This window comes from Carya illinoinensis, chromosome 12 (genome assembly GCF_018687715.1).
Source record: "Carya illinoinensis cultivar Pawnee chromosome 12, C.illinoinensisPawnee_v1, whole genome shotgun sequence".
NCBI classification, from domain to species: domain Eukaryota; kingdom Viridiplantae; phylum Streptophyta; class Magnoliopsida; order Fagales; family Juglandaceae; genus Carya; species Carya illinoinensis.
Genome location: NC_056763.1, coordinates 21544083 through 21596384, shown reverse-complemented (window position 1 = coordinate 21596384; position 52302 = coordinate 21544083). Strand labels below are relative to the sequence as shown.

The 52302-nt window shown below is 33.5% G+C and overlaps 5 protein-coding genes across 6 annotated transcripts; 2 read left to right on the top strand and 3 right to left on the bottom strand.

Moving 5' to 3' along the window:
- The first annotated feature begins 11163 nt into the window (after window positions 1-11163).
- LOC122289969 (RGG repeats nuclear RNA binding protein A) lies at window positions 11164-16137 on the top strand. The gene is made up of 7 exons (XM_043097439.1): window positions 11164-11593; window positions 12827-13136; window positions 13245-13310; window positions 13427-13559; window positions 14404-14562; window positions 14652-14705; window positions 15774-16137. Exons 1-7 carry the CDS (start codon window positions 11416-11418, stop codon window positions 15951-15953), a joined length of 1080 nt encoding a protein of 359 aa, XP_042953373.1. The 5' UTR covers window positions 11164-11415; the 3' UTR covers window positions 15954-16137.
- Window positions 16138-22201: 6064 nt separating this feature from the next.
- On the top strand, window positions 22202-24538 carry LOC122289694 (pentatricopeptide repeat-containing protein At4g16835, mitochondrial). The gene has a single exon (XM_043096901.1). It carries the CDS (start codon window positions 22391-22393, stop codon window positions 24452-24454), a length of 2064 nt encoding a protein of 687 aa, XP_042952835.1. The 5' UTR covers window positions 22202-22390; the 3' UTR covers window positions 24455-24538.
- Window positions 24539-24929: 391 nt separating this feature from the next.
- On the bottom strand, window positions 24930-29055 carry LOC122289695 (GTP-binding protein YPTM2-like). Its single transcript, XM_043096902.1, has 8 exons — window positions 28834-29055; window positions 27782-27854; window positions 26920-26967; window positions 26781-26828; window positions 26110-26181; window positions 25852-26007; window positions 25651-25754; window positions 24930-25348 (listed from the first exon to the last, which is right to left on the bottom strand). Exons 1-8 carry the CDS (start codon window positions 28845-28847, stop codon window positions 25255-25257), a joined length of 609 nt encoding a protein of 202 aa, XP_042952836.1. The 5' UTR covers window positions 28848-29055; the 3' UTR covers window positions 24930-25254.
- Window positions 29056-30917: 1862 nt separating this feature from the next.
- LOC122288812 (monooxygenase 2) lies at window positions 30918-37259 on the bottom strand. 2 transcript variants are annotated; one of them, XM_043095595.1, is made up of 7 exons: window positions 37119-37259; window positions 33893-34145; window positions 33113-33259; window positions 32694-32759; window positions 32403-32565; window positions 31815-32043; window positions 30918-31676 (listed from the first exon to the last, which is right to left on the bottom strand). In XM_043095595.1, the coding sequence occupies exons 1-7, from the start codon at window positions 37243-37245 to the stop codon at window positions 31171-31173; spliced, it is 1491 nt and encodes a 496-aa protein (XP_042951529.1). In that variant the 5' UTR covers window positions 37246-37259; the 3' UTR covers window positions 30918-31170. The 2 variants fall into 2 exon arrangements, with proteins under 2 accessions (XP_042951529.1, XP_042951531.1); XM_043095597.1 differs by lacking the exons at window positions 33893-34145; window positions 37119-37259 and having other exon boundaries at window positions 32694-32767; window positions 33113-33256.
- A 6518-nt stretch (window positions 37260-43777) lies between these two features.
- On the bottom strand, window positions 43778-44678 carry LOC122288933 (proline-rich receptor-like protein kinase PERK2). The gene has a single exon (XM_043095766.1). It carries the CDS (start codon window positions 44494-44496, stop codon window positions 43987-43989), a length of 510 nt encoding a protein of 169 aa, XP_042951700.1. The 5' UTR covers window positions 44497-44678; the 3' UTR covers window positions 43778-43986.
- Between the last annotated feature and the right edge of the window lie 7624 nt (window positions 44679-52302).

Here is a 52302-nt window from a genome sequence, read left to right as displayed (position 1 = left end):
CATGACGTACTTGTAATGTACAGTAATACATAACAGAATATATTATGTAACAGATAAAAATTGATGACAGAATAAATTCTGTATAATAGACAATTACGTGATAACTTGGCATGACATGACATATATGATAACACACATACATACACTGTAGTTCTTTTACTTAGCACACATACACAGTAGATTGCTAGTAAGTTAAAAGCTAACTTACCTCGATCTCCGCGTTTCTTATAAAACTTCAAGTGCGATCACGAGAAACTGTAATTAGTGATTCTAAAAGTTAGAACTAAATCACTAAAAATTTGAAATATGAAAAATACTAACTTAAAGAGTAAAATTTTCATTTTACTCTCTACATGTGGGAAAATGACCGTTTTACCCATAATTTAACGATTTTGCATACTAACTCCAAAAGTTTTCAAAATTTACATTTCTCATGTAAATTTTGTCCTAAATTTAAATATCAACTTAGAAAAATTTAAAACAAAACACAACTATGAAGAACACACTATGACCGAAACATCCATAGGCCATTTTCCTTGATTTTTGTTGCAATTCCTTCCAACTTCAAAACTCATGTTTAAACCAAAATTTTGCAACAAACATCTTCCAATCCTAAGTTCAAAACCATATTTAAAACATCCATTTAGAAAAAGCTAATAATTAACACCAAACTTTTTTTTGTAAAAAGATCCAAGCACTTGAATCACAAGTTTTGACCTTAAATCAAAACATCTCCAAGAATTTCAAAAAATCAAATCTTACTTCTAATATATTCATAATATCATCCTAACATCAACCATGCTTTAAATCATCAAACTAAAGTCACCAAAATCACAAAATAACATTTGGAAGGAATTTTTGGTTTTACACTTAGTCCAAAAACAGAAACTTTTTCCTCAACTAGTTTTGATAAATCTCTTGATTTATGATTTATAAATATATGATCCTCAAACTAAACCATCACATAGTTTAAAAAGATGTCCTAAAACATATATAAGCTTCTAATTCAAGATCACATGGTTAGAAATTAACCAAAACATAAATTTAGCCAAGAATATCCACACTTTGGCTTATTTGAATATCTCTTTACATAAAATTTCATATCTTTGACACTAACATCAAATATTTTCAAAATAATAATATAACATGTATATAAGATACTTAAGATCCTCCAATAAAATTATTAAAGTAATTAGAATAGGTTTAGACCATCAAAGAGTTAAACTTTCTCAAAACAGAAACTGTTTTTCTTCTTCCAGTTTCTAAGTTTCTAAATCTAAGAAAATCTTTCATCAAAACCTTTAATCATGTAAAAATCCTCAACCAATAGTCACATATACATGTTAACAATACTCCATAAAAATTTTGGATCAATATCTATCCATTAGCTTGGTCAAAAACTCCAAACTATAACATATTCTCCAGTTTATCTCCCAGAATGACCTTTCTATAGTTTACACAATATTTGACTGACCAAATGATCTTCAAATGAGGCAAATAAGATATCCATATAAACTAGACTAAAAAAGGAACAAATTATATGAAAGAGATTTTATGATAAAACACTTACAAAAGCTTCGAAATGGGTGTACAAAAGACCTCCTAAAAGCTGTCCGAGAGAGAGTGTTTGATATTTTTTCAATGGAAAGTGTAAATGAAGATAATTTCGTGGGGAGAGGTGGCTGGAGATACTTATGGATGAGATATGGAAGAGATGAGGCTGGAGTTGAGAGTTGAGTGTAGTTTTCTCCTACCCAAAAAAAATCTATAAATGATTATCTTATAATATTCTATCCAATAATATCTAAAAAAAAATCAACTTAAGATATTTTTATCTAATAATATCTATCAACTCAAAATATTTTTATCCAATAATATTCACGAAAATTACCTCAAGATATTTCTTTTTATCCAATAATATCTACAGTTTTGAACAAACGTTTTGTCCGAAAATATGAAAAAATATTATTGCGCCATAAGATTTTAAATAACCCTCCGAGTCTAATGGCACAAACCATAATACATTTTGACACTTCTAACTATCTCCAATAATCAAAAATACACTTATGATACCATAGTAAATAATAACACTAACTATATAGTTAGACAAAAACCTATACGATTAATGGATTCGTGAAAACTTATGAGATTTTCACGAGATTCCTAAAGTTAATAGAAATTTCACAATTGAATTTCTAGCGGGCTGTTACAATCTCCCCTCCTAAAAAAAAGATTTTGTCCTCGAAATCGAAGTAAGTAAGAAATAACAAGTTAAGGAATATGTGTTGCTTACTAACCTGGTGTCTATCCCGTATATATTTGCCTTTGAGATTATGACATTTCTTAACTCTCTTATTTTAATCAACAATTATATTATACTTCTTTCCACAAGGTTGGCCAAGTTGTATCGACACACTCTCCAAACCTAAAATTTCAAGTAAATAATCTTCCGAAACTCTTTTTTAGAAAAACATATGCGATATACTTTAAGTGTTCCTGTAAATACCAAAGTTAGTAGAGAATTCATCAAAATTAAGCCGTTATCCTCTCTCTCTCTCTCTCTGTTTTTTTTTTTAAATCGGTGGCCCTCTGTTTTAGACCAGACAACTCTGATGCGCATGATTTTTATAGGTCTTCTGTAGTTGTCAGGCGCCGCATAGCTACGACACTACTTTGTTCTTCTGTAATTGTCAGGCACCGCAGTTATGATACTACATTGCTCTTGTCTCTTGTAGAGAAATGATTCACGAGAGATGATTCGTCATAATTTTCTCTATAAAAGAATTATTTAGTTCATCTTCTTTCTCATCTCATCTTTTTCACTTTTCTGAAATTAGTCTGCATTCTTACTCTGCAATCTCTTTCTGCTTACTCACTTTGCAATGGCTCAGCAATCTTCTCATTACCAAAACATGAGGTATTCTGCACCTCGTTCACCAGTTGTTTATGCTTCTTCTGTAGGTACTATAATGCAATCCAATAATGATCTGACTAATAAGTCAGATAATGAACTTATCTACGAGCTTGTGAGTCTCGGTACTCGATACTCATCAGCCATTGTTGCATATTCTCAGCGATTGCAATCCAGGACTGGTGGGGTTGACAAACTCCACAAGAAAATTTCTATCCTTCAGAGGCTTCTTATGGAATCCAACATGAAGATAGAAGCAGTAAAGCGAGAGAACAGAGATTTAAAATCTTTGCTTAACTCTTCTTTTTGAGTGGCTACTCCTTTAGATAGGAGAGGTATACAGATTTTTGAAGAGCAAGAACGTTTAAAGATTGAGGCAAAGAGCTTCAAATTTCTGTAATTTTGCTTTATGATAATAAAATAATACTTCACAAATATTCATATTTGTGTTTCTATCTTCTGGTATATGTTTTATGTACTCCATTTTATTTCTTTCAGGGATTTTCATATATATGACATGATCCAATGACTCATATAAATATGCATTTAATCATGCATATCCAAACTCTCAGTAATCTTCAAGTTAATAAAAATCTCAAGGAGTTCTACTGGTTTAGGACTAACTTACTTCTTTATAATCGCAACAATCAGTCATCTTCCTAGGTGGTACTTCGATAACTGACCAGTTAATAACTTAAACTTGAGACTTTCTCTCTTATGATTGTCATAACTCTTATATCCATCATAAGTTATCAATTATTCTAACTTTAAATAATTTGTTCCTAATGTTCACATAAATCCTCAAGACTAAGATTTTACTCTCCATATAATAGTCTTCAAAAGAAGATCGATCTATGTATCCATAAAGATAGTGCTTTGCCAGAATAGGTTTAGACCACCAAAGAGTTAAACTTTCTCAAAACAGAAACTGTTTTTCTTCTTCCAGTTTCTAAGTTTCTAAATCTAAGAAAATTTTTCATCAAAACCTTTAATCATGCAAAAATCCTCAACCAATAGTCACATATACATGTTAACAATACTCCATAAAAATTTTGGATCAATATCTATCCATTAGCTTGGTCAAAAACTCCAAACTATAACATATTCTCCAGTTTATCTCCTAGAATGACCTTTCTATAGTTTACACAATATTTGACTGACCAAATGATCTTCAAATGGGACAAATAAGATATCCATGTAAACTAGACTAAAAAAGGAACAACTTATATGAAGGAGACTTTATGATAAAACACTTACAAAAGCTTCGAAATGGGTGTACAAAAGACCTCCTAAAAGCTGTCCGAGAGAGAGTGTTTGATATTCTTTTAATGGAAAGTGTAAATGAAGATAATTTCGTGGGGAGAGGTGGCTGGAGATACTTATGGATGAGATATGGAAGAGATGAGGCTGGAGTTGAGAGTTGAGTGTAGTTTTCTCCTACCAAAAAAAAATCTATAAATGATTATCTTATAATATTCTATCCAATAATATCTAAAAAAAATCAACTTAAGATATTTTTATCTAATAATATCTATCAACTCAAAATATTTTTACCCAATAATATTCACGAAAATTATCTCAAGATATTTCTTTTTATCCAATAATATCTACAGTTTTGAACAGACGTTTTGTCCGAAAATATGAAAAAATGTTATTGCGCCATAAGACTTTAAATAACCCTCCGAGTCTAATGGCATAAACCATAATACATTTTGACACTTCTAACTATCTCCAATAATCAAAAATACACTTATGATACCATATTAAATAATAACACTAACTATATAGTTAGACAAAAACCTATACGATTAATGGATTCGTGAAAACTTATGAGATTTTCAAGAAGTTCCTAAAGTTAATAGAAATTTCACAATTGAATTTCTAGCGGGCTGTTACACTCCGACCGTGCGTGGATAACTGCATTACAAGCTTTGTTTCCGACTGGAAAAAGGGAGAGAGAGAGAGAGAGGGATGAACCACCGGGAGAGTGGGCTATGCGCATGAGCCACGACATCCCGCCATCACCATAGTCCATCACCGAGCAAACTTATTCCAAAACCAGACAAAGTAGAAAAACTAGCTAGACGAAAATAAACTAGACAAAACAGAAAAACAGAGGGGGGAAAGGGTGGGGGGGAGGAGGGAGTCCCTGTTGGACGCCTCTGGCTCTGGCTTTTCCTTAGAGGGTGGGGGGAGTTTCTCTCTCTAAGTGGGTCATAGCTCCGTAAACTTCCTATTTTGTAATTTTGTGTGTTATCTATATTTCCAAAATGTTATACACCCCGGCTCTCTATTTTTTCTTACTTTATTTAATTACTTTTTTTTTCTTTGGTTTTCAATAAATTTTTGAAATTTTGTTTTATTTAACTATTGTACGTTAAAGATTCATATATTACTATCCGTCATATTTTGAAATGCTTGTTTGATCTTAGTGGTAATAATCTTTTAAAAATTAATCTTTTCCTAACTATCATATTTTATAAAATTTCAGTCTTTCTTTCTCTATTTTTGAATGGCCAAATGCTTAGCTTCCATAAGAGTTATCGTTTTCACAATACATTTATTAATTTCTTTTTCAATTTTACATGAAATGTATTATGGTTATATATTTGTGAACGCATTAAAATATATTAAAAAATTAAAAAAAAACTTTAGTTATAAAAATATTTTATAAAAATAATTTTTTTTTGAAAGGAAAGTGTGATAATTCATTAATCAGAAAAACTTACATCTATGACCGGATAGGATGTCTCCATATCAAATATGATATCATAAATCAAACTAGGGGTGCTACCCGCACCATACGGTGCGGGGTAGCCCCCCCCCGCCCCCGCATGGGGCGGATGGGGAAAATCCACCCCGTCCCCCGCCTCCGGTGTGCGGGGGCGGGGTACCCCGTCCCGCATGACGGGGTACGGGGTGGGGGGCCAGTTCGTCCGGCCCCCCGCACCCCCCTTCTGGGCCTTGGGCCCAGAGGCAATTTCTGGGCCGAAAATGGCCCAGACGCAATTTCTGGGCCATTTTGGGCCCAGAAATCTCAGCAATGGGCCATTTTGGGCCCATAAAATTATAAGTAAAAAAGAAAAAAAAAATTTCCTAAATTTAAAAGAAAAAAAAAGTGTTATGTCTAAGAGTCTAATACGTAATAAACTAATAATAATAACTAAGCTATTACAAAATTGAAAGGCTAAACAATTACAAAATTACAAACATAAAAGTGTCCAAAGGACATTGTATCAACATTACAAATTATTGAATACAAAATTTTTACAAATCATTAAAAATTGATCATTCTAAAGAGGCTTGTCAGCTGTGGCTTGTCTTTGAGTCAAGAGGTGTGACAGTTGGGGCGACCCGGGCTTGAACACATTTTTATGTTGCAGAGGTGCTAGACGTCTCATGTGTTACTACAAAAATTAATATTAAAATTAATAACGATGAAATGGAAATGAATATAAAAAAATTAAAATAATAAAATAAAAAATAATTACCAGGTGGTCCAAATCCAGACTGATCACCACCCTCATCGGTCTCCTTAAAATCTAAAATATCCGGAACATGAATATCCTTTCCTATCGTCCAACTCTGTGTGCATATCAATGCCTCTACAGTTGTAGGAGACAATGAACTACGGAAAGGATCCAATATACGACCTCCGGTACTAAAGGCTGACTCTGAGGCAACGGTGCTAATAGGGATGACCAAAATACAGCGGGCAATCTCAGAAATGATGGGATATTTCTTTGAGGCATTCTTCCACCATCCTAATATATCGAAATGATCATCATCATCTTGGACCATATCCGCTGACAAATAGTTGTCTAACTCAGAAACGACCTCCGTAGATTGATGGACTAGTGTGGGATTCTGTGCGAGGGTCTTAGTCCACGGCATTCTGCGCTTCTTTGTAGGAGGCCCGGTCACGATGTCTGTAGAAGGAGTTGGGGTCGGTGTATGTGTCTTCGATGTAGTACCACCCTTAATTGCCATAAACTCGTCATACAATTTTTTCAAGGTATCTCGGGCCAATTCACCAATAATGTCAGTCCATACCTGATCGTGAACAAGTCCCAACCCATATAACAAGCCTGAAACTTTCAGACGGGGATCAAGAATAACAGCCACATATAAGAAAATATTCATTCTAGTCAAATCTCCCCAATACTTGTCATATTTTAGCATCATGGAACTTGCCATCCCCCTCATCCTTTCATTGGAACCCCTACGCATATCTTCTAATTCTTCTTTTACCCTACATATTTGTTGACAAAACCCATGGGATGTAGGGTACAAAGAACCAGATATATTCAACGTGACATCATAAAATAATCCAAGAAAATCAACGAAAATAGAAACTACCACCCAATCATCATCATTAGGCTTTCGTGATCCCCCGTGCTCATCAAAGTATTTGACATATTGGATGTCTTCATCACCCAATAATTGAAAGGCTGCCTTATATTCCTGGGCCGCCTCCAACATCAAGAAGGTTGAGTTCCATCTGGTAGGAACATCAGTACAAAGACCCTTCTTCGATGTTATGCCCGCAGCCTTTGCAGCAACTTTGAATTTCTCCAATCTTGAAGGAGAAGACCTCACCCATTTCACAGCCATTCTAACTCGGGCAACCGAGTCATCAACATCTTTCAACCCCTCAGTCACAATTAAATTCAAAATATGTGCAGCACATCTAACATGCAAGTATTCACCACCCAAGAATGTCTTATTTGCATCTTTAAGATAATTCTTTAGATATCCCAATGCGACATCATTAGATGACGCATTATCAACTGACACAGACAAAACCTTTTCCAACCCCCACTCCTTTATTGCGGCCTCTAATGCCTTCCCAATCGTCTCACCCTTATGATCAGTTATTTGACAAAATTTAATAATCTTTTTGTGCAGAACCCAATCAGCATCAACAAAATGCACAGTCAACGACATGTAATTCATATTTTGGATAGAAGTCCAAGTATCGGTAGTGAGGCAAACTACCAAACCCGCGAGTTGGCCCCTCAAAACATCTTTATCACGAAGGTACATCTTCTTAATATCCTTTGCCACGGTGTGACGAGAAGGAAGTACAAATCTGGGTTCCAACTCTTGGACAAATTCTTGGAACCCTTTACCCTCCACAAACTGAAAAGGCAGCTCGTCCATGATAATCATACGAGCTAACTTCCTTCTACACTCATCGGGGTTATACTTCGTATACCCCTTCAATGTTGGCCCCCCGGCCCCACTACTCCCATCAGCCATTTTAATATCTAGTCTAGATTGGTCATTCTCTACTAAGGATTTTAATATTGGACTCTTCTTGCATTGTTCCTCTAGATGGACCTTCAGCTGGGATGTACCATGTTTCCTATAGTGACATCCATACATTTTCCCACAGTGATTACATTTAGCTTGTGGGTTGTTGGGGTCCCCACCCTCTAGTTTGGTAAAGTGTTGCCAAACTATAGATACAGGTTTCTTGCCCTGTGTGGGCTTCGGAGCAGGGCAAGGTGTACTCGTTATAGGGGTAGGAGTAGGGTTAGTTTCTGGGGTAGGGGTGTTGGCTGGGGAAGGCGAGCTATCACTGAAATCCGAAGACATTCCTGATTTTCCAACAAAAAAAAAAAAAAAAAAAATTCAAAGTACAATCCAACACAATCAACAAAAACTAACCCTACATTATTTTAATAGGCCACTTTAAAATACATTTTTTAATAGGCATTATATTCTTCTCTCTTTTCTCTTTTTGATTTTATATAATTTTCAAATTGATTTTTTTTTTGAAACAATTTTAATTATCTAATAGTTATAATTATTTAAAACTTTTAAATAAAACAAAAAGTGCTTGATAATATGCTTCATAGTTTTGTTCTCTCATTTTTACTTTTCATATATTTAATTTTATAAAATTCATTTCTTAATAGTTACTGACATTAATATTAGTATATTGGTATATTTTTTAATTTTTTAAAATCTTGAAAGATGTTTAAAAAATATGAAAATGAGATATATGTTAAAAAAAATAGTTTATTTACCACATGACAAAAGAAATAATAATTTATGACAGAAAAATATATATTTTTCCGAAATTTACTATCTTACTAAAAAAACTATCTTATTAAATTTTCACTTTAATAAGAAAATTTATTTTAAATATTATAATATTTTCATCTCTTAATTTTTGTCCAATCATTTATCTCTATTCCAACAATCCAACGTCTAAAAAATATATAAATAAAAGCAACATTCATAACAAGTAACAACTCAAAAAATGCAACTCCGATAAAAATACATTTAAAACTTTTCAATTAGAATATATAAACTTCGTGACTTTTTTTTTAATGAAAATTTAATTTTGATTTAGGGGTTTCAACCCTTAAATCAAATTAGGGTTTCGGATTGGGGTTCCAATCCGAAACCCTAAATTGATAGGGGTTTCAACCCCTAATTCAAAATTAGGGTTTCGGATTGGGGTTCCAATCCGAAACCCTAAATTGATTTAGGTTTCAACCCCTAAATCAAAATTAGGGTTTCGGATTGGAACCCCAATCCGAAACCCTAACCCCTAAATCAATTTAGGGGTCCGAATCACATTGAAATTAACAAAAAAAAAAAAAAAAATCCATTCAATCGGGAATCCAAACAATCACACAATCCGAAGACATCCACAGCACACAATCCAAACAATCTCATCCTCCATCTCCGATTCAACCCCATCTTACCTCCAATCTCCGATCAAAACTAAAAAAAAAATAAAAAATAATAACCAAACGGAGAAAATCAAAAGGGGAGGAGAAATATTACCGTGCGGCGTGCGGCGTGCGTCCGGCCTCGTGCGTCGTGCGAGAGAGAGGGATGATGGAATACGTGCGGTGGCCGGACTGGTTGCCGGTGGGAGGAGGGAACACCGAATGGATTAGGCCGAAGGGGGTGAAGCCGTGAAGGGACTCGGGAGGGGAGGGGAGGGGAATCAGGGGATCGAGGGGGGGGTTGGGTTATGGGTTAGGGTATTTAGAGAAACGGCGCCGTTTTGTGGTGGACAAAACGGCGCCGTTTCTCTTATAGAACTTATATATATATATATATAATATATATAATATATTATATATATATAGGTGCGGGGCGGGGGAAACACGGACCGGGGGGGTCCGTTTCCGTCCCCCGCCTCCGCTGGGGGTTGGGATACGGGCCGGGGCCCCCCGCCCCGCCCTATGCGGGGGTGGGGCGAACGGGGCGGGGCAGCGGGTTCCGGGGCCCCGCTGCCCACCCCTAAATCAAACTAACACATTTGGAGCTCTACTAATACACTATTTCATTTTGTGACTGGTCTGATCTTCACTATTGTTGACACTCTCTACAGAAAAATGTCAAAGAGACAATACTATTTATCTAAACAGAGATTCAACACCACCCTTTACAGAAAGAGAGAACACAACATTTACAGACAAAAGTCCGAGAGATGATTTTTTTTTAATTAACAATAAGGAAAGAAAAAAGAAAAACAATAGGATAGATGCAAAAAATAATGGATTACAGTTTGGACTAATTTCAGTAGATTTTGTAATCTATGACAGCTCATAAATGTAACACACTTATCTCTTTTCAGCCACAAATGTCAAATATAAAAGGGTCTAGTGGTGGTGAGTCCAGTGATTTAGTGCGTGTGTCGAGAAGAGAGTTGCTGGAAGGGGTGTCACGTGAGAACTATGCATTGTAATTTTTGGAAAATCATCACTTTCCTTCGAACGAGTTTGGACCTATGAATCTGCTTATACAACACGTGTCTATTGAGAGTTGTTGGAAAGCAGTTGATTTGTCTTTTTTAACATTAGAAAAAGCAAAAAAAAAAAATTGATAAACAAAATGAGAGTGAATGGAGGAATGAGGGAAGGTGAGGGAGAACGACGATGAGAAAGAGGAGGAAGTCGAGCCGACTTCCCTTTGGGCAAAAAATAGATTTAGAGACTTTATTTTTTTTAGAGAGAGAAGGGGGGAGGCTCTAGGATTTTTCATGTTTGAATAATGATTCTTGTAAAAATAAATTTAAAAATTAAAATAACTGGAATATTAAATACACCAGTTTGTGATTTTAGTTATATATATATATATTTGTTTTTTTTGAGATAAGAGTTAGCAATCCAAAAACAAGCGTAAACGCGTGAAGATCGAACCGGACCATCAGCACTATCGGTGTCGGGTCCGTACTGGAGCTCATTTTATATTAGAGTGAAGTTGCCCGTACACAATCATTTCTAGTTAGGGTTTATAATGTTAGGTCCAGCCAGTCTCCCTTTTCTCTGCCGCATTGGCTAGGGTTTTCCAGAGCTTCCGGAATCTCTCGCTCACTCTCTTGTTTCAACGTTATTACGATTCTCTCTCTCTCTTCTCAGACACATCATTTGTATCTAAGATAGGCTTTTCATGGAGCTGATTAAGCACTAGGGTTTCGTGGTTGCTGTTTACGGTTCTTAAAAGTTGGTGTTTTCCATTTGGAGCGCAAAGAAATGGCATCCACTAACCCTTTTCATCTCTTGGGTGATGACGACAACGAGGACCTGAGTCAGCTTCTCGCTGCCCAGCAGCAGAAGCTAGTGCAGCCAAAGAAACCCCAAGCCCAAGCTCCTGCTCAGCCGGCTAAGCCGGCCAAACTTCCATCCAAGCCACTACCTCCTGCGGAAGCGGGTGAGATTTAATTTCCATTGTTATCGTTTATTTTCCCTGTTTTTTCATCCTTATTTTTGGCGTTGTGGATTCATTTGTGTTGAAGATATGAAGTTTTTAGCATCAGTTAAGCTGTTGATTCAGTTACCTAGCGATTGTATTTGTATTAGTTCCAGTAGTTTTACTTTGTTGTATTCATTGTGATTGTATACGTGCACTTATATTTGTTTCTTTGTGTCCATTTTGTATTTCATGGTTTTGTGATTCTGTATCCTGCCGACTGAATTGGGTTTTTGTTATTGTGCATTTATGTTATTGTACATCCCTTACACATGCAGGTGGATGATGTAGTTCTTGCTGGCTTTTATATTAGCAAAGTACATTTGTTGGAATTGGCGCTGATTATAATTTGTGTCTGCTTAACACGTCTAGACGGAGATCTGTCTGTCCCCCCCTTCTTAACTAAGTCGAAACAATATTTAATCCTCATTCGAAGGTTTTATCTTTTTCCCATTGTACTCGATTTTCTAGCAACCAAAGAGAGGACTGGAACATGTAAGGGATGTAATGCAAGTTAAATAATAACAAAGCACCATTGCATCCAAAACAATAGGGCGGATGGTAATTAAACAATAAAAAAACTATCTGAATGAAGTCATGTATTTTGATTTTGAGTTCAGATGCTGTCTTTTTGTTTGGTATTTGTTCTGATGTTGTTTGTGTCATTTTAATGATTGCAGTTGAATACTTAAAATCTTGGATGGTTTGGAACTAATAAGTAATTGTTTGGTTAGTTCTGTATCTGAAGTCTAGGAACTTGTTTATGTTCTTTCTATGAGCTTGGTGTGTATCATATTTAGTCTTATCATCCTATATTTGCTTTTAAAGTACAGGAAATAAAGGAAATTGGATTTTTGCATCGAATTCTTTTCAAAGATGAGAGCTCGCTCCATTGGGGCCTATTGGGCTCGGCCAATTGCACTCACTCCTTGTTGCTGGTTTCAAAATTTTTTAACTGGTTATGTATGCTTTAATCTAGTATTGTGTCCCGAAACAGAACGGAAAGCAAGAAGCTCTTTTGTAAATATCCAGAAAGAGCATGAACCAATTTTAGTGCTATCAATTTTTTATGCGTTCTTTGTTGAGCTCCTACAGACAATATTGTATTATTGGCAACCTCTACGTTATCTCAAGAATTTTTGTGTAATTATATGCATCTCTCTTATCTTAACACGTCTTCTTTTTTGTGATTAGTGAGGGAGGGAAAGAATGAAGTGGGGCGTGGAGGGGGCCGGGGTGGTGGACGTGGATTTGGGCGTGGACGTGGTGGTGGCTTTAACCGAGATTTTAACAATGAGAATAACTCTGTCGAGAAAAATGGTTTGTCTGGAGGCTATAGGTCAAATGAAGAAGGAGGAGCAGGGAGGCCCATTGAGAGGCATGGCTCTGGTGGTTCACGTGGTTTCTTCCGTGGTGGTCGTCATGGTGGTTTTAACAATGGAGAGGATGATGAAGGTGAGCGGCCACGTAGGATATATGAACGTCGCAGTGGGACTGGACGTGGGTAAGCGCTTTTATTACAATTTTTTCAATAATACTGTTGATGGTGTAATCCATATATTAATTTATCTATTTTATCATTTCACTGATTAATTCTATGTTTTACTAACAGGAGTGAGACCAAACGTGAAGGAGCTGGTCGGGCTAACTGGGGGACTCCTTCTGATGAAATAGCTCCGTAAGCATCTTTGTTGTCACTTTATCCATATGACTTCGTAAGTGATAATATGTTTATCAAGTTTCAATAAGATAGGATGTCTCATACGTATATATCTACTATTTTTCCAAATTAAGGGATGCTGAGGAGCCTATCACTGAAAATGATAAGATTGTTGGTGCTGAGAAGGCAATGGGAGGGGAAAATGCTGGTGATGATAACAAAGAGAATCCTGACAATGGATCTGAGGAGAAGGAACCTGAAGATAAGGTAAAAGATCTTACTGTTCAGGATGTCTACCATCCAGACTTTGCTACTATGTTGTGGGAATGGTAAGAAGAAGTAAAGACAAAAGACCTAAGGTCCAAATGCTGGAAAATATGTTCACTTCTCTAATTGGGAAATATGATGGTATATATCCCGAGAAAAGCCTTATGATATGGATGTCTAACCCTTTATTTTAAAACAATCATTTAAGCTACAACTGCACAAATGCAAGCTGTGTGCACGTTTTGCTTGTCTCCCAACATTTCATAAATTGTACTATGGTGCTATGGATTGAGCATCTGCGATATTTTTCGCTCTTGTTTTTATTTTGGTTATTCTCATCCTTATTTTGCAGTCTGGGATTTGATTTGATTGGCTACCTGATTGAGTACAGGATAAGGCCAGCTTAATGAGCAGACTCTGAGTTATGGTGTATAAACATTTATACCTGGATGAGAGACAATAAAATACTTGAGATTTTTTAGATATTTTTCTCATCATGTTTCACACTCAAGTATGGTTTTAGTATAATTTTGTTTGATAAGAGGTGGCAGTTGTTTGGCTTTTCTTTTTTTTTTTTTTTTTTTTTTTTTTTTAAATTAAAATTCCAATATCCATTTGTTCCTGTTTTTGACATTATAGATCCACTGATAAAAAACTGATATAGTGGACCCAGTAGTAATGTTAGGAGGTCTATTTTTTTATATATAATTTCAGCTTTTGTGGAGATTTATGTATCTGAATAGTTTTTATCAACTTCAGATTAGTTTGCATCATGCATGGTTGCATGAAAGCTTCCAGGAATTACTCATCCTAAAATTGCATTATATTCTTGTTTATTTAATAGGAGATGACTTTAGAAGAGTATGAGAAGGTACTTGAAGAGAAGAGAAAGGCTCTGCTTGCACTAAAGACTCAGGAAAGGAAGGTTGACCTGGACAAGGACTTCGAGTCCATGCAGCAGCTCTCAAGTAAGAAGGGCAATGATGACATCTTTATCAAACTGGTGAGACCTTTGAAACTCTGAAAGTATGCTACCCTATTCATTTTATATGCTTTATGCAGTATGTTGACTTGTTAATGTTTGCTTATCAGGGTTCTGAGAAGGACAAACATAAAGAGGCTGAAAAAGAAGAAAAAGCAAAGAAGGTATGCTTATTGTTTATTGTTGAAAATTCTGTTTTTACCAAGCAGCCATGGTGTGATTGCTGTTTTTAAGTAGTTAGTATTGTCCATGCTATTTATGTCGCATCTCTTCTGTTGAGCAATTAGAAAAGGTTTAATTTGATGCTACATGTTTCGTGATGTCTCTGTTAAACTTAGAATTTCTGCCATCTGGAGATGGGGATATATCACAATGTAATTTTTGAATATCTGGAGATGGTACCCACCTGTGGGTAGCCCAAGTGGTTAGCGCGAACTTGTGTGCATGAGCCCCATGTCACAGGTTCGATTCCCCCTGGGATCGAACTGCAATTTAAGTGGGAGGCTATGGTGGTGGGTTGCTGTGCAAGTGTGCCCGGGGGTTTAGGTTGCATGGGTGAATCCTAAGGGCTCTGTCGTGGGGTAGTTCCCCCGTTATCAAAAAAGAACAAAAATATCTGGAGATAGTGATACTTATCTGTGTTGTCATCACACATACTATTTATTTTACATTGGGCCAACTGAATATCTGTCAGCCTCAGCAGAGCTGGACTTGGAAACATCATCATTAGGGGTGTCATTCTTGTCCTTATTTGAATTCTGTTGGCCGCGCTTGCGCTTAAGAGCTACTGATTTACTGTTTCAGATGTTAACTGATGAGTACATTATTCTTATACTGTTATACTGTTTTATGAAGTCATGCTTAATGTGGTCAGGACTCAGAATATATATCCTGCAAATTGAATTCCCTTTGACTGTTTGTGCAAATTTTTCTTGCTCAGAGAAATAGTTACAGTGACTTGGCCATATATTATGATGCCATAATGTTACAGTTAAAGGTGTAGAATATATTCTTTGTACCTGTTTTTATGAAAATTATTTGTTTTGTGCATTCTTTTTATTTATTTTTTTGTTGGGATTACCGTACATGTTTTTAAATCCCATCTTATCACCTATTAAAAGAAATGTTTTTAATTCCCTTTTTATCAGATCTGAGTACTTGGTTGTTTTATACTGCTAATTATCTTATATATCTTTGTTGGCTCTCTTATTAATTGATTGTTACTGGTGTAGTCTGTCAGCATAAATGAGTTTCTAAAGCCTGCTGAAGGGGAGAGGTACAATACACCTGGGGGTCGTGGTCGAGGCCGTGGCCGTGGTCCAAGAGGTGGATTTATTGGAAGTAACAGGAGCAATGCAGGAGCACCGTCCATTGAGGATCAGCAGCAGTTCCCCTCCTTGGGTGCTAAATGAGATTCTCTCTCTCTCTCTGGTGTCTCGTCATTTCAGGAGTTTTGAGTGGTAGTCTATCGACAGGCATATTTTAAACTACCTTTAATATTATGTTTTGAGTGTATATTCAGATCTTATTTTTGGACAGAGAAGTCATGCACCAGTTTTGATTTGAAATAGGTGAGAACACAGTTGTTTTTGGGTATCTTGTTTTTTGTGTATTCGGTTTTTAATGCTTGAAAAGAATGGAAGAGTTTTAGAATTAAACTGCTGATGAAAAAGGTCTGAATCAATCAGGAGAATACTCTTTATGGAAAACCTGCAGCCAAAGTTGATGCAGAGCTTTTTCTCCTTTGGCTTTTAGAATTGAGAATGAAGTTGAATTTTGAACATTTGGCAATGTGTGTGATTTACAACCGACCCTATAGACTTGAACTTTGGTCAAGGATGGCTAAGGCTGGAATTCTTTTATGTAGCTAATGAAAACCCAAAAAAATTGAAAAAATGATACCGGACAGATTCTTGTTAGCAGCCGTTAATGGTCAAAAGGCGAGGGTGGTGGGTTTGGATGAGTTATAGACTCAGACGGAGACATCTTGAGTGGCATTCTTATGCTGGGATGTGCTGATTAAAAAATCGTTCAAGCTCATCAGACTCGAAATTGTTCCAGTCAAAGGTCGATCAAGTTTAGTGAATCCTTCTCACATTGCTAACCGGTTTGGTGATTCAATCGTTTACCAGTTCAGTGGCAAAAGGAAAGTATTTATGTTTGAATATCGGTAGGTATTTCCTGTTGTGATAGGATGAGAGTGCCATAACATTCATATTCTGGGAATAACTAATAGTTTTGAGTTTGGTCGCTGGTTTGGTTGAATTCAACGGTTGCAAGTCAGTAATCCTTTTAACTCAACATTGGTATGGTGGGTTTTTGAATCTTGCAATGTTAAAGACTCAACAACGTGAAAGAATTATATATATATATATATATATGTTTTGGAAGTCTATTAACAACCAAAGTGGTATGTATATTTACACTGGAGACTGTTCTTGGATTCATGGCTGCCCTTTCTCAGCCACTCTTTTTGTGACGCCCCCAAATTCTGTTTGGGATTGGACGGACATTTGAAGCGTCGAGACATGCAACACAAGGTTACCTGCCCCCGTTCATGACATATAAGATGCAATGTTCCTAACATGCATCTAACATTATGCAATATTCGCAGCGGATAATTTTTTTTTTTTAGCAATACTATGCATCAAATTGAAAATATTCCAAATACTTAAAACATACTTCATACATAAAGACCCATTGAGTAGATAACAACACTAGTCCAAAATGGTTATGATCCAAAAAATACTAAAGATGCAACTCTATTGTATAAGTAGTAATTTACGTTAACTACTATATTAACATTGACGTCGCACCATCGCTTAGTCAACTGTGTCTAGTTGATCAGCTCCTGATTCTCCTTAAGGTCCTGTAACAAGATCTACCATTCGGGGGGAATGGTAGTTGAGACTACCAAAGTGAGATTTGATTACAAATCTCAGTAAGTTAACAAAAAACTTCCACACAAGCTAATGATGCATGCATGACAGTAAAAGCATAAATACATAATCAAATTCATAAATAATTAAAACATAACTTGGCGTACAACATAGCATAATTGACATAACTTAAATTGAAACATGAACTGAACTTGACTTGACATGAACTTGATCTGAAACTTGACTTAACATGAACTTGATCTGAAACTTGACTTAACATGAAAAATACATACTCCACAGTTGTTGTGGCCCCATGTATTCTACGTGTAAATACATATTCTACGTGTAAATACATATTCCACAGTTGTTGTGGCCCCATGTATTCTACACAAACTTGACTTAACATGAAAAATACATACTCCACAGTTGTTGTGGCCCCATGTATTCTACGTGTAAATACATACTCCACAGTTGTTGTGGCCCCATGTATTCTACACAAACTTGACTTAACATGAAAAATACATACTCCACAGTTGTTGTGGCCCCATGTATTCTACGTGTAAATACATACTCCACAGTTATTGTGGCCCCATGTATTCTACACATACTGAATGTACTCAAGATGAAACGTGACTGGAAAACGAAAGGACTGGAGCCCTGACGTAACATAACGTGATTTGAACATAACTTGAAATACATGACCAACTTGAGATAGAAACATTTCGTAACATGGCATAACATATAATAGATAACATATTTAACATGACATACTTGTAATGTACAGTAATACATGACAGAATATATTATGTAACAGATAAAAATTGATGACAGAATAAATTCTGTATAATAGACAATTACGTGATAACTTGGCATGGCATGACATATATGATAACATACATACATACATTGTAATTCCTTTACTTAGCACACATACACAGTAGACTGCTAGTAAGTTAAAAGCTAACTTACCTCGATCTCCGCGTTTCTTATCAAACTTCAAGTGCGACCACGAGGAACTGTAATTAGTGATTCTAAGAGTTAGAACTAAATCACTAAATATTTGAAATATGAAAAATACTAACTTAAAGAGTAAAATTTTCATTTTACTCTCTACATGTGGAAAAATGACCGTTTTACCCATAACTTAAGGATTTTGCATACTAACTCCAAAAGTTTCTAAAATTTACATTCCTCATGTAAATTTTGTCTTAAACTTAAATATCAACTCAGAAAAATTTAAAACAAAACACAACTATGAAGAACACACTATGGTCGAAACATCCATAGGTCATTTCCCTTTATTTTTGTTGCAATTCCTTCCAACTTCAAAACTCATGCTTAAACCAAAATTTTGCAACAAACATCTTCCAATCCTAAGTTCAAAACCATACTTAAAACATCCATTTAGAAAAAGCTAATAATCAACACCAAACTTTTTTGTAAAAAGATCCAAGCACTTGAATCACAAGTTTTGACCTTAAATCAAAACATCTCCAAGAATTTCAAAAATCAAATCTTACTTCTAACATATTCATAATATCATCCTAACATCAACAATGCTTTAAATCATCAAACTAAAGTCACCAAAATCACAAAATAACATTTGGAGTTTTTGGTTTTACACTTAGTCCAAAAACAGAAACTTTTTCCTCAACTAGTTTTGATAAATCTCTTGATCTATGACTTATAAATATATGATCTTCAAACCAAACCATTACATGGTTTAAAAAGATATCCTAAAACATATACAAGCTTCTAATTCAAGATCACGTGGTTAGAAATTAACCAAAACATAAATTTAGCCAAGAATATCCACACTTTGGCTTATCTGAATATCTCTTTGCATAAAAGTTCATATCTTTGAAACTAATATCAAATATCTTCAAAATAATAATATAACATGTATATAAGATGTTTAGGATCCTCCAATAAAATTATCAAAGTCATTAGAATAGGTTTAGACCACCAAAGAGTTAAACTTTCTCAAAACAGAAACTGTTTTTCCTCTTCCAGTTTCTAAGTTTCTAAATCTAAGAATATCTTTCATCAAAACCTTTAATCATGCAAAAATCCTCAACCAATAGTCATATATACATGTTAAAAATACTCCATAAAAATTTCGGACCAATATCTATCCATTAGCTTGGTCAAAAACTCCAAACTATAACATATTCTCCAGTTTACCTCCCAGAATGACCTTTCTATAGTTTATACAATAGTTGACTGACCAAATGATCTTCAAATGGGGCAAATAAGATATCCATGTAAACTAAACTCAAAAAGGAACAACTTATATGAAGGAGACTTTATGATAAAACACTTAAAACAGCTTCGAAATTGGCGTGCAAAATACCTCCTAAAAGCTGTCCGAGAGAGAGTGTTTGATATTCTTTCAATGGAAAGTGTAAATGAAGATAATTTCGTGGGAAGAGGTGGCTAGAGATAATTATGGATGAGATATGGAAGAGATGAGGCTGGAGTTGAGAGTTGAGTGTAGTTTTCTCCTACCCAAAATATCTATAAAAGATTATCTCATAATATTATATCCAATAGTATCTACAAAAAAATCAACTTAAGATATTTTTATCTAATAATATCTATAAAAAATCAACTCAAAATATTTTTACCCAATAATATTCATGAAAATTACCTCAAGATATTTCTTTTTATCCAATAATATCTACAGTTTTGAACAGACGTTTTGTCCGAAAATATGAAAAAAATGTTATTGCGCCATAAGACTTTAAATAACCCTCCGAGTCTAATGGCACAAACCATAATACATTTTGACACTTCTAACTATCTCCAATAATCAAAAATACACTTCTGATACCATAGTAAATAATAACACTAACTATATAGTTAGACAAAAACCTATTCGATTAATGGATTCGTAAAAACTTATGGGGTTTTCATGAGGTTCCTAAAGTTAATAGAAATTTCATAATTGAATTTCTAGCGGGCTGTTACACTTTTGACCGTGTCTCTGAGTTCTCTTCTTCAGGCAACTCCTTCAAAGTCCCTGAAAAGCCTTTGAAAAGACAGCACAAGGATCCAGCTTCTGAATTTCAGGCAAGAGGAACAATGGGACATCGCACTGGTTGTCTCAAGTTAAGATGCCGGTCATACGGGTTTAGCCCTGGTTTGGTTTAAAACAACTTACAAATCATATAATCCAATTTTGTTCTCAAAATTTAAATACCATTAAAACACAAATATTTTTTATTTTACGTTTTTGTCCAATTATTACTTAATAATTATAATTTTTCCAAACTTCCAAACATAACATTAAAAATAATTTAATTTTTTCAAAATTCAAAACAAAAATATATTAAAAAAATTATATTCTAACCCTTTTAATTTTATAGTTTTTTATTTAACTTTTTTTTCCTCTCATTTTTCAAAATTTCATAAAAATCTTAACTCAAATTATTTTACTATTATTCACCAATTATCTCACTATTATTTATAGATTTCTCATCTCTTTTCATATGTATAACCAAACAGAATCTAAGTTTCGGTGGAATTCTTATGCAAACGACTTTATGAAAATGGGCCAAAAGTTGGTCCTATGACACAAAAAAGAAAAAGAAATGATACCGACTTTCTTTTAGATCTTTTATATAATTATATTTTAAACTAAAATATTTTTATAAAATAATATAAAACTATTTTATAAAAATATTTCTCGTGTACATAATCTTATAAAAATAATTATGTATATATGTATAATTTAATTTTCCATAAAGAAAACACACATATATATGTTAGGGCTAGTTTGGTTGTTGAAATATATTGATTTTAATTCAGTTCAGTCTAATTTTAAACTGAGTCTAATATGCAAACACATAACTCTCAAATTATTAAACTCATCTCAATTTAAAATTTCCTTACACATAAGACTTACAATCTTTTTCAACTTTCTATAAATAATACTAAATTCATATTAACATTTAAACACATCTAAACCTATCTTAGATTAGCCTCACAAAATCATTCTACCATCTTAACTTACTACTATTCATAAAGAGTTGAGTTCAGCTCAATATTCAAACACAACCTTATACTATTATTATAAATAGTAAAATGAACTTTTAGTCATCCTCGCTCAACCAAACATCAAGTTTGAGGAATAGGTCATTTTTGTACAATCTTATGCCTTTAATAGTATTAAAGGTCTGTTTGGGATTGCGGTAGGAGATCTAAAAAGTATAATAGAATGGTCTAAAGTGCTTAAGTGACAAAATTTACCTGTTTGATAGTTTTATATCAAAGTATTTCTAAATCAAGAAAGAGCATAAATCTACATTTCAGCAAAAATATCAAAGTGATACTTTTTGTCATAAGTATTTCATAATAATCTCTATTTTACCGTGCTATATAATGGACACAATGAACCTCATCAATTTAATATAATGATAATTTTGTTTATCAATATTTTTCATTTTTCTTCTATCATCTTCTTTTCGGTATTGCGAGAAGTTCTCTTCTCTTCACTTATGCATCGTTAAAGAGATTTTATTATTCATTATAATTACTAAAAAACTTACTAGATTATTTTCTTTATTATAATATTTGATTTCTATCTAGGATATACTATTTTATGTCACTTCTATCTCAAAAAGTGTTTTTTTAATTTATTTTCAAACAAATCTATTACGTCAAACAAAATATTGTCACTTCTAATATGTTTGAAAGCGTTATAGAAATAATAAATAAATTTTTAATAATAAATTTATTACGTTAAGCTCTAAACTTTTTAAGCCGTAAGTTATAAACAATATTTTCCCCCACAGTTCCGCAGCCCCAAACATGCACCAACTCCGCGTGATTTTGCAGCTCTTCAACTATATGAGTACACGAGAGGAAACGCAGTTGATTTCTGCTCTCCTTCGACTATAAGTCGTGCCATTTCAGGCAAATCAAACATTCCCTCGTACTAAGGTCTCCATTGTCTCCGACCATGGCAAATGTGTGCTTTTAGAATTAGAGGGAACGGAAAACCCTTTGTCTCCTTCAGTTTTTTTTCACTCACCAAACGCCGAACCTCTTCTTTCTCCACTCTCACAATCCAAAATCCACATGCCTATCCAAACAGGGAACCCATTCCCGCCACTTTCTCCTCTCACTCACCACAAAAAACCCACTTGGTTCCCTCCAATAACCTGACACAGGAAACAAACACTGCCGCCGCCACCCATTTTCCGAAGAAATCCACATTCTCTGCTCAACCTAATTTTAGTGATTTGATTTCATCAAATAAAATCATCAGCAGCTATATTCGAGCGGGTGATTTGGATTGTGCTCTTAAAGTGTTTGAAAATATGGCAGTTAAGACTACAGTTACTTGGAATTCAATCTTGGCTGGGTATTCAAAAAAACCCGGGAAGATGAAAGAAGCTTGTGAAATGTTTGATAGAATTCCTAAACCAGATACTGTTTCATACAACATCATGTTAGCTTGTTATTTGCTCAATACTAATCTAGACACTGCAAGGGCTTTCTTTGATAAGATGCCTGTTAAGGATACAGCATCTTGGAATACAATGATTTCAGGTTTCGCTCAGAATGGGAAGATGGGAGAGGCACATGGGTTGTTTTTGGTGATGCCAACGAAGAATAGTGTGTCTTGGAGTGCAATGATCTCGGGGTATGTGGAATGTGGCAATTTGGAATCAGCAGTGGAGTTATTTGAGATAGCTCCAGTTAAGAGTGTGGTGGCATGGACTGCTATGATTACTGGGTATATGAAGTTTGGGAAGATTAAATTGGCAGAGAAAATGTTTCAAGGTATGCCTATGAAAAATTTGGTGACATGGAATGCTATGATTGCAGGTTATGTCGATAATGATCGAGCAGAAGATGGTTTAAAGCTTTTTAGAAAAATGGTGGTAGTTGGGGTTAGACCAAACCCATCAAGTTTGAGTAGTGCCTTATTGGGCTGTAGCAATCTATCTTCATTGCATCTGGGTAAACAAATTCATCAGTTGGTTTGTAAGTCTCCGTTATATAGTGATACAACGGCAGGAACTTCATTGATTAGCATGTATTGTAAGTGTGGGGGGTTGGAGGATGCTTGGAGACTGTTTCATGAGATGCTAACAAAGGATGTGGTCACTTGGAATGCAATGATTTCTGGTTATGCTCAACATGGAGCTGGTGAAAAAGCTATCCTTTTGTTTAATAAAATGAGGGATGAGAGAATGAAGCCAGATTGGATTACCTTTGTTGCAGTATTATTGGCTTGCAACCATGCAGGATTGGTAGATCTTGGAGTTCGGTATTTTGATTTAATGGTAAAGTATTATGGAGTTGAAGCTAAGCCGGACCACTATACATGCATGGTTGACCTTCTTGGTCGAGCAGGGAGGCTGATTCAAGCTGTAGATTTGATAAAGAAAATGCCTTTCAAGCCTCATTCTGCCATTTTTGGAACACTTTTGGGTGCTTGCAGGGTCCATAAGAATCTCGAGTTGGCTGAATATGCTGCGAAGAGCTTGCTTGATATTGATTCATCTAGTGCGGCTGCTTATGTTCAACTGGCTAATGTTTATGCATCCATGAATAGATGGGACCATGTTGCTAGAGTTCGAAGATCAATGAAAGAAAATAATGTAGTGAAGACACCTGGGTACAGTTGGATTGAGGTGAAGAATATTGTTCACGAGTTTAGGTCAGGTGATAGGGTCCACCCGGAATTGGCCTTTATACATGAGAAACTGAGAGAATTGGAGAAGAAAATGAAGTCGGCAGGCTATTTTCCAGATCTAGAATTTGCATTACATGATGTTGGGGAAGATCAGAAAGAGCAGATTTTATTATGGCACAGTGAGAAATTGGCCATTGCCTTTGGCCTCATAAAAGTGCCATCCGGGACTCCAATCCGGATCTTTAAAAACTTGAGGGTATGTGGGGATTGCCACCGCGCTGCTCAGTACATATCAGCAATTGAAAGAAGGGAAATCATTGTTCGAGATACTAGGAGGTTCCATCATTTCAAAGATGGTCTTTGTAGCTGTGGTGATTACTGGTGAGCTAGCTCGCAAAATCATTTCTTGGAATGTAATATACTCCTTTTTTATCAGATATGGCTATCAAATATTGTTTAATTTGCAGAAGACTCCTGTTTTTTAAACATTCTCGTTTTCCATCGAACCATTAGATAAAATATTATTTTTATTTTTTTAAAAAAAATAACAAACTCAAATGTTGATAAGTAATGAAATAAAAGCTGTATACCTACATAGTATATACCATTTTTCCATTATTAGAAAAATTGTCAAAAAGTTTGTGCATATATATTATGAAAAAATCTATTTATCATCTTATGACGGGACATTAAATGATAAATTTATAAATAAAATATAATAAATAATCTCTAATTATCTAATATCATATCACATAATGATGAGAGGATGATGAGAATTGAGATACCGAGTAGCATTTTTCATATATTATTACCCTGTAAAATAAAAAAATAAAAAATCACAAGGAATAATAAGATCTTGGTTACTAAATAACATTTAGTTACTATAAAAGGTTAACAGGCATTGGCATCAGAGCTTTTCTACAATTAAGTAGAGGAAACAGACTTGGAACAAGAAGGAAAGTACAGCTATTCACCGATATTCCTAATTTGTACAATAGTTTTCAAAATCAAATACATTCAAAAGAATGGAATTTACGTAAGTGCTGAACAGCAACTGACAAGCAGATTAACAATAATTCTTCATATCAAAGTATTTAAGAAAACGACTACTGGTTTTGTTTTACATGCCACAGGACAACACAGGTAGACATACATCATGAACCCCCTTTAATACTTCTTCCCCCTTCAAGAAGAGCAGCAACCAGACTTCTGGTTGACAGGCTGTCCCCGAATCTGCACTGTTGGAGGCCTGGCATTGTTCATGGGTTGGCTTGCCATCCTGCAGACAGAGAACCAACAGAAATTATTTAACTTCAGTCTCTCCAAACATATATATATATATATATATATAATAACTTGATCTATTGAAACGACAGAATTGAGTAAAGGTCGATATCTTGAACCGACATAACCAGCAGATTTCACAGACGACCCCCCTTCCCCAGCAAACAAAAAGGGAAAAATATATCAAGACAAAACCAAGCAATAGAGTTAGATAACCACTCACAAACGAACAATGCCGTATTTCACAGCTTTCCTTTTTCAACTATATTACAACATAAAAGCCACATGATACAGTACCTATTCTTGATTTCAGCAGCCATGGCCATAAAAGCCTGTTCGACATTGGTCGAATTTTTAGCACTTGTTTCCATAAAAGGGATCCCAATTTCATCTGCAAATGCCTAACAAGGAAACAGCATGTCCAAGCATTACAGTTAAGACTTTTAGGAAAGAGTCTTTTCAACAGAATAGAAAGCCTGCCCGTTTAATATTTATTACCTTGCCTGCCTCATAGGACACAACTTTATTTGCTGTTAGGTCAGATTTGTTGCCAACTAGAAGCTTGTTCACATTTTCACTCGCATAGCGGTCAATTTCATTCAACCATTGCTTAACATTGTTGAAGCTCTCCTGATCTGTGACATCGTAAACAACCTGTCCAGACAGCCACTTGCTTGAGCCAAATTTCTTACAAGAGGAGCCACCAATTGAGGGTGGAAAGAAGCACGCAAATTAAGTAGAAATTTCAGAACTTACAATAATCCCGTGAGCACCACGATAGTAGCTGCTAGTGATTGTCCTAAAACGTTCTTGACCAGCAGTGTCCCACTGAATGTTCAAAGGACAGGATAAAAATGCAATCAGCAATTAGTAATAGCACAAAGAAGATTCCCCAAGCAGGAACCTCCTTACAGTAGGGGCTGCTATTGATTGTCCTGAAACGTTCTTGATCAGCAGTGCCCACTGAACGTTCCAAGGACAGGAAAAGGATGCAATCAGAAATTAGTGGGAGCACAAAGGAGATTCCTCAAGCAGGAAAACGCCTCACATTTCCCTTGTCATGTAGCCTACTTACAACATAACTAAAATTAATTAGAGTGCATAATATTATCAACCAACAAGACAATAAATTTTGACTGCCTGATTGTACATTACTTAAAAACTTCTTCTTAACATAAATGAACACTTTTTTTAACAAGTAACAAATATGAACACTTCAGCCTAATTTTATGCTTAGACGTTTCAAAATCATAAAACACTCGTTCAGATCTGATATCTTCAATTATTTAAAACCATAGTATGTTTATTATACACAACGAGCAATTCACACCAATGGGATCTCAAATTGATTGCAATCATCACCAACACAGATCATGAGAATAAAATTTTCCCTGATAAATTAAGTAATAACACAGCAATTAACTTACAATTTGGAGTTTAATGGTCTTCCCATCTTGTTCCACGGTGCGAATTTTCTACAAACAAGATTCATAAGAGATCATTGCTGCATATTTAAGTTGAAAATACCCATGATGGAAGCCAACGATTAGGAAAATGAATACTTACAAAGTCAACTCCAATGGTGCTGATGTAGCTATCAAGATATGAATCATCCTGGTTCCCAAAGGATAGACTATAATTATGAATCATATAAAATTGTCTCTTTGGAATAATCAAAATTTGGACCAGAAATCTTAGATCAGAAACGAAATATACAAGTAAATTTACTTATTTTTTTTATTGATACAAGTAAATTTACTGATCACATAAGAACAAGATATTTTCTATAAATTTGCATGAAAAAAATATATACCACGAATGTCCTTTGGCTGTCCTGCACTGCAGCTTAATGTTTATACTGAATTTTCAGTTTCACATGGACTAGATCACAATAAAAAAATTCCAGCCCTTGATTATTTCTCAAATGAATGCAAAGGCAGAAAGTATGGTTATATTATTTTCTGGAAAAAGGTTGTTTTGACATAGCAGTATGAAATTCAGTTCCTAGAGACGAATCAAAAGACTTTTAGGCTTGGTTTGGTTACCAAATACCAGACTATCTCATCTCATCTCATCTCATCTAATCATTACATTTTTCTCAAATTCCCATACAAAATATAATAAACAATTCAACTTTTTCAAATTTCAAAACAAAATTAATATTAAAAAATTATATTATAACAATATTTTATTTAACTTTCAATAAAATATCTCATTTCATCTGAACTGTGTAACCAAATAAGGCCTTAATTTCCGTAAAAAGACTAAATCACCTCATGGAAATTATTAGCCTATATAAGTTATTTGTGAAAGACAAGTAAATGCACTCACGAAATGACTAACATATATAATGAACAATCTCCCTCTTATAAAAGTTTAAAACATGGATTAGATATAAGAATGGAACAAAATGACACTTGAAACTTACAGCAAACCTCAGAAGCAGGCAAGATTTGCCAACACCAGAATCCCCAATGAGCAAAAGCTTAAACAAATAGTCACTGCAAATAAAAAAATACCATGGGGAAAAATAAGTAGCACGTTACTCCAATCTATTCATCAGCAAATGAATTGCACTGCAACACATCATAGATTGCCTTCAAAGCCAAAATTAAATGTCATGTGCACTATTGTAGACAATGAATTCATAAAACCACAGTCAAGTCAAAGCGATCCCAAAACTCAAAAAGACCTCAATCAAACTTGTCAACTACCATCTCTGTCCTCATTTCTTGATCAAAACCCACACCTTAATTGCATTACATGCAAGTTCATAGCGTGGATAAGATTTAGAATGCAACTCTTGCATAACAAAGGTGAAGCACGCTTAAAACTGCTCCCATACTCGCATCATAATACATCAATATGAAAATTTTCATTAGTCTTTTCCTGTATAACATTTTGTGTGTATGGCCAATTACACTCACCTTTACACCACTAGAATTTTCCAAACGTACAAGCACTTGACCAAATCTTGTATAACTCATAACTGCGCCTTTGAAGTTTTAGCTTAACAATTAGTTAAAATTTAAGTGTCGGCTCAATTGGCTAATTTCTTATCTTCAACCGAATTCACCAGACCTAGTTTGCACGAACTTCGCTAGGAAATGCAAATAATTGATGAAATATGGGAAAAGGTCTTATAGCTCACACACCATTACATCATACCAAAGACGTTCCTAACTGCCGCAAACAAAATCGCACCGTTTCGGGTCAACGGATCTGGCAACGAAACATCTAGATCTAAATCAAGGGGATAATTCCATATAATCAACAATCAAAGCGAAATGAATAATCCAAACATGGCAGAATAAATTTAACACAAATCATGAAAAATAAGACGTAATTTCAAGCTATTAACCAATAAACCAACACAGATCTAAACGAATTCGAAAAAAAAGTCATAAAAAATAGAATTCAAACCCCTTGTGAGAAAAACATGGAACAAAAAGAGGAGAATCGAGGGTGAATAAAGCTTACTAGTCAGGATTCATGGCTATGTTGAGATGGGGATCGACTAAATCACTATAATCCCGAAGAGATGGTGGAATTAAACGCTTTTCCCGGCGATAATCTGACCGGAATATGAATTGCCCGAGAGAGAGACAGATTGAAGACGCAAAGGAGAAATCGAGGAAATGGGAAGCAGGTGTTGGGTTGGGGCACTGTGGGCCGCGCGTATTATATAGACCCGGACAGTCGGGTACAGAAAATTCTCATCATTGATTCATTTATAATCCGGGATCAATTGGGTCACGTACCGACGGGAACGCAATTTTGCCACCTGTCATGCATCCGTACTTTATTTATAAAAAAATAATATTACGAGTATATAAATATTATATAATTTTTTTTTTAAAATGATATAATTTATTATTAAGAAGTTAATTTTTTTAAGAAAATAAAAAAATAATAAGAGAGTAATAGATAAGTAATAAGCCTATCATTATTTTTTATTAAAAGAGTAAAATTACGTACAGTTGTTGAGTCTATAAATATTGAGTAATTTTTTTTAAAAAAATAGAGTATATTATTAAAAAATTAAAATTTTTATGTGATTCCGTATTTATTTATTTTAAAAAAATAATTACAGTGTTTGTATATTTCATGGCTATAAATATCATTTTTTTATTAAAAATTTATTTATTTATCATCTATTTTATTATCGCATTCTTAACATAAGATGCGATATCAAATAATTGATCTATAAATTAGATATAATAAATATTTTTTAATTATTTAATACCAAGCTTGTAAAAAGATGCTGATAAAATGAATGAAAAATAACATTACTCTATACTAAACTGGTGTGTGACGTACCACGTAATTGGGATCTATCATATCCATAAAATAAGTTAAATCATCGATAATTTTTTTATGTATATTGATGTTAAATAAACTTCTTCTTCAGAACTTATATTTTATTTCAAAACTTTGGGAACAAACATCCCATTTACTTATACATCACAAAATCACTCAATTAAATATAAGCTTAGAAACTAAAGTCAAATTATGATATTGTTGAAGTTGATCAAATATTTGTAGGGTATTAAAGAAGAGAACTGATAGTTGCTGTTATGAGTGCGTAAGTATTTTTAAAAAGGGAAAAAAAAAATAAGATTTATATGAAAAAATTAATTTTTAATAGTAGATTCCACTCTTTTTTAAAACGATTGCATGATGTTTGCGAACTCTACGACTGTATGAAGTATTACTCATTAAAAAATCCGTGCATTTGAAACACTCGCACCACTTGTGTGAAAATTGATGTGATATATATTGTTATGTTTATCATATTAACGATAAAAAAATGAATTAACTTCTATTGTGTTAGTAATATTTACTATATGACTATCAGACATTCTCATCATCTTTATGGAAAATACTTGATCTACAAAGTGATTTCATAAAAGTAAGTTTGCATATTGAAGTTGTTTGATGTATTAGTCAGGTTGTAAAACAATCCCTCTTTTTCCCATTCCCCTTGCATGTCATCTTGAAGCTCCAAAGTTCGATAGACACCCAATTCTATTCTGGGTATATTGGAATGTTTGTTGGATTGCTAGGTGATAAAGTGACACTTGTTGTCATGGATTTGAAATTGAGCAATCTCCTTTAAAGTAAAAGCGAGTGCTATGATTTTAGGGAAGGATGTTAAGAGGAAACATACCTATCACACAGAATCATCTTATCAGTTATCAGATACTGTTAAGTTGTGATTGTCCATGGCAATGAGCTCTAGCTCAAATCGTACCGCCTCTCATTGGATGAACATGATGAAGGCGAGATGATGACGAAATGGAGGGTGAAGTTGTGTTCAAGAACCACATGTCTAAAAACAAAGTTAATGTTGTGCAGTCATCAGAATCAATTTTATTGTTGGCAGAATTGAGGGATTGAAGATTGGCAGCAGCCTCTTGGTGAGAGTACAGTCTACAGAGATAAATTTGGTCCGGAATTGGAGCTGATGGACTTTGATTCAAACAAGACAAGTTTTACATCACAAGCATCCATAGATCATTCATATTTGCAAGACATTCTTATATTTCATATGAACACAGTTGTAAATGTTGAATTCAGTTTATAAAAACATGATTTTGCAATGAAACCCAATTATTTTGTGTGCAGTTTATGTCTACTAAACTCAAGTTTTTTCGAAAGTATGTGTTCTATAACTCTATGGAAACTTGGAAGAGTCTCTTTACTAAGTTACAGAGCAGCAATAATTCGAAGTTCTAAATGGGAGAAGGTTTGGGCTTTCTAGTACTCTACTCCAAATCATGTCTTGCTGCACTGAAATATGAAATATTCTTCTTTCTATAGGGACTTGCACTCGAAATTGGTATGCTCCAACAATGGTCCAAGCCTAACAATCTTAGGGATGATAAGATTGTTCCTAAGAGAACACACAACCGGATTCTCCCACTGCAAGGCTGATCCCACAACATTTGCACGTATGGTTAGTGGAAAGACACGGGGCCATCTTTCAGTTCCATAAGATCTAAGAGCACCCTCTACAGATTCTGTTTCAGACTTGATTGCATTGGCAAGCTTCCTTGCCAGAACTACTGCATCTTCCAGAGCACAACAGGCTCCTTGCCCGAGATTCGGAGTCATTGGGTGCCACGCGTCTCCAACTAGAACCGCTCGGCCATCTGAAGCTGCAGGGCTGATGGCTGGCCATAGCCAACGGTCTACAAGTGGTGTTCTAATGACAGTGTCATCAGGTGTGAGATCTATAATTTTCATTAGGTCTGAAGGCCAGTTTTTGACTAGTTCTTTAGCTTGATTCTTCAGCACAAATGAGTCGCTAATTTTCGGACCTGCAATAAGATTTGTCCTGTATCATTAGAATGATGTGACAAAATAAAAAAGTTTTTTGCTTTCTGACAATTTGTTTTCACCTTATAAATTGTACAAGTGTCCAGAGAAGACTAATGCATAACAAATGCAAAACAGACCTGGTGATGGCCTGTTAAAGCAGATGAACCAGTATACTTTTGTACGAGAAACAGGAACATATCCAGCTCGCAATCCTCTACCATATATGTAATTGACTTTTGGTTCAAACGGCTGCCCTTCAGGATAAAATCCAAGGCCACGGAAAGTGCAATGGCCGACATACCTCGGTTCAGAGAATCCCATCCACTTGGCTACTGAAGACCGGATCCCATCACAGCCAATTAAGATCTGTTGGAAAGAGTTGAGTTATACATATTTCACAATTACATGCAACAGTGGGATATGTTAAAAGGCAAGTTACTTTAAGAGAACTAAGATCATAAAGCATTCTAGTCTTGAAAGGTTGATTTAATGACCATTTTCTAGTCCTAGCCCTTTGTTACAACTGGAGAATGTTTATACAACTGGGTCATTGGACGCAACATCTCTCTCTCTCTTAATTAAAGGGTTGCACTAGACTTATTGTTTTCTATCTCTACAGCTAGATTGAGAGGCAGTCGGAAGCGAAAACTATACAATCTGTATCAATAGATAAAACTAAGTTCTATATATAATTTAAATAGAAGATTGGAATCAGATCAACTTACCTTTGTAAATAGTCGAGTCCCATCCACAAGTTCCAAGATAATTTCACCATTTTCAGTTCTTTCAATATTGGCCAGCTTTGAAGAAAAATGTACTACACCTGGTGGCAACTGATTGGCGAGAGTCTCCAAAAGTATCCTCCTTTCCACAGCACGGACCTCCTGGCTGTGTCATCATGTAATTACTGCTACTGATTAATGGAGTGAAAAAGTTTTGCAACATGGGGCCAGGCAGGAAGAAAGTGCTTCTATAAGATTTAAAGTCGAGTCCTAGAACAAGAAGAATTACCATACCTTTCATCTTCATCTTTAAATCTGAAGGACCTCAACTCCCTCCCTTCTTCTGACTTTACCACCATCCTGCACAGCTGATACCATGAACAAATTCAGGGTAAAATTCATGAATTCTATTTCTTCTCCTGTTGCATAACATGTTGAAGTGTGCCTTGAAACATTTTCTTCTGAGAAAAGTTATTATAGTTCATGATTGATTAAGATATAACTTATACTTGAGTTTAAACTCTTCCAAGAAATCAAATGCTGAATTCGACCTGCGGATTTTATGCCTATATCTTTTATCTAGGACAACCACAAAATTATACACCCAATAATCGCATTCTTTACAGCAAAACTAAACTGCTGAAATCTAACAGAACCCATGTCATTCATTGACTCATTGATGAGTAAAATGGAGCTGGAAAATCAGCACTTACCCTTCAATTTCAAGAAACTGTCCCCTGAGATCATTGCCTATTCCTATTGCATCCAACACACGCCAGCCATTCTTGAAAAGAGTAAGTGAAGTTCCACCAGTCCGAAGTGACTCTGCCTGCTCAAGCACCAATGAACGAAGTCCGAGCCTGATGTTTCAAAAGTACAGGGAATTACAATGCATTGGATCAGTTAAAGAAGCAAAGAACAGGTGAATAACTTCGACAAATTTTAGATCTTATTCTTTAGAGCAGAAATCAAAGCCAAAACAAAAAATAGCAATATTATACACCACACCACCATCTCACTTGCATCTCATTATATATGATATGGTGTATTTATCACTATTTGATGATAAAGAAGCATGCAATAAATAATCATTCAATGGTGGTAAATGTGCCACATCTTATTTAGTGACATGCAAGTGAATGATAGGATAGTGTATATAATTTTCCAACAAAAAAAGAAGCTCGCCTTATCATTGCCTAATTATTCAAATTATGTAGGCAAATAAATGCCATACATTCAGAACCAAAGGCGTAAGAAAGATTAGAATAATTTCATTGCTTTTATCTTCCCATTTTCTCGAAAATAAACTGAACACGAACCCAATTACTTTCCTAAGAATGGTATCATATCCATTAGAAAGGATTCCTCACAAGCCCTTTACGGGGATACTTGGGGTTAGTTTAGAACAGTGGGTACCAGAGAAACAAAACAGCAAAAACACGGGGGGGATGAATAAGTAACTATGCTAACATTGGGATTCAAGAAATTTCAACCTGTGAAGAGACAACGCAGTGGCAAGCCCACCAATCCCAGCGCCTACGATGACAATTTCCTCCTTTTGAGCTTCGGCTTGAGCTTTGATGAATGATGCACTAGTGGGTTTAGCTCTGATTCTGGATTGGAACTGAGGCCGCCCATGGGAGAGTGGTTTAGCGTGAGGCTGGTGTGAATATGGGTGTGAGCGAGGAGTGTTCAGAAACAGAAGATGGCAAGAAATCGTGGCCATTGATGCTCCAGAAAATGCCTCTGCAAAGTTTGAGATAGTAAGAGAGGGTGTGAAAGAGAGGAAGATGGTTTAATCAGCAAAGAAATGAGTGGTGGAGACGAAGTCAGAGACAGGTTTAACTGTCGTTTGATCAGATTTTTCCCGGCAAAGATTTCCTAAGCCCCTTTCAGTCATGACTGAGAGTTTCGATATTTGCAGTTGTAATTATATAAGTATTGTACAGTTATTTTAAAAAAAATAAATTAATATGAGATTTATATGAAAAAAAATTAATTTTTTAATCGTGAACCATATTCTTTTTCAAAATAATTACGTGACGTTCGTAATTTTACGATTGTATGTAATATTGCTCTTATCTAAAATATGATTAGTTGTCTTTTACTCCAAAATAAGAGATTAAGGACTGTTTGGATAACGTAAGTATTTTATTTTATTTTCTTATTATAATTTTTTTTTTAATTTTTATATAAAATATAATAAAAATTTAATTTTTTTAAATTTTAAAATAATAATATCCATTTAATTTTCGTTTCAACTTCCTACCTAAACGACACATAATAGAAAATAATATACGCATAACATTTTTTTTACAAATATGAATATTTTAAAAGAGGGATATTTTAATAAAAGAATTTAAAAAATAATATCATTTTAAAAATAATATTTTAACAATAAAAATAGTTACACATATATATTAGTCAAATAGTAAAATAGTTAGTTTTGACACGAATGAATCTTTATATTTTATTTTAATTTTAATTTTTTGATATTAAATTTAATTAAATTAATTATTTCGTCTCCGTTATTTTTTCATCCACACCCATTAACATATAAAATAATAATATTTCCACTGAACTCCAGCTTTTAACTTGAATTAGAATGTATTTATTGGGTAAGGAAAAAAATGCCATCAACCATCCATCTGACTATGTTAGTTTATTTATTACCACCATCCTCTAATCCTTCCTCAAAAGGTTATGAAATTCTAATAGAGGTAAGGATCCAAGATATGTTTCTGTCCAACAGGAAGAGAGAAAACATGAAATTTGTCTATAATGGCATTTAATGTGTTAAAAAAAACTCACACAAAGCAATGCCATAGAGCACAACTTCATAATGGCATTTAATCCGTTACTCTAGACCCTAACATTTAAATATAGATTTTAATAAATTTTGACTCAAATTAAAATGAGTCGAGACACAAAGAAAACCATGCACTTGACTTAATATAACGTCAACTTCTTTTATTTTTAAAAAATATTATTCTTCCTATTGATGGCTCTCGTTGGAACCTATCGTTGGAATTTTTACTTTTTTTATTATTATTTTTACTTAATAATTAAGTAAATATTTTTTTAATAATATTATAAATTTTTAAAAAATATTTAAAAATATTAAAAAATACCTAAATAAAAATATTAAAAAAAATCTAAAAGTAACTAGCGGCCTCTAGCAAATCTCCAAGTAGTGGCTGTAGAGCCACCTTTATTTTTTTTAAGAAATTCGCCAGAGTTGTCTTGTCTCCAAGAGCTTCTTGTCCCATCTTGTTCAGTCCCAACCAATTGTCTTGTTAAGCAATTTTCTTAGACCCTACGTCCCGTTTCAATGGTTCTATTTTTGGCCTGTGCATTTGAGCTTCCTCAACTGCCGGTAAATCACTCTATCCTTCTTTTGACCTCTAGTTTCCCAGCCCCTGTGTTCGTTTCAATGGTTAGTGTTTTTTTTTTTTTTTTCAACCACTTCCGTCCTCTGGTTAGGTATAGCACCTATTGAGGCTGCATACTCTTTTTGTCCTTCATGCTTATGCTAGTCTTTCATCATTGAATCAAGGTGCTTTGAACCATGATTGGACCATAAAAATAGGTTTTATGAACAATGCATGCATTGCAAGCTCATTGATTATAATGTATTAAAAAAGTGGGAGTTTGGTTGATGCTAATCGTGTGTTCGAAGAGATTCAAGAGTGAAATGTGGTTTGTTGGACAGCGGTGATTGCTGCTTGCCAATAAGATGATTGTGCAAACCAAGCCATTGAGTTGTTTGAGGAAATGCTTGAGAAGGCGATTGAACCTGATTACATTTCGTTTGTATCTGTTCTATCAACTTGTAGAAGCCATGCTCATCATGTCAAAGAAGGATTTGTTTGCTTTTCCCTAAAGCAAGTGTCATAATATATACTGATATGCCAAAACATGGGTGAAGGTTTATAACACTGCTTGCAAGTATTGATTGGGAACTAAAACATAAGTGAAGGTTTATACTAATGAGAGTAATACTACTTATCATTTCAATTCTTATCATCCTCTCATCCTCTCATCATCTCATAATATAACATTAGATGATTGGAGATTATTTATTATATTTCATTTATAAACTTATTATCTGATAGCGTATTATGAGATGATGAGAAAATAGATTATGAATAGATTTTTTCTATACGAAAACATGGGTAAAGGTTTATAGGTGAATGTTTATACCACTAAAGCATAATATTGAAAGATATGCCAAATATTGATCCTAATCGCAAGTTGCAAGGTTTATACCATTATCCTTCTCCCTCCCCCTTCCCCCCTCTCTTGCAAATCTAAAATTTTGAATGACATCCCAACTTAATAATTCTACAAATATCTTTCTCTTTGCCTCTGCTTGTCTATCGATTTAAAAGTTCATCATTCACAAAGTACAAGATTTACAAACTCCATACGAAGCTAAACATTCAGGCTACTCAATGAGCATATGTTGACTCCTCTCACATTCACAAACCAACAAAATATAGGGAAACAACTCATGTTTCAAATATTACACAACAAAGTGAGCAAAAGATAAATCCAAGTCATAAGATAAAACTCACAAATCCAGGCACGTACAAAATCCCTCCAAAAATCTATACTTACTCTGGCATCTAACCAATCAATTGAGCTCTCCTAATCTCTACTTCACGAAAGTTAGTTCAAATTGAATGTGAAAACTGAGAGGTGGAAAGAGAGAGATACCTAGCGTTCCACACATTGTCAGGGAGGGCTGTCGGCGAGGGGTCTTTATGCTTCTCACTTGCAACATGCGGGTTTGGGAATGGAAAATGAGAACTGAGGAGAGAGAGAGCCAGAGGGTGGGCAGCATGACTTTTGAGAAAAAAAAAAGAAAAAAAAGGCTGATGTGGCATAATTGTGGGATATATCCGTTTGTATCCCTATCAACTCTCTTTCTCATTATATATATATATATATATATATATGGAAAATTGTACTCATCATCCCTACATCACACATCATACATGATATTTTTCCTTATAAAATATGTGGTGTATGGATGATGAGTAAAAATAATATATATATATATATATATATTTCAAATGATGCTACTTCATAACATATATTTAGGGGTTGTTTGGTTAGATGAGATGTCAAAATTTCTTATAATTTTCTTCTTAAACATCACTCAAAACATAAAACACTTTTCAATTTCAAATTTTTAACTATTTTATTTAATTATTACAATTTTTCGAACTTCCAAATAAAATACAAAAAGTAATACAACTCTTTCAACTTTTAAAACAAAAATTATATTCGAACAATTTTTTAATTTTATAATATTTTTATTTAATTTTTTCTTTCTCATTTCGTAAAACCTAATAAAATATTTTAACTCAAACTATTTCATTATTATTCACAAAATTCTCATCTCATCTCATTACGTGTCCAAATATTTGGGTAATGGATTGACATATCAAGTTGTTGGCGGTTGGGCAATTCATTATGACATGGAAAGAGAGAAATTAATGGCTCAATTATCTGGAAAATCCAATACTGTATTATGCGAGTCTTTCTCATCAGTTAGCATAAAAAATGGAAAGTTCACACACCAGCTTGTAGATAGCATTACTGATTTAAGTAAGATCAATTCAACTAAAATTGGAGCTATATTTAAATTTACTTAACATGTTTCATATTTCCAACTTGGAATTGGACACAAACCGAATCCCCAACCAAAAGGAGAGGGGAAATTAAAGATCTAACAGCTGCAATATTGCCTCATGCCCAATATCATATATATAGTTTTTTGGCAGTGTTTATTATATGATCTACTTTATGTAAGTATTCATCTCGATAACCCAAGATGCATAGAAATATTTAAGTCTATGATCATGCATGGATAAAGATAAAGATAAAGTTAATAAAGAACAACATCCTTTATTTAGCTTCTTTTTAAAAGAGATCCAATGCTTTTGGGGTGAACCTTTTCGGAGATAACATCTTTTCTCAATTATATATAAGAGAATGTTATCCTTTGCACAGAATGCATTCATGCACCTTTTCTTCTTTGCCTCTTTCGCAAGTGGGTAGCTATCATTGGAGACGATATTCAAGGGGTGGCAAATTGTCTTAATGGATTATGTTCATGTCGTATCAAGTTATTTACATTATACTATACAGGCCAATCCAAATATAACCTATTATACCTAAGGGTTAGACTTCCAAATCCTAAAACAAGCCATTAAACTAAAGGGTTGACACGACAGTATCTATTTTCACGTTGTTAATTCCTTAAAATTTGGTCGATCTGACCTACCCTGTTTCATGTAAATGGGTTGAACTGATTTGAATAACCAATTTGACATGATTAACATAATTTCATATAAAAGTTAAAATCACAATATCTCAAAAAAATATAGAAAAAAACTAACTAATAATTAAAAATATCAATATTTTTCAGATTAATTTGAAATATAATAAAATCAATATTACAATTCAAATAATAAAAACACAAATCCAAATTAAAATCCAATACTACATTTAGGGTTAGGGTATTTTACTTTTTAGGTTTTAAAGAGGATATAAATGTAATTTTTAGTAACAATCTTAATAAGTCACTAACGGGTTAAACAGGTTGACCCATTAGTGATCAATTTATAAATCGTGTCTTAACAAATCAACCTGTTTTAATCTGAACGTGTTGATATCAAATACCATCCTACTAATTTTGTATCATATTTGTGTTGGATTGACAGCTTGTGCCACATATTGCGCAATATGTGGCATGCCACCCCTAAATAATTGCATGCCAAGATAATTAAATGGGACCACGAACAATGGGAAAATCTCATTCTATCTAGAACTACTCTTGTTCGTTAAAGCAAGCATGGATAAACAATTGGGAAAAGAAAAAAGTTTTAAATACAAAGAGATCTCATAGAAATAAATTCATAAATTGGCGTGATTTGATGTGATATATTAGTTTGTAAAATTATTTTATTGTAAAACAGATCTAAAGTATCATATAAAATCATGTTAGTTTATGAATTTACTTTATTTGTAACTAAATATAGTACTTCTTGTACAAATAATATTGTCATTTTCCATCCTATTTTTAAAGAAAATGTACGGATGTAATCTATTAGTTGAACTAATATTTACTGGTACTCTTAAACATGTATTTATAGTTGTAGATGCAAGATTTTGGCTAAGACTTGGTGACTTAATTGATAAGTTTGGATATGACTAGCTGACTAAAATGATAAAGTTTATCCTATCATTGTGTTTGTAATTTTGGATGAATATAAAATAATTATTGACTTTATCAAGAACAATATTGAATTTATCTAGAAGTCTTAGAGGTTGTTTAGATAAGTCATTTATGTGAAATTCGAGTCTATAAGGATCTGCATTTATCCATAACAGAAACCGAACAGAAATTAGTTACTGCAGAAAAGAGTTATCGAGAAATGTCAACAATCTGTCAGGAGACGTCTTCGCAACATATTCTATCCGTCAACAGAATTCTACTGAAACTGGAACTCTTTCCAGATTGTTTATTTAATAGATTATATTGGTTAGGATCTATAGATATTCAAATCTATATATTTTCTAGAGTAATTTGTAGTGCATATTTTTGTGAGAAAACTTCTTGAAAAATTTTCATATTTTTATCTCTCATTGAATGTGATCGTGCTCCAAATTTGGAGGATCATTGATTAGATTTCAGCTACTGGGATTTTAGGAGAAAAGAAAATATTTGAAAATCGCCAGAAGTTTTGGCTACTATTGTAGTAAAAGACAAACAGGTCGTTTGTCTAGTCAAGTAAGAGAGTCAATTGATAAAGATTTTGTAAATAAGAAAATACTTTTAATTTGATTTTAAAATAATAAAATTATTTTTTTGAATTTGGCTGCTGATGAGTGTGCGAAAGTGCACTCTAAATACTCTATTATTGGACTAAAATGTTAAAATGTGAATAGAAATCATAGAAATTAATATGTATTCTTAAATTGAATTTCTATTTATGTTGGGATACTCCTAAGCAGTTTTTTATGTCTAATTTCAGAGTTTATAAAAGAGCAAGTCAAGCCCAGTCAAATTCAAAGGAGGAAATTCATGGGTTTGAGAGCAATTTGGAAGAAAAAAAAAAAAAATAAGACCACAAGAAGTCCAAGTCCAAAATTCGATAGGAGACAGTCTGAATATATTTTAGTCTTTTGATTGTATCTTTTTACTCACATATTGGATCGGTGCGGTTCTTAATGTATTAGAAAGCTATCTTAAAGGACTATAACTTTGTCTCTAATAAGGATTTTCAAATTCGAACTCCTAAAGGGGGTACGTGACTGCCAAGATAAGTCCTAAAATTTAGACAATTTTTTTATGTGGAAATCAAGAGGACATTAGGGTTTTTTTCTTACCCTATATAAGCATATCATTAGTACGAAATGGAGGAGGGAGGAGGCAAAAGAGGCAGATCTAAAGAGATGAGAAAATCACTTCCATGGCCATTGTTTGCTTCAGTTTTCTCTGAAAATTTTTGTTGTCCAGTATATTTATGGGTAACTAAATTCTCAAGTAGGGTTAGGGATGAACTTGCACATTAGATGGTATTTCTAATTTATTCTTAATTCATGTATTTGATTTTTAATTGTTAAAACTCTTTTGTTTTATCATTTTCAATTTATCATTGATGTTTTCTTCTCCGAATAATCATAGAATTTATTTTGTTTATGGATTGAGTCATGCTTTTTCTATTGAATGGATTAGTTCTTTGATTATGTTTGGATCAATTATTTATCTATATTGATTTAGTTTTTTGCTGCAATATCGCTCCCTGAGTATATTGTCGTCATTGGATTTTCTCAATAGGGGTAGTAATTTACGTTTTTTAAAAGTGGTGAATGATTTTTCAAAGAGTTAAATTTGATTTAATCTTGGTTTATAAATCTATACCTTCCGATTGAGAATTTCATAAATTGAGTTCCTAATTGAGTTATCCAATGAATTAAGAATAATTAAAATACTGGATTTATGCAAGAGAATTCTGACGCTCTATTGTTCGTCAAATTTGAGCACTTTTTTCGTTAATCACTTTGTTTCACTTTAATTTACATTTAAAATTAATATTTGTTCCCAATTACTTATTTAATATTTTTTTTAGTTTCTTTGCTTCTCTTGTTATTCTTTTAATTTGTCTCCATGTGGAATCGACACTCCAAAATTGTGCTACAACTACCAAATTATTCTTTGGGCCTAATTAGCTGTCTTGTAGAGTTTTACCTTTAAAGAGTTCTTCAAAGAGTTTTCCTTCGTAAACAATCGTTGTGTTATACAAGTTTGTTTATTTACTTTAAATATTTGATGTATTAAATAATCACAAAATTGAAATCTAACCAATTCGTTCAAGTAAATTAATAGACAATTTCGTGCATATAAAGGGATAATTAGGTAATTTCAATAGTTGTTTCATGAGAAGATTTGTCACCTATTATAATCCATGAAGAACAGGAATCTTATACGTGTATTATGTGTGTACGTGCGAGAGAGTGAGAGAGAGAGAGAGATAAAAAAAAATTAAAAATTCCACTTATCATTTTTAACACCACACACCAACATATGATTTATCATTTATGTCTTTCTATTTAAACATACATATTTACACATCAATATATGTGTATTTAATTAAATAGAATGATAAAAATGATTAATCACATATTGATATATAGTATGTAGATGATAAGTAACATTTCTCATAAAAAAAAAATAAAGGATGATTAAATATAATTGTCTCACCGATGGAATTGGTGGTCTAATTTTAAAAGAGATAGCTAGACATAATATATGAGTCTTACACCATTTAGTCATGTCTCGTATAGTATTTTTAGTCTGTGTACGTACGTACGTACGTGGACCATTATGTGTGTATTTTTTTTTTACTACTGCGTTTGACCATCCAATTTGATCAAACAATTAGAAATGATATTATAAGTTGATTATAAAGAAATTACAAATTGTAATTAGGGAATGTTGCAAACCTCAGAGAGAGAGAGAGAGAGAGAGAGAGAGAATAGTAGCATATTGCTCATGATGTTGTCTCACATTAATGGCGTGGAGGGTTTACCTATATACGCATTACCAAGAAGGATGGGAATTTGTGGGTACTGTATTGGTTCGATCATTATGTCTCTCAAATCCAGTGGCATGCAGCTTGAGAATGGTTCTTGCACAGATGTTAGCAACTCTCTCTCTCTCTCTCTCTCTCTCTCTCTCTCTCTCTCTCTCTCTCTCTCTCTCTCTCTCTCTCTCTCATACATGTTTGTGGGGCTAATAAAACCATGCATGTGAGTACATCACTTTCCTAGATAGACATCATCATCATGCATGTTCATGATTTGTCGCGAGCTAGCGCTAGCTAGCCGCCCCACAAACTTCCTCATGCTGCCACCACAAAAAAATGAAAATGCCATTTCTTCTTTTAATCTTCATGGCACTGATCATCAATATTAGATACCAAAGGAAAGGAAACCTTCCCATCTCCAAAAGGCAAAAGCTAATTTCTTTCTTTCAAATATTATAATTAGTTATATATAATATCTTCAGTACGTACATGAGCTAGCATGCACACCTAACTTTTTACACCATTTATTCCAATTCATCAAATGTCCATCTACCACGGCCCCTAACTACCTTTCTAGCTGTTAAGGGAAGAAATTATATATAGTTTGAATTAATGTTTTATTTATTTATTTATTTATCCTTATCATGTATATTTTGTACAAACATTTGCAGCAATTAATTAATTTCCAAAAAAATAAAAACATGTTTAAGATCATAGTATATATATAATTGGAGCTTAAAGTACCTTAATTAATTATTCAGATCAAAAGCCTAAAGCGAGTTGGTTCCCTTTTCATACCAAGAGAAATGGTAATTAAAGACGTGTCTTTAATTTAGCCCTTTAATCATCTCTCAATGTGCATCAAATTATAATTATTAAAAAATTGCTTGTTATTTTTTTATCCAATCATTATTTGATACCATAACAATAATTATAAAGACTTGCTAATATATATAAAATATATATATTTTAGCTACCTTATATTTGAACACTATTAATTAGCTTTGTTTTGGGGCTTAAAATCTAGCACTTAGAAAGTTACCAATTAAACAAATAGGAATCTAGCGCTTAGGTTTTGTTTGCTTTCACAACTATTCTCATCTTATCTCATTTAAGTATTACAATTTTCTCAAATTCTTACATAAAATAAAATAAATAATTTAACTTTTTTAAATCATAAAACAAAAATAATATTATAAAAATATATTCTGACAATATTTTATTAAATTTTTAATTAACTTTTATCTCATATGCAAAACAAACGAGACCTTATTCTGATAAGTACAAATACTAAGATAATATGAGATATATCTCCAAATCCAACTCCTCCCTTCACAAAATCACAAATGGAACAGCTACCAAGTATCAATATTCATGAGAAAAAACACACAGAAAAGGGGAACAAAAAAATAAAAATAAAAAGAATACACAATCTACAAACAATGATTCTAAACGTACAATAATGAGCCAGAACATGCATGTCATCAAACAAGGAGTGCAAACCCTCCAAACAATGCTACCAACAAGGCCATGCTGCTTCCATGAACAAAAGCAGCACTGCCGTCGGAGGGTGAGGCCGGAGCGTTTCCTGCTGGCGCAGTGGGTGAAGATGGGCTTCCTGGTGCCGGTGATGAGGAGGAAGAAGGAGATGCAGGCATTGATGATGGTGCTTCAGGCGAAGGGGGTGAAGATGGGCTTACTGATGGAGAGTTCTGCTCCGCAGGCGGGGGTGATGAAACTGGAGGGGAAGCCTGCGGGGAAGGCATTGAAGGAGTACTTGGTGCTGGGGCGCCTGTGGGCGAGGTTGGAGGAGGAGTTGCAGCACTTGGTGGCGGGGTGGCCATGGTTGTTGGTGGGGGAGTAGTCATGGTGGTTGGGGGCTGGGAGATGGAGCCCGTGGGCGCAGGAGATGGAGCTAATTGAGCATTAATGGAGGATGCTATGAGGGTGAGTGACAATATGGTTAGCAAGAGCGCGAAACGCGGGAGAGCCATGGCTCTAGCTGGCTAGCAATGTGTCTGTGTGCGAATTGAGTGACCAAGAGAGGAAAATAGGGTTATAATGAAGAAAGAAATGGGTGAGAGGAGGAGGTAGAGGAGAGAGATGTTATTATGAGGAATAGGGGGAGAGTGATGTGAGGTTGATATAGAGACAGATAAGAGATGTTTTGGAGAATATTATCTTTGTATCTAATTTACAGATCAGTGGATGGAGATTCCACGCAACCCATGCAGTGATTGACACATATAAAGGCATGCTGCTGGTGGAGCTCTTTTGAGCCTTTGTGTTTTTTTAGGTAGATATTAGAAAGAAGAGCAGCACGAGACGTCTCGACAAGAGCAAAAAGCACAGAGGTAAGTTTATTTTTTTGTATTTTTCTTCATTCATTATTTTTATATTTTAAAATCTTTTAAAAAAAAATTTATAACATCATTAAAAAATAATCTCTTAATTATTAAAAAAAATTAAAACAAAAAATTATCGGGACCGAACTTACGGGAGCAATATCATTTCTGTTAGAAAGAAACGGAGCAAAAAATTAAAGGTAAAAATACACAAATTAAACGTGGCCGGCGTGCATGCAACATAATAAAAGTGGACACCACTCGGCCACTGCCTAATCAATCAGTACTTCTTGAAAGATAACAAACATAATCCCATGCCCCCATTTCATGTCTCCCCCATATATATATCACTAATCACTTGTACTTATCCTATTAAAACCAAAAACGGTATATAACATGATCTTTAATATTATTTGCGGCAAGGAGATCCCAACGATTTTTTGTGGCGGGTTTTGTGTATTTGCATGATCATTTTGATGATCATTGAAAATGTATTAAATGCATTAGTAGATAAACTATTGTCCAAACCGTTTAGAGTATTTGTGACACTATGGGTATCGACAGAAATAAAGTTATGTATTTTGTGATAATGAATGCTTTTGAGACGGGATACATGTGCTGGAAATGAGAAGTTATTTGTGGCGCTATTAAGTTTTTGCAATACTAAAATCTGGTTGCAAATAGGGTTTTTTTCTTATCGTTGGAATGTCTTTTCCATTGCTCATGTCCTCCTCAATTCAGTGGTGACAAATTACGCCGCAGATGGCTACATTTTTGCGTCGGTATTTCATTTTGACATGAAAATTTATTGAGACGTAGTGACATTGTCCTTCTTGCATCAATGAGAAAGCAACGCTAATATATAATTGCGACGTTGAAAATATTAATCTAGATTGAATTAAAATATATTATTTTAAATGAAATGGGTTATATAATATTTATTAAATATTTAAATGTTTAATAAATACGGACGCAATATGCCTCAATCATTCCTCATCAAAGAATATAAACGAAAGAGACAAAGCAAGCGAGCTAGGAAGGCTGCGGCATGCCTAGGTAATTAGCGAAGGCAAGAAGTTGGTGATCCATGTTGATCTTGTTCCATTACCTTAATCTAATTGAAAATCTCTTGTAAAGTTCAAACATCATGGCTAACCTTAAACTTGCACATGCGTGCACACAAGTGGTCTGTCCAACCGAACCTGAGATCACGTACCGCTGCTGACTTTCCCGAGAATCGATCACAATGATTAAGATCGAACAACATATCTTATATAAAATAAAATAAAAATAAAAAAATAAAATAAAAAATAAAAAATAGAAAAAAATAAAAATTTATAATTATTTTACGAATAATGATAGTCTTACTATTCTATTATCATTTTTTTATTATTTTTTTAATTTTTTTTATCTTTTTATTTAATGGTTAAGGAAACGATTATTAGTAAAATTGTATATATATATTTTTTAATTTTTTCTTAATAATTATGTATGTTAAAAAAATACTTAAAAAGAAAATATAATAAAAAAAAACAAAACTTCAAATACACTATAGAAGAGTAGATGGGTGATAAGAAAATAGTAAGTATATCATTATTTAATTATTTAATTGGGTTGCCGTCTTGAAGTTTTATATATACCTTCAAGAAGCATGCATGGGCCGGTTTGCATTTTCTGCCGAGCAGATCAAAGGCTAGCTAGCAAAAGATCAGTAAAATTCTTCTCGATGATTCTCTTCTCATTAATAATTAAGCAATCTTGGCCTTTGCAAATCAATCTATGTTTTTATAAATCATTTACAAACTTATTACACACACATGACATATATATGTGTGTGTGGAGGAGAAATTAAGGGTAGATTTAGGACATGGGATGAGACACAATTTTCATAATCTCATTTTATCTTATTTCATTTTTTTTTTTTCAAACATAATTCAAATACAAATTTTTTAAAATACTAATAATTACAACTTTATCAAAATTTTAAATAAAAAATAAAAAATAATTCTATTTCAAATTTTCAAATAAAAATAATATTATAAAACTATATTTATTTTTACAATCTTTTAACTTTATAATATTTTTTATTTAACTTTTTCTCTCTCCTTTTTTAAAATTCAAAAAATATTTAATTCAAACTATCTCTTTATTATTAATAAATTATTTTATTACTATTTACATAATTTTCATCTCATCTTACTCTTCAAATCAGTCCAATTGATTTTTGTCACCTATCTCTCAATGGAACAAAAATAAATAAATGCAGGACCAAGACCTTACCATTCAGACAAAAGAGTATGCAGTATTCTATCTAACAGCTCAGTGGACCCTTATTGTGTGGGGTTTGTTCAAATTCATAAAGAAGGATAGTTTTAAGTCTTTTGGAGTTGCTTGGATTATTGGGATATGCTGTATATTGCTTGTTTCAGTTTTTTACATTCTAAAAAATGAAGAGAGAGAGAGAGAGAGAGAGAGAGAGAGAGAGAGAGAGAGAGAGAGGTCTTTTTAACTCTTACGTACGAAAGATCTTTCGTTTCAAGAACTCATGGTGGAGAATGAAGGTTGTCCATTAATTTTGGAGTTTTCGGTAAGGATAAAATTCTTTGTTGCTATTGCATTGCATTTAATACATAGGACGTCGATTTTGACAACTGTACATCGTGCTCGCAGTCACAGCCTCACATGTCCCAGAATTATTGCGTTACATTATTTTAATAGGAGCAATTAATGATATCTCGTAACAGCTTGGCAGAAAATAACATATTGTTGGTTTGCTAAAAGTGATGCCTACATATACGTGTGTATATATATATATAGAAATGATAGACATCATCTTACGTCATATATTTTATATATTTAAATATTATTTTTTATTTTTTATTTCATTTTATTTTTATTAAACTAATTAAATTATTTTATTTATTATTTATACACTACATATTTATTATAAAAAAATAAAAATAAATTAAAATAAATGTGATGTGTGAAGTATAAGAATGATAAGAAAATTTTTACATATATATGCTAGTGAGTACATAATAATATAATAAAATTAACATTCAAACGTTACTAACAATATATATCTATATGAAAAAATTTATTCATTATCTATTTTCTTATTATTTTATAATATAACATCAATTAATCATAAATTCACTAATAAAATATAATAAATAATTTTTAATCATCTAATATCATATCATATCACATAATATGCATTATTTTACTTACATACATATATATATATATATATATATATATAGAGGCAGAGCTCAAAGAATAATTATCGCATTTGTTGGCACGTACATAGCTTTCTCGAGGGGGGTCATGTCTTCAATTCGGAAAACAATAGAGAGAAAAAAGGAAAAGATTCTCGTTCGAGGGGATTCAAAGCAAGTGTTAATGACAATAATAAAAGCAAAACAGCCTAGCTACAGACTGGACAGTACATTTCATCATTGACATGCACCAATTGTTAAGTTGCTTTGACAAATAGCTAGTAAAAAAATTTCATCGATATCAAAATCGATATACTAATAATATTGTGCAATGGACGGCCTCCAACAACATGTATGAAAGCATATCTATCGTCAACGTACCATAATGCTTATTAGACTTCCATAATACATGGGAAGGGTCTTTTGTAATTAGCTTTTAGTATCTGGAGGCTTGTAATTTGTAATAGAACAAAATAACTCTTGTACGTAACAGCTTGTAAGTGCTTGGTGTTCAAATATTCTTAATGGTTATGGTAAATTAATATTTATATCCTTTTCATCTTTTTACAAAGTGATACATGTGGTTTAAAATATTTCAATTTAGGGCCCATTTAAATATTTAAAATATTTTATTATATCTATGAATAGTATTTTGTTTAGGTGTTTGGAAAAGTTTAAATATTATATGAAAAAGTTAAATATTTAAAATTAAAAAATATTTTATGATTGAGTAATATTTAAAAAGGAAATATCTTAAGAGTGTAATTGGTTTGGTCAAATCGGTCAATAGGGGGATTTTTGGATTGAACTGAAAATTTCAATCTATCCTTCGTCTGTACTAAGACCTAACCGATTATCCCTATTAGACCAAACCAGACCATTAGTTATTGGTCCAGTTAGCCGATTCAATTCGGGCCAATGTAAAATGAGTCAATCTTACAAAAAGCTCAAAATCACTTCTAATATATATTTTCAATCCAACTATACAAAAAGTCTTTACACATTTAAATATCAACTATTTAAGTTTATTTGCACATTTTGTACTTGAAAATAGTCTAAAAAAAGTTAGAAAATTTATCAAAATTATTCATATCAATCCATGAGAATTAAGAATCATCAAAATAAAGTTAAAAATAAAAAATAGAGAAATTGAGATTATGTAAATAACTCATTAAAAAATAATTAATTATAATTATATTTATGAAAATAATAGTCACTAACTTAGTATTTAATAGTAAATGAATTATGATATTTAATGCATATTAAAATATTAACATTTTATGTGTGATTAATGAATATTAAATAATATGTTCAGTGGTGATAAGTGATATAAAAATCATATAATTAACTTATACAACTACTATATAAAATAATATATATATTTTTTAAAAAACTATATATACACTTCAGTTGGTCCAGTAAAAAGAAATGCACCCCTGGACCAGACCAGAAACTAAAATTCTAAAATTATATAGACCAACTCAATTGTTTTGACATTCTAAAAAACAACCCTACATCTAAGAATGTCAGAACAATTGTGTTGCCAAACAAACTCTTAAAGCCTGTTAGGGGTTGCGGCATGAGTCTTAAAAAGTACTTAAATAATCTTAAAAACTCTTTAATAGAAAAAATAGATTATTAGGGTGTTACATACTAAAATATTTTTAATCTCAAATAAGTTCAAAAGTACGTTTAAAATTATTTTTTCAAATAATGTGGAACGTAATTTGAATTCCAAAAAGTCTGTTAATGGACAAAAATACTCATATAATTTTTAAATTATTACAACTTTCAAACTTTTAAAGATATGTCATAATATTTAAAAATTCAAATAATTGTAATTTCTACATTAGAAATCACTTTTTTAATTGATTTTCAAACAAACGTAACATATTTGAAAGCATTTTAAACATATAGTTACGAAACAACAAATAATTTTTTAATAGTAGAACTTATTACTTGAATTATAAACTATAAGTCCTAAATTATACGCTATATTTACTATAAGGAATATGTGTTTTTCCAACAATTTTTATTCTGTTGCAAATGCAATGAGTAACTTTTAGTGGCGATTTTATAATCGTTGCATCCTATAAACCCCGACTTTCGATTTAGTTGGAGTGGCTCCTTAAGGGAGTTAATTGCAAGGATCATTTTCGCTGCAACGTTTGCACTGATTGTTTTATTCCCCCCCCCCCCCCCCCCCCGGGGGAACCTGTTTAGCCATTTCTAATACTTTTCCTCTCAGTGAACTCATCTGTTCTTCCCCCTCCCCGAGTATGTACCATCACTGTGATGCCCACCCCGACACGGCTTGACCAGTATTTTCAATCACCACCCAAGCTTCTATTCCTTCACTTCGTTAGCCTTCCCAGTGGAAGCTTTGGTCGTCTTCTCCTCCCTATACAACTGGGTGCCTTGCGATTGGGGATTTGCAGCATTTGAGCTCTTTAATGATTTTAAGCAAATCGAAGGTGGAGACTTGGGTACCTTTCGTCATCACAGGTGTAGCTGCAACGAATTTGTCTATCTCTCCCCCTTCATCCATTCTTGTTGCAGTATTAAAAAATTGCCATTTTTTTTTTACCAATTTCTAGGTATTTGAGTCCAAAATCATTAACTTTTTGGCACAAGCTTTTGATCGTATAACTGTATTTTGTGGACGTGTTGATGTGGGTTTAGATTTCTAGGTACCCTCATGTAATTTGTTTGGCATGTTCTTGGTTTTGGTGTCCGAGGTTGAATGTATACAATCATACATGGAAGCTTTTGATTACATGGCATTGGGTCATTTGCATCATTAGGCTTATTAGACTGTGCACTCCCAATATCGTCTGTCACACGACAGACCAACAACATATGCACAACACAACAATCATGTCCAATAGAAGATGCACTGCAGAGAACATAATGTTTGTTATTCTCTGCTGTGCCATGTAACCATTCCCATTCTTTTCGATTCTTTTCTAAAGTGTATCTATAGACTTTGATTCTATAATGAAATGTATGGAAGAATCCTTGTCCACTTCCATTATCTTCACACGACTCTCAATTAATGCTTTGTTTTTATTTTTGGGAAGAAAGAAGAAGAATGGTCTGAATATCACTTTCATAAGTTGACTTGATTATAACCCAAAATGCAAGCTGAGACTCTCGGCTTCTCTGCACAACTCACATTAATTTAAATACATCTAAACCAGCTGTTACTGAAGATACATAACCATGTGACCTACATTTACTTGGGTCTTATTCTTGAGAGCAACAATGTGGATCTTTTTATCATTTGGATAAAGTCAGACCCTTGATCAATTGCGCACACACATATACATAGTTACTTTTATTTAGTTTTTCCTGTTTGGCTGACAAATGATGATCATATCAATATTGGGAATTACCCGTGAATGGGTTTTCTTACAAGGGTAATATTTGATTGATATTAGGTAGAAAGAGTCCTTACAAATTTTATATTTGTTAATAACATGGATGATATAACTAGTGTGTCGGACCATTTCATGGCTTTATGATGTCTTTTTTGGGCTTATTTTTAATTGCAGCGATGACAATGCGACTCTACCTAGAGACCTTTTCCCTAACATTTGTGGCTCTTAAAATTTTGCATAGTCCATTTTTTCAACTTTGGCTAATTAAATTTGAGTTAGCTGCTTAAACAATTAGGGTCACAACTGGTGCCTAATCTTAAGCTTGAAAAACAATCTAACCCATCTCATTATATTAAAACCATCTCATATCCAGCAAGCTGTTTTCTGAAATAGTAGTGATCCTTAAAATGTTGGGTAATAATTAGAAGGCCAGGAGGTTAGACAAAGGCTTTAATCAGGGCCTCATGATTCATATCATGTGTTCGAAATGATGCACTGCAATAAGTCACCTTTTGCAACGATTCAAAATTTGCCACGGGCTTTTAAGTTCAACTTGCGATTTGCCATGGATGGTTTCCTTACTTTGTCATTCGCAGCATTCTATAAGGCTTTTACGGCGATATTTTTCGACTTGAAATCAATGAATCATATCCTTTTTTACATGAGTTTTTTTTGTATGTCTGTATTTTGTGGATGTGTTTATATGGTATTAGATTATCTTACGTATACCAATTGCTTAAACGTAATTCTCAGTTTAAGGAAACATTAAGGTCGCTATTTACTTCTTTCATTGATAATGGTATTCGACTTCAATCTCTATAATTATCATGTTTGGTGAAAATTCAAGTAAATAAGGA

Excerpts from the sequence above, each read along its gene's own strand:
- LOC122289969 (XM_043097439.1), top strand. The coding sequence starts at position 11,416 with ATGGCATCCACTAACCCTTTTCATCTCTTGGGTGATGACGACAACGAG. Across the intron at positions 11,594-12,826 it reads ACTACCTCCTGCGGAAGCGG|TGAGGGAGGGAAAGAATGAA; the intron begins GTGAGATTTAAT and ends TTTTGTGATTAG. Across the intron at positions 14,706-15,773 it reads AAGAAGAAAAAGCAAAGAAG|TCTGTCAGCATAAATGAGTT; the intron begins GTATGCTTATTG and ends TTACTGGTGTAG.
- LOC122289694 (XM_043096901.1), top strand. The coding sequence starts at position 22,391 with ATGTGTGCTTTTAGAATTAGAGGGAACGGAAAACCCTTTGTCTCCTTC.
- LOC122289695 (XM_043096902.1), bottom strand. Across the intron at positions 26,008-26,109 it reads GTGGTGCTCACGGGATTATT|GTTGTTTACGATGTCACAGA; the intron begins GTAAGTTCTGAA and ends CTGTCTGGACAG. Across the intron at positions 25,349-25,650 it reads GCTGCTGAAATCAAGAATAG|GATGGCAAGCCAACCCATGA; the intron begins GTACTGTATCAT and ends CTCTGTCTGCAG.
- LOC122288812 (XM_043095595.1), bottom strand. The coding sequence starts at position 37,245 with ATGCTGCCCACCCTCTGGCTCTCTCTCTCCTCAGTTCTCATTTTCCAT. Across the intron at positions 33,260-33,892 it reads ACTGCGTTGTCTCTTCACAG|GCTCGGACTTCGTTCATTGG; the intron begins GTTGAAATTTCT and ends TTGAAACATCAG. Across the intron at positions 32,760-33,112 it reads CAGTTTCTTGAAATTGAAGG|GATGGTGGTAAAGTCAGAAG; the intron begins GTAAGTGCTGAT and ends TCAGCTGTGCAG.
- LOC122288933 (XM_043095766.1), bottom strand. The coding sequence starts at position 44,496 with ATGGCTCTCCCGCGTTTCGCGCTCTTGCTAACCATATTGTCACTCACC.